We start from the raw sequence: 69,901 nt of genomic DNA, 5'->3' as shown, positions 1-69,901 counted from the left end.
CCATTTTCTGACACAAAAATACTGTATGAAAAACCGAAATTTCAGGGTTCATTAATAAAGCTTATCAGAACCCAGCCTTGTCGACTTGTTTACACACTGGCTGGGACTGCTTTCATGCCATGAGGGCAAAGTTGAATTGTGACAGAGGCCACCCTAAAATATTTTCTATTTGACCCTTTACAGAAAATGCACGCAGACTCCTAGCTGCTTTTCAAAAGTGAAAGGCTGGTGTGAGAGGCCGCCTGGCCACAAGGAGGTCAGCGAGACCCGGGGACTGCTCTTCCCTCGGGGCCCCTGCTGCCCTCTGCTGACGCCCGCCTCAGCCCGGCCACGAAGGCAGCGCCAGCCCCCGGGTCCAGAGAGACACCGAGGGGGCTGCACACCTGTAAGCCTTGGGGGCACCGTCCCCAGAATGAAGCCCCCCAGAGCCCCTCGCCCTGCTGCTGCTCCTCCGACCTCCCTTTGCTTTCTTTCTAGAAGGTGGTGGTGGGGATGTTAAGGGGCTTAACTTCTGGGGTGTCAGCTTTCAAAGACAAAGGCAGTCTACCCGGGGGAGGAGCTCTCCTCCCAGAAGTTCTTCCAGGTCCAGACTGGGGTCCCCAAAGAGCAGCCTGTGAGAGCTCCGATAGAGTCTTCTTAGGAAAACACAGGAGTGCTAGCTGCTTGGAGGATGTGGGAAGTCTGCTCTTAATGACAGGCCTGTCTCTCTGGGGAACTTATAATCACCTCGGGAGGCTCCCCCTTCGTGGCAGGGACTCAGGGCTGAAGGAGGCAGGAGATGCCAGAGGCTGCTGTGTGGCCTGGGGGCAGGTGGTGGAGGGAAGCACAGAGCAAACACAGAGCGAGGCGTGGGGGTGAACAGGAAACCAAGGGGGGGCTGCCTCCTAGGGGCAGGGCAGGGGCCGTGCGGAGGGCACCACCCCAAAGATCCCTTCCCTCTTCTCATCCCTTCTTCTAGTCTCTGGGGACCAGGAAGGCCAGGCGGAGACCCCACCGCACTGCTCACCCTGAGAAAGAAGAGGCTTTTCCTGGAAACTAAAGCCGTCCCCTGGGAGCAGAGAGCAGGGCAGGGACCTATCTCTGGGCTCCAGTCTCGGCATCCACAACCTGTGCCCCTGTGGTCACCCACCTCAGAAGGAGACAGGGGCCCAGGGCTCAGGCCCGGCCCCAGCGCTCACGGCCGTGCGGCCCTGGCAGGTCCCTTTCTACTCCTCCATGTTGGCATTTCTGTCCTGCGCTTGCCTGCCAAGGTCTTCATGAGAACCGAGCGACACGGCACACATGAACTGGCTTAGGAAACCATGGAGCCCGGGAGGAGTGTTCTCAGGAGCGAGCTGTGGTCTTGGCGCCCACACCGCCTACCAGACGGCGGGAGGCTGCCGTTACAGCAACGGCGAGACGGGCCCCGCGTGGCTGACCGCCTCTGAAAGCCTAACCATCACCCACCCTGAGCAGTTGGAGGGGCTGGAGGCCTTGAGAGGAGGGTTCACTCCCCAGCTGGCAGGCTCCGGAGGCGCTATCACAGGCCCACATCACATCGGGACTCAGCCTGTGGTCTGATCTGGGCATCGCCCCGTCAGCCCAGCCTTCCGGTGGCACCCGGCAGTTAGATGGAGATTGCGGTCTGCTTCCCGCCAGGGCTGGTGCAGCAGCTTCTCCTGGTCCTCTCCTCTCTTGGGCTGCTCACCCACTCAGGGCTGGCAGAGAGGAGGAGGACAGGTTGAAATGTGTGGATTTCAGGAGGCTCCCGCCTCTCTTCCCTTTTATTCTGAAAAGGTGTTAGTAAAATTCTAGAACCTTCACTGCCCCCCACCCCCGTCCCGTGTGATCGCTGGGAGCTCAGCACCAAGGCTGTGAGCCTTGGGTTCAAGGCCAGTTCTGCCGCTCTGCGGGCACATCACCCCCAGTGAGCCACCTCTCGGGGCTGGGTCCCCGGTCCCCTGTAAACCGCGGACACCTTCCTGTCCACTGCTCCGAGAGTGGGGAGCACAGAGGAGATGTCAGCGTGAGTGCTTTGAAAACTGTGCCGTTTACCTGCAAGGAGCCCGACTGTCATAGACTGAGGAAGACTGGCCACAGCCCTGAGTCTGGGCAGGAGGCAGGGAAGACGGGGACAGGCAGGGACTATGCAGGGCTCTGTGTCAAGCACAGCCCGAAGCCCTCTCTGACTCTCACACAACCCTGGGGATGGGTACGATCCTCCCCATTTGCAGGGGACCACCTAGCCGCAGCAGAGTTCAGTCATTTGCCCCAGGTTCACCTCTAGGGAGGCCAGCAAGCCGATGTTAGTCTAACTCCAGCGTCTGTGATCTGTGGACCCCTCCAAGGCTCTAGACACTGCATTCTGGGTGTGGGCATAAGATTAGATAAAATGGGGTAGAAGGAGAAGAGGGCACTGGAGAGGGGCAGGGAGAGGCCCGAAGATGTCCCTGCGCTGCAAGTGCCTGGCCTGCCACGGGTGCAGGGGCTGCAGCCAGCCCATAAGGGGCCTTTGTGCAAATTCAGCAAAGGTAGGTGTGACCACCAGCCTTGCCTAGCTGCGCTTGTGAAGTGAACAACAGTTACAACTGCACACGGCTGCCCTGGGAGGCTTTCTGCAATTAATTAAAGAGAAGAAAAACCAAACATGTTCCAGGATAGAGATTTTGTGACTTGTTCCCGGCTCCATTTCCTGGCCTCTGAGCCCAGCCAAGGGGACCCTCCCATGACTTCCTCCTGGCCGCCAGGAGCTGCAGAGTCTGGGGGCTGGCGACCCAGCCCACACCCCTGAACCAGGTGTATCTGTGCCTCTCTTCTCTGCAGGCCTGGGGACGGATTGTGCAAAAGTGGTACCACAACCTGAGGCCAGAGGCTCGTTCACAATCTAGTTATTAATTACTCTCTTGCTTATTATCTTGAGCATTGCATCAGGGGCAGGACCGTGAGAATGGCTTTATAGGCATTTACGTTAGTATCAGTTTCCCCTTCCCCGCAGACACACACAGGTCTGGGTACAGCAGTAAGTCCTGCCAAACGTCAGTCTCTCACCACTCCTGGCACATTCAGGTCAGCCCTTCCAGAATGGCCAAAGCTGCCCACTCAGGCAGGCTCCCCAGTGCAGACCCTGAAGGTGGGGCCTGTTGCAGAAAAGCTCCCCTCAATCCTTGGGCTGCTGCACTGCCCTGAACTCCGGAACGCTTAGAGAAAGGAGAGTCGAGATTCCACATCTTACCTCACGTGTCCAGGGTAGTCCCTCCTCCAGTCAGACTCCCATCCCTCTTGCTGCACTTGTAGCGTTTCCTCTCTTGTTTGGCCCTCCTCGTCTCTGGTTGAGTAAACAGTGTGGGAGAATCTACTGGTGGGGATAGCGGTCTCCTCTTTCAGTCCCGCCTTGCAGTGGAGAAGTCAGCCCGCGGGGATAACGGGACGAGACCTCGAGGCCTCTTGCCTAGGTCTCTTCCCTCATGCCCTCCTGCCCTTCGCTCGACCCCTCCTCCCCCCTCTCTGGAGAGTGTAGTGGCACAGCTGGCAACTAAACCCCTCTGAGCGTCTCAGCCTCCTGATCCCGGCTCCGTCCACCTGCTGCTGCTGCTGCTGCGGGAACAAGATGAGTGAGCGAGCTCTGAGCACTGCCTTCTACTGCCGGGCAGGGAACCACAGCAACCAGGGCTTGAGTGACTCAGATGAGGGGCCTCGGCCCCCTGACTTCAGCTCCGCCTCCCAGGGTAGGTGCTTGACCTCAGTTTTCCCATCCATAAAAGGAGGTGGCACCTGCCTACCTTAAAGGTATTTGTGAGAATCAAACCTGCTGATCTTGGTGAAAATGTTTGTAAGTCGTTAAGTATAGCACAGAAACGAGTAATTATCTCTCACCATCACCAGCACGCTGGCCTCAAAACCCCCACTCAGAACTCCACTTCCCTGGAGTTATACCACTGAACTTGGATCATGTTTGACCTCTGGAATGCAGTTCTAGCCTCGACATTTTTGCACTTGCTGATGTGTTGCTGAATCATGTTTTCTCACCACTTTCTAGTTCCCAGAGAAGACTGTAACCTCCACGAGGACAGATAGATACCTTGTATGTCCTTCCCCATCTCCTAAATTACATTGAAAAATCTGTATATAAGGGAGAGTGAACAAACATGCATTGAGATTCTCCTCTAAATGCATTATTTATGCTGTAGCCTTGCATTCTTCCCAACAAGCTTTCTGCATAAAAATAAAGACTCTGGGATTAAATGACTTGCTTGCAGGCATAAAGTGACTAGGTCCTAGCACTGAGCCTGATTGGTAATTGTTATTTAATAAATGTTTGCTGAAGAAGTGAATGCCTGGATGCACAGTAGACGGTGCTGGGTCTGCCTGATTCCAGGGCCCACACATTTTCCACCGGAGCAGCTTCTCACTGACTAGCTGGGAAAAGATCTCCAGGGGCCGTGGAGCAGGCAGAGATCTGTAGCCTCTGGCTGTCACTTCCCATTCTCCACCCCCTTCCCGGCAGTTAGGCCCTCAGGCGGTCTGAGCTCCTGAGAGTTTTTCACTGTGACAGAATCACCTCCTTGCTCCAGGCATTTTAGAACCCAGCACAGTTAACTAAGTGTCTTCCCCACTAAAGACTTCTAGGGAAGTGGTTGGGTTCACTCCTGGAACCCTTAGGGGGAAGAAGACAGCATCACCTTTTCCGCCTCTGCTTCGCTGCCCTGGACAAGTCCCATCAAGCGTTCCACCCCCAGCTCCAACCCTTCCCGTTACTTAGGTTTCCACAACTAGCCATCGTGGCTCCAATTCTAGGCTCCTTGACTGGGGGAATTCTGCTGATGCCCTGAAAATCTAAGAAGCCACAGGACTCAGTTCTGGCCTTTGAGAGCAATGTCGGATGGGTTTCACTAGCTCTCAGAGCTGGAAAAGACTATGGTGTTCACCCAGGCTCACCCTTACCTGGTGCCTCTGAAGTGAAGTTGCTCATGTTCGACTCTTTGTGACCCCATGGACTATAGCCTACCAGGCTCCTCCGTCCATGGGATTCTCCAGGCAAAAATACTGAAGTGGGTTGCCATTTCCTTCTCCAGGGGATCTTCCCAACCCAGGGATCAAACCTGGGTCTCCCGCATTGCAGACAGATGCTTTACCATCTGAGCCACCAAGGTAAGTTCGGTTGAGTTCAGTCGCTCAGTCGTGTCCAACTCTTTGCAACCTCATGAACCGCAGCACGTCAGGCCTCCCTGTCCATCACCAAATCCCGGAGTCCACCCAAACACATGTCCACAGAGTCAGTGATGCCATCCAACCATCTCATCCTCTGTCGCCCCCTTCTGCTCTCAATCTTTCCCAGCATCAGGGCCTTTTCAAATGAGTTAGCTCTTCGCATCAGGTGGCCAAAATATTGGACTTTCAGCTACAGTATCAGTCCTTCCAACGAACATCCAGGACTGATCTTCTTTAGGATGGACTGGTTGGATCTCCTTGCAGTCCAAGGGACTCTCAAAAGTCTTTTCCAACACCACAGTTCAAAAGCATCATTTCTTCAGCACTCAGCTTTCTTTATAGTCCAACTCTCACATCCATCCGTAACCACTGGAAAAACCATAGCCTCGAATAGATGGAACTTTGTTGACAAAATAATGTCTCTGCTTTTTAATATGTTGTTTAGGTTGGTCATAACTTTCCTTCCAAGGAGTAAGCATTTTTTAATTTCATGGCTGCAATCACCATCTGCCATGATTTTGGAGACCAAAAAATAAAGTCTGCCACTGTTTCCCCATCTATTTGCCATGAAGTGATGGGACCAGATGCCATGATCTTCGTTTTCTGAATGTTGAGCTTTAAGCCAACTTTTTCACTCTCCTCTTTCACTTTCATCAAGAGGCTCTTTAGTTCTTCTTCACTTTCTGCCATAAGGGTGGTGTCATCTGCATATCTGAAGTTATTGATATTTCTCCTGGCAATCTTGATTCCAGCTTGTGCTTCTTCCAGCCGAGCATTTCTCATGATGTACTCTGCATAGAAGTTAAATAAGCAGTGTGACAATACACAGCCTTGACGTACTCCTTTTCCTATTTGGAACCAGTCTGTTGTTCCATGTCCAGTTCTAACTGCTGCTTCTGGACCTGTATACAGGTTTCTCAAGAGGCAGGTCAGGTGGTCTGGTATTCCCATCTCTTTCAGAATTTTCCACAGTTTGTGGTGATCCATACAGTCAAAGGCTTTGAAATAGTAAATAAAGCAGAAATAGATGTTTTTCTGGAACTCTCTTGCTTTTTCCATGATCCAGCAGATGTTGGCAATTTGATCTCTGGTTCGTCTGTCTTTTCTAAAACCAGCTTGAACATCTGGAGTTTACGGTTCACGTATTGCTGAAGCCTGGCTTGGAGAATTTTGAGAGTTACTTTACTAGCGTGTGAGATGAGTGCAATAGTGTAGTAGTTTGAGCATTCTTTGGCATTGCCTTTCTTAGGGATTGGGATGAAAACTGACCTTTTCCAGTCCTGTGGCCACTGCTGAGTTTTCCAAATTTGCTGACATATTGAGTGCAGCACTTTCACAGCATCAAATTTCAGGATTTGAAATTCCAGCTCCACTGGAATTCCATCACCTCCACTAGCTTTGTTTGTAGTGATGCTTCCTAAGGCCCACTTGACTTCACATTCCAGGATGTCTGGATCTAGGTAAGTGATCACACCATCGTGATTATCTGGGTTGCGAAGCTCTTTTTTGTACAGTTCTGTGTATTCTTGCTACCTCTTCTTAATATCTTCTGCTTCTGTTAGGTCCATACCATTTCTGTCCTTTATTGAGCCTATCTTTGCATGAAATGTTCCCTTGGTATCTCTAATTTTCTTGAAGAGATCTCTAGTCTTTCCCATTCTATTGTTTTCCTCTATTTCTTTGCATTGATTGCTGAGGAAGGCTTTCTTATCTCTCCTTGCTGTTCTTTGGAACTCTGCATTCAAATTGGTATATCTTTCCTTCTCTTCTTTGCTTTTGGCTTCTCTTCTTTTCACAGTTATTTGTACGGCCTCCTGACACAGCCAATTTGCTTTTTTGCATTTCTTTTTCTTGGGGACGATCTTGATTCCTGTCTCCTGTACAATGTCAAGAACCTCCGTCCATAGTTCATCAGGCACTCTATCAGATTTAGTCCCTTAAATCTATTTCTTACTTCCACTGTATAATCATAAGGGAAGTATACCTGAATGGTCTGGTGGTTTTCCCTACTTTCTTCAATTTAAGTCTGAATTTGGCAATAAGGAGTTCATGATCTGAGCCACAGTCAGCTCCTGGTCTTGTTTTTATTGACTGTATAAGAGCTTCTCCATCTTTGGCTGCAAAGAATATAATCAATCTGATTTCGGTGTTGACCATCTGGTGATGTCCATGTGTAGAGTCTTCTCTTGAGTTGTTGGAAGAGGGTGTTTGCTATGACCAGTGCGTTCTCTTGGCAAAACTCTATTAGTCTTTGCCCTGCTTCATTCCACATTCCAAGGCCAAATTTGCCTGTTACTCCAGGTGTTTCTTGACTTCCTACTTTTGCATTCCAGTCCCCTATAATGAAAAGGACATCTTTTTTGGGTGTTAGTTCTAAAAGGTCTTGTAGGTCTTCATAGAACCGTTCACCTTCAGCTTCTTCAGCATCACTGGTTGGGGCATAGACTTGGATTAATATGATATTGAATTGTTTGCCTTGGAAACGAACAGAGATCATTCTGTTGTTTTTGAGATTGCATCCAAGTACTGCATTTCAGACTCTTTTGTTGACCATGATGGCTACTCCATTTCTTCTAAGGGCTTCCTGCCCGCAGTAGTAGATATAATGGTCATCTGAGTTAAATTCACCCATTCCAGTCCATTTTAGTTCACTGATTCCTAGAATGTCAACGTTCACTCCTGCCATCTCCTGTTTGACCACTTCCAATTTGCCTTGATTCATGGACCTGACATTCCAGGTTCCTATGCAACATTGCTCTTTATAGCATCGGACCTTGCTTCTATCACCAGACCCATCCACAACTGGGTATTGTTTTTGCTTTGGCTCCATCCCTTCATTCTTTCTGGAGTTATTTCTCCACTAATCTCCAGTAGCATATTGGGCACCTACCGACCTGGGGAGTTCCTCTTTCAGTATCCTCTCATTTTGCCTTTTCATACTGTTCATGGGGTTCTCAAGGCAAGCATACTGAAGTGGTTTGCCATTCCCTTCTCCAATGGACCACATTCTGTCAGACCTCTCCACCATGACCCGCCTGTCTTGGGTGGCCCCACACAGCATGGCTTGGTTCATTGAGTTAAACAAGGCTGTGGTCCGTGTGATCAGATTGGCTAGTTGTCTGTGATTGTGGTTTCAGTCTGTCTGTCCTCTGATGCCCACTCTCAGCGCCTACCATCTTACTTGGCTTTCTCTTACCTTGGACATGGGTATCTCTTCAGGGCTGCTCCAGCAAAGCGTAGCCGCTGAACCTTACCAAGGTAAAGAGCCCTGCAAATGTTCCCGCCAGGCTGAATCTGCTCAAAGCTGTTTGGTTCCTGCCCCTTGGTGAACTCACCTGTTGTCTGGCTCCCTAAGACTCTCCTGTGGTCTAGGCTGGCCCTCTGAAGCCATTCCCTTCTGACACTGACCTTGCCTGCAGAAAAGCTGACATGTTTTCATAGCAGAACGGACTCGGCATTTGTCTACCTCTGATCCCTATTCAGCTGGATCTCTCTGCTTCGAAGGCAATTTTGGTGTCTCCCCTGATTCCCTGGGCACCTGGGTGGGGCTGGGAGGAGGACTCAGGAGGAAATTTAACTCCAGAGGAAAGTTCTCTTTGTAGAAGAGTTTCTGTTTCTTCATGGTCAGAGGGAAGTGTCCTGAAGAAAGTACCCTTAAAGGTGTTGGTGTTGTTTCAGAAATTTCCCTGTATGGGTTACCACTCAGATTGGACTGTCCCCAGCTCCACAGTAGGGACTGCGTTTGCCAGCGATTTTAAGGCTCCACCTTCTAGCAGTGACCCTCAGGGCCACCTCAGGACCTAGAGGCCACGGTCGTTCCCCAGCTTGAGGTTTGAGAGGGAAGAGGCGGCTGTCCAGTTCTTTCAGCGTGCTCCGTTTCCTCCCCTCTGTGCCCGCGGAGTGTTCGTGACGGTGGAAATATGGCCCAAGAGTGGGCGTAGACACCCCCTTTCAAACTGCTCCATCCTATTTCTTCACCTGAAGCACTCTAAACCTCTCAGTTAAGGAGGCCCTGGGGGTGGTTTTCCTGCTCCGGCCGCCGATCTCCCAGTCCCTAACTTCTGAGCAGAAATGGGGTGTAAGAGTCCCCACTAGCGTGCAGCCCATGGGTGATGGCTTATTCCTCTTTCTTTATTTTATTCTTTTCCCTTAAAAAATAATATATATTGATTCTTTTCTTTCCATTTACAAAAGCAATTTATGATCCACTACAGAAACATTTCCCTAGCCTCCTGCCACCCTATCAAAATCATCCATCCCATTCACTGAAACCCAGAGTTCACATTTTGGCTATGCCCTCTTAAAATCATTGCTTTTCTGTGGATATTCACCTAGTTTTAAAAACTTTTCATTCTATAGTACTTTTAGATTTAAAGAAAAGTTGCAAAAATTTCCCATATACCCTTCAAGAAGTTTCCCCTGATGTTTTGTGTAGTCGCTAAGTTGTGTCTGATTCTTTGTGACCCTATGGACTATAGCTTGCCAATCTTCTCTGTCTATGGGATTTCCCAGGCAAGAATACTGGAGTGGGTTGCCATTTCCTTCTCCAGGCGATCTTCCTGATTCAGGGATCCAACCCGTGTCTTCTGCATTGTCCCCGTTACTGCTGAGCCACCAAGGAAGCTCTGATGTTAACATCAGAGTGTAATAATCAAAACTGAGAAATCAACACTGGTGGAGTCCTATTCACTAACCTGTAGACTTTATTCAGATTCCACCAGGTTTTTTTTTTTTTTACTAATGTTCCTTTTCTGTCTCAAATCCAATCCAGGATATAGGACTGCAGTATGTGGGAGCACTGATCTTCATTGTGAGATCCTTAGTTGCAGCTTGCGAACTCTTAATTGTGGCATGTGGGATCCAGTTCCCCAGCCAGGGATTGAACCTGGGCCCCCTGCATTGGGAGCTTGGAGCCACTGGATCACTAGGGAAGTCCCAGTATAAACCTAATTTTTAACAATGTACACCCTACTGTGCATACTATTTTGTACCCAGCTATTTTTATCAGTAATATATCATAAGCATTTTCCCATTCAATTAAATTCTTCTGTTATTATCATTTTTAATATAAATTTATTTTAATTAGAGGCTAATTACAATGTTATTATCATTTTTAATGGCAGCATAATGTTCCATTATGTATGGATGTGAGAGTTGGACCATAAAAAAGGCTGAGTGCTGAAGAACTGATGCTTTTGAATTATGGTGCTGGAGAAGACTCTTGAGAGTCCCTTGGACTGCAAGGAGATCAAACCAGTCAATCCCGAAGGAAATGAACCCTGAATATTCATTGGAGGGACTGATACTGAAGCTGAAGGTCCAACACTTTGGCCACTTGATTCAAAGAGCCGACTCATTGGAGAAGACCCTGATGCTGGGAAGATTGAAGGTAAAAGGAGAATAGTCTGGCAGAGGATGAGACAGTTAAATAGCATCACAAACTCAATGGACATGAATCTGAGCAAACTCTGGGAGATAGTGAGGGACAGGGAAGTCTGGTGTGCTACTGTCCTTGGGGTTGCAGAGTTGTACACAACTGAGCGACTGAACAACAATGTTCCATAATGTTCCATTATTTGCTATAATTTACCTAGCCAATGGGTTATTAGTCTACATTTAAATTGTTTCTAATTTTTCACTATCATGAAGGATGATGAGATGAACATCTTGTACATACTTCTGATATACATCAGTTCAGTTCAGTCGCTCAGTCGTGTCTGACTGTGACCGAATGGACTGCAGCACACCAGGCCTCCCTGTCCATCACCAACTCCTAGAGCTTGCTCAAACTCATGTCCATTGAGTCGGTGATGCCATCCAACCATCTCATCCTCTGTTGTCCCCTTCTCCTCCCACCTTCAATCTTTCCCAGCATCAGGGTCTTTTCCAGTGAGTCAGTTCTTTGTATCAGGTGGCCAAAGTATTGGAGTTTCAACTTCAGCATCAGTCCTTCCAGTGAATATTCTGGATTGAATTCCTTTAGAATGGACTGGTTGGATCTCCTTGAGATACGTATCTCTAGTTATTTTGCCACAAGAGAAATTCTAGAAATCAAATTCTTATGTTCAGAGTTCTTGGGTTTCATCTCTCCCACTTGAAGGTCCACAGTGAAGATGTGGGCCAATTGGTGGCTGTTATGCTTAAAGAGACTGCTGACCCGTCACCCCGAGGCAAACAGGGGAAGAAGCAACAAGCCCTCTCCACCAGGGCCACAGCCTTTGGATGGTGGATATGGGAGAGCAGGTGGAAACATCAAGGGAACTCTAGGTTCTTCATGGCTTCTCAGCCTTCGTTTTTCAGGCTAACCAGCCCCAGCTGGGTATCTTATCTCTGCAGAAAGAGGAAGACACTTCCTCTGAGCCCAAGGATAATGGGAAGGGGTTGTAGGTGGGGGATGGAGCAGAAGTTGCTAATGCATTTTTGCCAGCATCTTTGGTTTCTCCAATATCCAGCCAGACTATTAGCAGTTCCCCAAGGAATGCCTTGCTCCTCACGTCATCCCCCATTTCCTATAAATGGGAAGTGGCTAGGGAGTACGTTGTGTGTGTGTGGTATGGGGGAGGGGGAGCAGAAGAAGGGGAAAGGACACGGTGGTTTTTCCACAGCTGACTTAGTAGGGCTCTGAAACCCAGAGAAACTGTTCCTAATCCAGAACAACCCAGCATCGTGGGGAGGGTGTGGATGTTAGGACTTTCGTTTAGGCTTGGAAGTCACTGGCCAGGACTGCCTCTGCCTCGTTTCTGGGGCTCAGAGACTGTATGTGTGTGTGTGTATAGCATTAGCAGTAGTAATTGGACCGAGTGATTGCCTCAGCTCATCTGAAAATGGTACCCACGCCTTGCATCATCACGAGGAATGGCTGAGTTTATGCATAAAATGCATTTAGAAGGGCGACTGGCACAGTCAGTAAAAGTTAACTATGATTATATGAGGCTACACCAGCAGCAAAAGGGGAGGGAGCATCTTGCCAGCGGAGGGTCCTCCAGTCCCCTGTGCTGGGTGGGGCCTAGACAGTCCGCCCACCTGGCTTGGTAAAGAAGGGTCACCGGCAGTGCAGAGGGGTGAGCCAGCACTCATCCAGGTGGCCAGACCCCTGGCGGGGGCCAGGATCTCACAGGACACTGTCAGCTCACTCTCCTGAGCCCTCCTCCCCCTTCCTCCTGTCATGGGCACAAGGCGTGCAGGCTGTCCTAGTCAGCTGGGAGGGTGGGCTCCTGCTCCCTCTTGCACCGCCCCCCCCAGTGCTCCTCCCCCAAGCCTGGAAAATACCACCATCCACGCTCTCCCGGCTCAGTAATTTTCCAACTGACCTGGAATTCCTCCTGACTGCTGCCCTCTTTTCTGGGGCAAGAGGGACAGCAGCTCAGGGACCCAGGACTCCACCCAATCCTCTCTGCTGGCCACAAATGGGTGTGCCAAAGGCTTTGGAAAGCGATTGCGGCCCCAGAGGGTCACCTGCTGGGAGGCTGGGGGAGGGGTAAGTAAGTGTACCCAGAGAGGCAACTTATTCAGTGATCCAGAAAATAGAGTAGGTTCTCGTTTTTTCTCCCTCTCCTCTCCTGTGCCCACTCTCCTCATCACCATCACCAGGGCTCCACTGTTCTTCTCTCCCTTCGAGATTTCCCATTCTTCTCTGCCTTCAATCGGAAGTTCCCTTAGAGACCCTCTGGCCAACTCCTTCTTACCCAGCCTCAGAATATGGAAGGGACTTGCTCCCACATCCTGCCTGGTTGATGTTAGGGCCAGCCTTGGAGCCCTGTGCCGTTCCTGGTGCTGGGCCCATGGCTACAGTCAACTAGGTCCTCCCCTTCAAAAGCATCTTCCCCCTGATTTTACAGTATTCAAATCAACAATGCACATAAATTGGAGTGCTCTCCACTCCACGGAGGAAGAAAAGACACAATCGGGCCCCCCACCCCAAGAGTAGCCTGGGCCCCCAGTTCTCTCCCACCTGCACAGTTCAGTCTTGTGAAAGGCATCCTGGAAACAGGCATCTTCTGGGACCTTGCTCAACAGCTGATAAAGGGAACAGTTTACTGTCAACGTATCCTATCCCCCCGCCCCTTTCCCGATACACACCCTTAAGCAGAAAGAAAAAAAATCTGAAATCTTTTTTAACTTCAGGAAGAGGGACTGAGTGAGCCATCAGGAAGCTCTTTCTGCTTCCGAGAACAGCAAACAGTAGGAAGAGTAACTCGGGGAGAATGCGACATCTCTTGCAAGGGCTGCTCCTGGGTGGGTGGGGTGCGGCTCGGCCCGGGGGACCAGGGGCTGGCCGGCATAGCTCGCGGGGGTAATGGCTGCAGACCGGCCGCGGGGAGCGGAGGCGCCCCGAGAAGCCGGGCAGGTACTACCTAAATGTTTTGGTGGCGAGGGCGAGGGGGCGGCGCGCTGCCCTAGGTAATGATAGTCTGGGAGCCACGCGGGGGCTGCCCGTCGCGGTCGCGGCTACAAAGACGGCTCGGGGACCTCCCGCTTTCCTCCCCTGGGTACCGGCCCCACCCCGCCCCCTCCCCGCAGCCCCCCACCTCCGGCCCGCCTCGCCCCGCCCCCTCCGGGCCGCCCCAGCGCGCATGCTCTCTCCCGCGCCTAGTAACCTGGAGATTTAAAAGCCGCCGGCTGGCGCGCTGGGGGCTGCGGGGACGAGCCCGCGCGCGGCGGCCGCGGGTGACAGGCGCCCGCCTCGGCCAGGTAGGGGCGCGCCCGCCGCGCTCCGCGGGAAGGGCCCCGGCGCGGGGGGGGGGCGCGGCGCGGCCGGGCTCCGCGGCGGCGCGTGTGTTGCGCCCGCGGGGAGGGGGCGGCGCGGTGGCCGTCCCGCGCCCGCGCGCTGGCCCCGCGCGTCCCGGGGGGCGTGACGGGCTGCGGGCTCCCGGGGCGCGCCCCTCGCCCTGCCGCGGGCGGGCTGCGGGGGCCCCCCGCGGAGCCGCGCTGTTTCTCTCGCGGAGGCGGCCCGGGCTGGAGGCGCCGGGTCCCCCGCGTCCCCGACCGACCGGGCGGCGGGGCGGGCGGAGAGAGGCCCCTCCCCGGAGCCCCGGGTCTGGCCGACTGCGGGCTCAGCGGCCGCTCGCTCCGGTGGCCTTCTCCCGCGTCAGAGTTTTCTTTGGAAAGTTGCGTTTATTTTCTTCCCTTGTCTCGGCTTCACCGGAAAGGGGCAGGGTGAGTCACCGGGGCGCGCGCAGCCCTGGACCTGGGAGCCGAGGAAGGGGCCGACGGCCGGAACGCCGCGGGGTCCTCGGGCGCGGGCGGCTTGCCTGGGGGCAGTGGGGGCTTATGAGGGAGGGAAAGGGGGCTGGGCCCTTTCGCACGTTAGTCCCGGGGCTTGGTTCCGGGCCGAGAGCAGGGCTGCAGCGTGCGCGCCGTCCTGAGCCTCGGTTATCCGTCAAAAGAGCAGGAAAAAGAAAGGGCGTCCCTATTTCGCCTCCCGGGCTCAGAGGTGCTGAAAATCCTGACATCAGCCAACAGGTGTGCTGAGGTGGTCCCCGGGCACCCGCCACAGCGTCGCAGGGCTCCGGGCCAGGCCTCCCGGGGAAGGCCCCAGGGAACTGCCGGGTCCGTGGGTGAGGACCAGCCCTGCCCCTGTCCGCGCTGGTCCCCGGCGCTGCATCACTGTGTGTTGACCTTGCCCTTGACCCCTGAATCGGTGTCTGCCTTCCTGACCGGCACTCTTGACCTGCTCCGCTTCCCGCCCTCCCCCGCCCCAAGGGCCACACCTCCCTATCTTTTTCCCCAGGGGTCAGACTCGAGGGTACGGAAGCGTTTGGCCCGGTGGGTACCTGGTGCAGACTTGTTCTTCAGCTGTAACACAGACCCCATCCCGGTGAAGCTCCCGTCTGCAGCTGGCCGCAGTCCGTGGACCAGGGCCTAGAGTGACCCTTGCTGGGCTCCCGAAAGCGTTGTTCGGGGGCTTGGTGAAGCCCTGGGGGGCTTCTGACTGCCTTTCCGGGCGCACTTCGGAGAGGGGCAGCCTTGGTGTTGGACGCCCCTGCGCGGAGGCCCGGCCGCGGGCGGGAGTATGGAGGTGGGGAGGGCAGCGCCAGGAAGTGTAGGCTGCTGATTGCCCCAGCCTTTCCTATAGAGCAACTTCTTCCAGTGTGAGATTGCAAAGTTATTTGAGATCACAGCCAACAAATGCGGTTCTCACCCTTCCATTCCTCCCTTATCTCCTCTCCCCAGGCTTGTCCGAAACCAGGACTCTGTTCTAAAAGTGCTCAGAAAAATGGAACTTGAGTCCACAGGATGAATCTGAAGGTAAAAATACAGCTGTGAGTACAGCTGTGGACGTTGAGGCCCCAATTTAGTGCAGGAATGTTGGGGGTGGGAGTTTCCCTGTCTGCTCATGGAGTGTGCCCCTCCTGCTCTGCAGTGTCCTACGGGAGGATGAGGAGCTGCAGATCCTCGGGGGCCACTGAGATACCGCCAGGGCGCCGGGTGCTGGAGGAATGGCGTGAATACCCCTCTCTCAGCCTGGGCAGGGCTCTGGAGAGAAAAGGGAGAGAGGCCGACTCCTCTTGAGGACTCTGAAAGGCAGATTAAGCTTTCTTCAGGACTCTTGGAGCCTGAAACACAGTATCATAGATAACAAGCCAGACTGTCAGGTGTTTAAATCCTGGCTGCTCCACAGGCTACAGGATGAAGGGCAACTTACGTAACATCTTTTACATCTCAGTATCCCTTTCTACAAAATGGGGATGACAGTAATAATGAAAATTCCTACTCTGTAGCTTTGTTATTTATTAAATAATAATGGAGCAAATATAAATATATGTACACATCAGTTCAGTTCAGTCGCTCAGTCATGTCCAACTCTTTGCAACCCCGTGAACCACAGCACGCCAGGCCTCCCTGTCCATCACCAACTCCTATATCTAAAATGTAGAAAGCACTCCAGCTTTATTAAACCATCCATACAGAGCACTGGACTGTGTGCCTGATAGGTAACAAGTGCCAGTTACAGGTAACTGGTGTTAACTGTATCCATTGTATGTACACATGTGCCGTAGCAGACAACAGCACCCACCCTGGGCCTCTGTTCTTGGGTTCTGCTGTAGACTTTGTTTCTTTGGGATCAAGGCCTTCTGGACTCTGGGGAGTCTGTATGACTAGTTAAGAGCCTGGGTTTGAATTCCGTTTCCTTTTATTTACTTACTTAGCTGCACCGGGTCTTGGGTGCGGCATGCGGGATCTTTAGCTCTGGCTTGTGGACTCTAGTTCCCTGACCAGGGACCGAACCTGGGCCTCCTGCACTGGGAGTGCAGAGCCTTAGCCGCTGGACCACGAGGGAAGCCCCACAAATTACTTCACCTTTCTGTGCCTCAGCTTCCTCCTCTGTAAGATGAGGATAGCAATACCTGCCTCGCAGTATTGTGAGGATTAAACAAGCTGATGATCTCAAGCTCTGAGCACCGGCGCTGCAAGTCAGCTGCTATTGTTTGGTAGCGATGGAGGCAGTCCTTGTGGTTCATGCTCAGGAACTGAAGTTTCTTAGCCAGGGAATTATACCGTATACAACTGTGTGTAAGCTGTAAATGACACACTTGCAGTTGAACTTGCTCGGTGCAAAGAACTCAGCAGGACTTAACATCCTGGTCTCTTCCCTGTCAGTACTGTGCATGGCTTGTTTTTCGATCAGGCCAGAAACCCCTGCCCTGCCTGTTTCCTCAAGTTGGAAGAAAGTGCCATGAAATGATGAAGGTACAGTGCCTGAAAGGTTAAATGCCTTCTATGCAGAGAAGACTTTTTTTGTTCTGGTTTTTAGAGAAACTGTGTGAGAGGAGGGAGTGTTCTGAAGTTGCTGTTCTGCTCTGTCCTCCCGCCCCAGCCCTTGGAACCCTTTGCTTTCTGGAGTCAGGAAGAAAAACCCAGCCTGGCTTTCTGTGTGTTAACAGTCCGGGGCCCTGTTTGCTGGATAGCAAGGGTGGAGGCTGGACCAGTTGGTACCAGGCCCAGTGTCTTGAACGCTGATGCCACTTGACTCCCAGCAGCAGAGCTGGAGCGTGGAGCTTTGTCCAGTGTATTAAGTGTCCCCCCCTGGGGGCAGGGGCTGGTGACAGAGCCATCACGGGATGGTCCTGATGGCTGACCGGAACTTCCTGTATAAGCCTGTTTTGTGATACATGGTCGTGTTTCCTCCCTCCCGGGAAGAACTCCACATTTTGCCACAGACCCTGAACGACTTGTGGGCCTTCTTGCTTCCGATGTTGGAGACAAGACTACCTCACCTGTTGGCCTTGGTTTCTGTGTCTGTAATAAATGGAGATGATTGTATCCACCTTACAAGGTTACGGTAAGAATTAAATGAGATCACCATATTTAGCAAGGAGGCTGCACAGACCAGGTGCTTGGTACGTTTGTTCTTTTCGCCTTGTTTGTTAATTCTGGAGGTCATTCTCTCTAGGAAGCTGGGATGAGCCAGCCGGAATGGAGTTTGGAGACCAGCCTCTGATCTCATAGCCTGTGGCCCCTCAGTCATCAGATTCAGGCCAGATGAATGTCTAGGCAGAGAGCATGCCCGCAGCAGCAGTCAGCCGGAGACAGCCCCCCTTCCCCAGTGCTTTCCCTTATGCCCCCGCCTCTCTCGTCCCAAGCATACTTGAGTTAGCAAATTCTGTTCAAGCTGGGAGTGCCTGACCCATCCCTGGGAGTGTGGCAATCTAGATTCCTGCTCCTGGCTCCTGTGGCTTAGAGCCGAGCACCTTCAGTGTACCTGGACACGCTGGTCGGATCCCATCAGACAGGAATCCTGACTCAGCCTCACCTTTAAGGCCGCTGGTTGAGCACCTCCTTGGCAGAGCCTGAGCAGGGATGATGCTCCTTGGTTTATAGGAGCTGAAGGGCTGGTGGAGTGGGAGACAGGGAAGGACTACAAGCCAGAGACCAGGAGGACCATACCCATCACTCAGTGTCCAGTGAGTGTCATCAGGGTTTGGGAGAAAGGGGTCCTTGGCAGCTCGAGGTTCAGGTAGCCCTGGGGGACATGGGGACTTCTGCTGGATAAGATTTAGGTGAAAGGGAGGGGAGGGCCAGGGGAGGTAACTTGAACATAATGGCTGCTTTGTAAATAAAAACAGGCCCAGTGCTTATGAATATCCCATGTCCCGTGATTTGGAGTCTGGTATTCTTCCCACCACACCTGACTGGGAAGGGGCTAAAAGGAGAGGCGGGTGCATACAGCAATCCCAGGCTCCCGCGGCAGTGTTTTGTGGATATTGCCTTTTGTGCATGGTTCCTTCCTGCTGACTTTCATGGCTCAGCCTCTTCCAGGAACCCTGGAGAGCACGGAGGGGTGCACGCCTGCACCACCTCATGGTGCTTTGCCTGCATCTTGCCCCTCCTGAAGGGTGGCATGGGTTGTTTCCCAATCCCCAGCCCCTTCACAGCGGGGCTTGCACACAGAGGGGCTCAGTGGTGGTGGGTGGGCAGGTTTTAGTCTCACTGACATTTCTCTGGGGGAGGTGAGGTTGTAATGCATGAGGCACACTCTCTTCAAGGGTGGGCAAACTTGGGCTCTTTAGCAGCAACAGAAAAAACGCCTCTTTCTTGGAGCCGCTCACACCCTGCTCACCGCTAAGGGGATTGTTTTGAAGAACATATCCCTAGGACTGAGTCCAGCCCAGAGCCCCCTCTGGTAAATGGGGCTGGTCACACACCCTAGGATCAGTTCCCTTCAGTTCAGTCGCTCAGTCATGTCCAACTCTTTGCGACCCCATGGACCACAGCACGCAAGGCCTCCCTGTCCATCACCAACTCCTGGAGTTTACCCAAACTCATTTCCATTGAGTCGGTGATGCCATCCAACCATCTCATCCTCTGTCGTCCCCTTCTCCTCCTGCCCTCAATCTTTCCCAGCATCAGGGTCTCTACAAATGAGTCAGCTCTTCACATCAGGTGGCCAAAGTATTGGGGTTTCAGCTTTAGCATCAGGGCTGAAAGGGCCTCAGAGACCATTGAATTTGAGATCCAGGGGTGGGACCAGCACCGTGGTCTAACTCCCAGGCCCAGGGCTCTCTGCTCCTTAGTAGGTCTTCCCAGACCTCCATGCCCTGGTCTCTTTCTTGTATCTGTCACCTTCTGAGGGAGGTCAAGCTCGGGGGTGGGGGCAGGGGGACAAGGATGTGTATGGCTGGGGAGAGCCGCCTGGTCTGGCTGGCTGGCAAAGTGCAAGTTTGCTGGGAGAGAGGCTGGTCAGGTTTCACTTTGCAGGGCTGGAGGGAGCAGGGGGAGGGGACTCCCCAGCGGCCTGAATGCCCACTCCCCCTTCTCCTGTGCTCCTCTCCCCCACCCCGGGCCAAGGGGTTCTTTGTGTACCACTACCCCCGCCTTGTGGGGAAGTGTTCATTGTGGCCCAACTAGAGAAAGAATTTAGCTACTCTGCCAGGAACAGAGTCCAGCTCTGGGAGGCAGTAGGGGAGAGGTCAGTTCTGCCCCCAGATGGGTTGGTTGCTCGGATCAGTTTCAGGTGAACGCTGACCCTTGGCGCTCTATGTACTTGAGCGATATGTAGGCAGGTAAAGGATGGGCTAAGTGTAGCTGGGGAACCCTTTTCCACCCGGTTCCCCTTGGCTCTTGGTGGTGGAGGGCTAGGACTCCCCCGCCAGTGCCATGCGGCATTGTCGGTGGGCGCCTGTCCATGGTGAGCACCCCACCTGGGGCCAGGGGGCAGGTGTGAGATCATATAGCTGCACAGTGGTAAAGAGCTTCAGACAGCATCTAGACCAGCACTCATTTTACGGTGTGGGAACAGTCCCAGGGAGGTATTTCAGGATCCGCAGCTGTAAAAGTTGCTGAAACTGAACTACACTGTCCAGGCTCCTCGTTCAGAGCACTTTCTAGAATTCAGGAATGGTTTGAACTTTGCATTCAGCCGTTTTTACCTGTGCAGCCTGGGCGTGTATTTCTCTGAAACTCCCCTTTCATCCTTGTGAAATAGAATGTTAAATACTTTGTGGGATTGTGCAAATGGTATGAACTGGAGAAGATACACCAGGTACATGCAGACAACCTCCTGGACAGTTAGCAAGTGTCGGCCACTGTGATTATTTTCCATGGCTGGGAACCACACTGTCCCCTACCTGGAAATGTTTACCCCAGCCTCCATTTCCCTTCACAGCCTCCAGCACCAGGCGTGTCTGCCCAGTGACCTCTCCTCACCTGCTGGGGCCAGCACCTGAGGAGGCATTTACATTCCTGGCATTCTTCTAGCCTTTGGGGGCCCCTGCAGGAGCCACGTGGGTGAGGGGGGTGGAAGCCGAGAGGAGACGCAGAGTTGGTCCCCTTGCGACCTCTGCTGCTCCGGTTGGGAATGAGAGACCCCCTCCCACGTTTCTCCACGAGGAGGCCCAGTGCTGCAGGAACTTGCAGGTCCTTGCTCTCACACACAAGGCTTCGACGGTGGTGGTATTCATCTAAGTTTCCTCACCTGTCAAATGGATGCACTCACTGTAACCGTCTCATCAAGCCAGTTGGAAGACTCAGACGCTTGGAAGGGCCCCTGGCATGTAGTAGACCTCAGTGTTAGCTGCTGTTGGTCATTGTAGGTGAGGAAACGGGGGCTTAGGGAGGGCAGTGAACAAGGTCCCATAGTTACAGTGAGATGCGGAGTTGCCAGGCGAACGCAGGTCTGGCTGACTGTCAAACCTTGGCCACCCTGGAGAACCCACTGAGTTTGGGAATGTTTGGGTTCAGAGAGCTGCCAGTCGACGGACTGTCTCCGTGAGGAGGGTGCTGGGTCAAGGTGGTCCCTAGGGACCTTGGGTCGCCGCTGTTTGCAGGAGGGGCGTCTGATCCGGAGGCCCGGCGCCTGGTGTTAGGTGTGTGTCCGTTTTGACCGCCCCATGGGGTTGCCAGGTGACTCTGGGAGGTGTGCTAGGCCTAGGTGGGCCCAGGTGAGGGTCGGCCGCCCGCCGCCGGCCCGTGGCTGCATTGGCCGGGGGAGGTGGGTGGGCTCTGGGCCCCGGGTCCCTTCCCCTCCCCTCCCCTCCCCCGGCCTCCCCGTTGCTTGTGTGTCTCAGAGCCGGGTCTGGGGCTCTCAGACAGGCAACAAAAGCGGCTTCCCTCTGTGGCGCTGCCACCTGTTGGGTTTTCACACGTCGGGAGGGAGTGGGGGGAGGGAGCCGCTGCCCTTTTCCCAGTGTCTGCGGCCGCCCCCACCCCCGACCCCAGCCCGGGGACTGGGGGTCTCTGCCGCCCAGCGTGGCGCGGCTCAGGGGCTGGGCGGGGCGGGGGCCGCAGCAGCTGGAAGGGGCCCGAGCGGGCAGGGGCCGGGGCGGCAGCCGAGGGGGAGTTTGACGGATTACTCTGTGGCCGAGAGGTCTCTCCCTAATCCCCCTTTGTGTCCCGGCTCGCAGCCCCGCGCTCGCTCTGACAAGCTGCTAAGCAGAAGGCTTCCCGTCCAAGTGAAGAAAAGGCGGCGCAGCAGGGCGGACGCTAAATCCCCGGCCCTGGGCCCGGGGGCGGCCGGGGCTGGGCTGCAGGCGGTGGGGGAGGGCCTTCTCTCTGCCGCGGCTGCAGCCCCGGGCCTCCCGCTCTGCGGCTGTGTTCCGAGTAGAGCTCCCGCACGTCCTGGGGAGCCTGGGGGTCGTGGGCCTTGGCTTCTTATGCAGATCGCTGTTGCCGGTGGTCGGGTGGGGGTTGGGGAGCAGACCCTTGCTTCTTTGGAAGTACACTTGAGCCTGGAGAATGCAGGCTGAATGTGTGCTGGAAGACGTGGAAGCTGCGTGGAGCCTCGTCCCGCGTCCCCTTCTCCCTCGCTGCCCAGACAAGAGGAATTCCCACAGCCCAGCGGCCCAGGCAGAGAGATCTGTCATGGTGGAGAGCTCACCACCTCTCAAGCGTGTTCATCTCCCATCTCCTGTCTGGCCAGCACAGGCTTTCTGGGGTGTCCTAAGGCTCCTGTGGAGAGCTCATTTTGGGGGTGGAGGGGGCTAGGTGTTAAACGAGGTAGGACCAAGGGCACTGGCCCCTTGGGACTGAGGCAAGGGGCTGGGTGACCCGCCCCCCCCCCAAGAGGTTTTGGTGAGCTTCCAGAGCTATTCCCTGCCCCTAGAGGATCTGAGAGGGCAACGTGGGGTGCGGCCCTGGGGTCCAGTCTGGTGTGGAGGAAACCGGGGTACCCTGTCCTGTGTGGTCTCGGGGCCTCTACCTGTGGGATCCTCTGCACCTGCAGCCCCGGCCTGGGCTGGGGGGTGTTAGGGAGCCTGGCGGGGGGGGGGGGGGGTGACCCCACCCTTTTCTGCCGCTGAGTCTAACCCTAACCCTGCCTCCTCCCCGTTTCCTTCTCTGTGGGGAGGGGCTCCCTGGCCTCATGAGAAGGCTCACACAGACCACGCGGCGCGGGGGCTCCGGGGTCAGGCCGGGGCTGGGGCCCTTTGATGCCTGGGCGGGTGTAGGGGCGCCAGCCTGCATAAAGAGGCCACAGAGCTGCCACCCGAGTGGCAGCTGCCCCGCTCCCTCGGCCTCTGTCGCCTGGAGGGGCCGCCTGCTACCCCAGCCCCACCTCGCCAGAGGGGTGGCAGGAGCCCCTTTGAACGGCCTCAAAGGCCTCTTTATGCGTCCCTGGACACTCCCTTCCTGGAGGGGCCTTTCCCCGGCCTCCTCCAGCCCTCTGAGTTTTGGAGAGACAGTTCAGGCCAAGTTTCGCTCCTGTTGCTCAGTTGCACTTCCCATACTCCCTGCTGAGGCCTAACCTGAGAGGGGCGAGGGAGACAGGGGTGGACCCTCCAGCCGGGAGCTTCTGCCATCCGCTCAGCACCCCTGGCTGAGCCCTTAGGAGCCGCCCTCTGGGGGTCAGGCTGGAGTCTCCTTGGGGTGTCTGGGCGTGGGGGCAGCACTTAGGTCCTGCCTGTCCCTTCCACCTCCCACCCTGGGCTGCTGTCAGAGTTATTCTTTGGATAAACGTTTCCCAGGCTCCTTCTCTGCTAGAGTGGGTGCCGGAAAGCTGCACTGGCGCCTATAGCCCGCTCTGGGGGTGTTGCACCCGGAGTTTTTGGGTATCTGGAGCTGGGCAGGTAAAATGCAGATTCACCCTCCGTCTAAAGGGCTTGAGCTCTGCTCCCCCAGACGGGAGGGAGGATGGCTGGGGCAGAGCTCCCTAAAGCTTTCCAGAAGTCTTGGGGTTCCTTCAGCTTCCTTGCTGTCCCGTCATCCAGGATCTGCAAAGAGGAGGGGAAATAGTTGGACCTTGAGAGGGACTTGTCCTCCTATCGGTCTTCCGTTCCTGTCCACAGGGTCAGCCCCCTTTCCCTCGTCTTCCCGCCCCCTCCCCACCAGGTGAGCCCCTCTGGCTGGGCCTCCGTGTGCCGAGGGCTCCAGGAGCCCTGGGGAGGAGGACCTGAGTCAGAAGCGTCTCTGAGGCTGGAGGGTGGAGGCGTGGAGTGGACCCTGCTGCCCTGCCTGTGTCCCTGAGGACACAGGGGACTCTGAGAGCAGAGGGACTCAGCGGGCGTCGTCACTTTCAAGCTTTAGGGAGAGGTGTTCCCTGGGATGCAGATGGGAGTGGGAGGCAGGAAGAGGGTGACAGACCGCTTCCTGGTCCCCTGCCTGTCCCAGCCTGGGCCCTAGGCTCCTCTGTGTCTAGAAGGCCCCGGGAGGACCACCGGTAACTAGAGTTGGTGCTGTGGGAGTCCTATAGCTTCCTCCTCCTGAAGGCTGGGGTGGGGGTGAAATGGGAGGCTGGGGCACTGGGGAACAGTAAGGAAAAGAAAGGAGGGCTTTGGAAGGGAGGGTGTTCTCGGGCTTGGGCGTCTCTCGGGCAGTTCCGGGCTGGGGAGAGTCTGGGGTGGCAGGAGTGCCCGAGAGAGGGAGGCCAGGCTCAGCACCCTGAGCACAGGAGCAGCAGGGCTGGGCCCACCCACACACCTCCTCCCCAGGAATCCCTCAGCTGGCCCAGGCCCTGGTCCTGGGTACAGCGCCTCCGGAGGGTGGAGAGAGGAGCCGGGCATGGGAAGGATTTAGTCCTCCTCAGCTGGCTGTGAGAAGCTGGACCAAAGGAGGGAGGGAGGCAGGGCTGGTGCCTGATGGTTGCTGGAGAGCTGCAATTTATTCTAAACAACTGGGGCAAACCAGGGTTTGGGAATGGGTGCCGGATGTGGGTGAGGCTGGGTCTGATAAAGTCTGTTTGCTCAGGGAGGACCTGGTCCCTTAAAGCCCAGGGCAGGGGAGTCTCCAGGGTGGGGAATGGAAGGGGCTGGAAGCCTTTAGACCCAGAACCCTTCCCTCCAGGTCAGACAGCACTGCCCCCTGGTCTCCATGGCTCCTTGCTTTCCTCCTGGGGTTGCCGTGGTAGTGCAGGGACCAGGGAGAACTCGAGCGGAACCCACAACCCCCAGCTAAGGGTGTCGTCTGGTCCCCCAACCCACTTTTGCGACCACGTGGGTCGATGTTTTACATTTCTCCCATGCCATCCCCGTAGCAGTCCGTGTCTCTTTCCAAAGTGGATGGTCTGGGTCTGAGTGGCTCTTGGAGGAGGAGGCTGCTGGTTGTCCAGCCTTGTGTGAAGTCCCTTTCTTCCTGGGCTACAAGCTGCACAAGCCCAGCAGGCAGTTCCGGGATGGACACTTCTTAGCCAGGATTGGCCGCGTCTGATTTCTTTGTGGTGCAGCGCAGACAGCACCTGCAGCTTGCTTTGTGACGCACAGGCCCTGTGGGGCTTCGTGATGTTAGATAAGGAAGCAGAAGCACCAAGTTATGAGACGCTGAGATCGGAAGAGGGCACGGATGAGGGCTGAGGGTGCTCCGGGAATGCTCTCGGGTGGGGACGGGGCTGGAGCCAGGCTCTCGGCCGGGAACTGTGCACTGCAGTAGTGCTTTTCAGCAGCGTTTGTGGCGCTGAGTCAGTGAGACTGGAGAAGGCACTCCAGGCTCCAGCCACGAGTGGCCTGAGGCTCTCTGTCCCCCGTCTGCCACCACGGGATGATGACAGGTTAGGGGACCAGGGCTCCCCTCTCTGCCTTCTCTGTGCAGCTGACTTGGCTTTCTCTCATCTGTGGTCGCTTGTAAACAGAATGGACTGCAGGGGGTGCCGTGGTCAGGAAGCAAGACCTAGAGGCCCACTGCCCGAGGGGTTGGGGACCAGCCTGGGTGCTTCCCTGCTAGGATCTCTGAGCAGAAGGCCCAGTGGGAAGGGCTGCAGGGATTTCTGGGCCAAGAGGGGAGCCACCCCGGGGTCACTGGTGTCATCACAGTGGCTGCCAGGTGGTGAGGCTGGGACGTGGGAGCAGCGCCCCTGTCCCCTGCTAGTCGGGCAGCTCACATGGGAGTGCTTCTTCCCCGTGGCCATGAAGCATGGAGAGAAACTGAAGAGGGGTTTTCAGGCCGAGGTTCTTCCAGTGCTTTTCAAATGGTTTCAATGACAGGCTCACACCCAACCCGAGAAACCACAGCCTTTTCTCTTCCCCTTGTCCTCCTCCTTGGGGTGGTAGTTTGGTGCAGCTTGGCTTGTGGCCAGGCAATGTGAAATAGGAAGTGTGACTCTTAACAAAGGGGAATTGAACAGCCCTGCTTTGGGAAGTGGAGAGAGGAAAACAAACCGGGCCTCGCAGAGGGTCTCCAGGGGCACCTTGATGACAGTGCCTGGGGGACTGGGGATCCAGCTGGTTTCACTATTCTTCCCCCCTCCCTTCTATACTAGGAAACAAGGGAAGTTGCAAAGATATTTCAAAACAGAATTACTAACATCTAGTAGTCTCTGGAGTGTACTGAGGTTTAAAAATCATATTTACCTTATTAATTAGGTCAACTTTAGGCTAATATGAACATGCACTTCCTGCCTGCGCGGTAGGGGGTGGCTGCCGGGTGGCAGGGCCACGCCATCAGCCCGGGAGTGAGCCAGATTCAGAGCTCAGAGCGAATCCTAGAGCTTGGGTTCCCGGAACTTAATGCTCTGTGTGTGGCTGTCCCTGCCCTTTTAGGATCTGAGTGTTGGCATCTGCCCCTGCCGAGGCCCCCGCGATGACAGGCGGTTAGCATGGCTGAGAAACCAGACCTGTGCAGAGGGCCCACAGGAGTTGGCTTCTGGCTAAGTCCTCGGCAGTCGGTGGCAGCCAGGAGGAGAGCCCTTGGCGTCCCCAGCAAGGCGGAGACGGAGCCGTTCTGGAGCGCGTGAGCAGGCCGGAGCCCCACCTGCCCGGTTCAGCATGGTCCAGAGGCTGTGGGCAAGCCGCCTGCTGCGGCATCGGAAGGCCCAGCTCCTGCTGGTCAACCTGCTGACCTTCGGCCTGGAGGTGTGCCTGGCAGCGGGGATCACCTACGTGCCACCCCTGCTGCTGGAAGTGGGGGTGGAGGAGAAGTTCATGACCATGGTGCTGGGTGAGTCACCACGTCCTCAGCCCCTCCTGCTCCAGAGACAGGCCTCCCGGGGAAGGAAGACACCAGTGTCTCTACCCAGAAGGTGCCTGCTGTCCCTGAGCCAGGGGGTCAGCGCTGCTGAGCAGAGGGCTGACCACGCACCAAGGGGCTCCAAGAGAAAGAGGAGGACAGGGCCGTTCCCTGGTTACCTCTGTGTCCCAGGCCCCTACACACATATGGCCCCCCGAGATGCGGAGAAACTGCCCTTTGCAATTCAAACCTGTGGCCTCATCCAACTCCTGCAGTAATGCTTTGAGGTTACCCATTTCACAGAGAAAACAGTGGAGGTTAATGAGAGGTTAGGAGACTTAGCCCGGCTGTACTGCTAACTTAGCTACGGATAAATTGGGTTGGGGTTCCCCCCCACAACCAGCAAGGGCTCTTTCTGGCCCTCAGGGCAGGGGCTGGGCTCCTGACTGGAGACGAATTCTGCGAAAGCCACAGAAGGCGAATGGGCACCATCGTTTGGTGCTGACCAAGCAAACGGTCACTTCTTTCACTCCCAGGAAGAGGGGTCTGTTGGGATGGCAGGGTCGGGGTCAGCCTGCCTGTTGAAACCCTGCCTCCCGCCCTCCCTGGCTCCGTGCCTGTGCAACTTATCACTGACTGGCTGCTTCATGCCTCAGTTTCCTCGTCATAGCATGGGGTGTTAGTGATCCCAGTTGTGAGGAGTGTGTCAGAGTCCATTGAAGTGGTCAGCATAGCACCAGTGTGGAGTGGGCCCTGCGTGCGGTGTCGTCACCTCATCCCTCCTTCTTGAGGTCGGTCCCCGTCCCCCGCCCCTTCCAAGCCCTGGCCTTTTGCTCACACTCCTCGCGCTTCTTGCAGGCATCGGTCCGGTGCTGGGTCTGGTCTCGGTCCCGCTGCTTGGCTCAGCCAGTGACCACTGGCGCGGGCGCTACGGCCGCCGGAGGCCCTTCATCTGGGCCCTGTCCCTGGGCGTTCTGCTGAGCCTCTTCCTCATCCCGAGGGCCAGCCGGCTGGCGGGGCTGCTGTGCCCGGACACCAGGCCGCTGGAGCTGGCGCTGCTGATCCTGGGCGTGGGGCTGCTGGCCTTCTGTGGCCAGCTGTGCTTCACGCCCCTGGAGGCCCTGCTCTCCGACCTCTTCCGGGACCCGGACCACTGTCGCCAGGCCTTCTCCGTCTACGCCTTCATGATCGGCCTCGGGGGCTGCCTGGGCTACCTCCTGCCTGCCATCGACTGGGACGCCAGCGCCCTGGCGCCCTACCTGGGCACCCAGGAGGAGTGCCTCTTTGGGCTGCTCGCTCTCATCTTCCTCACCTGCGTGGCGGCCACGGCGTTCGTGGCCGAGGAGGCGGCCCTGGGCCCGGCTGAGCCTGCGGAAGGGCTCTCCACCCCCTCGGTGCTGCCCTGCTGCCCGGGCCGCGCCCGCCTGGCCCTGCGGAGCCTGGGCGCCCTCTGTCCTCGGCTGCGCCGGCTCTGTTGCCGCATGCCCTGCGCCCTGCGCCGGCTCTTCGTGGCAGAGCTGTGCAGCTGGATGGCGTTCATGACGTTCACGTTATTTTACACAGACTTCGTGGGCGAGGGGCTGTACCAGGGCGTGCCCGGGGCTGAGCCAGGCACGGAGGCCCGCAGACACTATGACGAAGGTAAGGCCTTGGCTGTCCTGGGGGGCTGCTGTGGGAGCTGCCTCCCGATGGATGTTCGGGCGTGGGGAGACGCCCACAGCCTAGGCATCTGGGCCCTGATTTCCCCACCTGGAAAATGGGCCAGCGTGCAGGCTGCCTGTGCAGTTGGTCAGGGAGAAGAGCGCCAGGTTGGCTGCAACCTCAGCGGAGCCTCGGGCTGTGTGTAAAATTTTGATCAGTCATTGCCCCAACCTGGCAGAAGGAGAGGCTGAGCTTATTTCAGGTCCGGAGGCTGGGCCAAGTTCTGCCTGGCTCCACGTTCTGTGTGCCCTCTGCTCCGCCGCTGCCGTGGCCAGCCCCTTCCAGCTCAGGCGTCCCAAACTCTTCCTTTGGAGCCTCTGGCGGGGCTGTCTTGGCCCCCTCCTGGAAGCTGAGTGCTCTGAGCCCTGAGAACGGCTTCCTCGGCCCTTGGCCAGTGGCTGTGATCACTTTCCCTAACCTAGGCTCCTGCTGCTTGGGGTGGGTGTGGGTTACTGGGCGCAGGTCTGGCAATGACAGGTCTTGGGCAGCAGGGACCGGTGCTCCTGGTTCCGAGTGCCCTGCGCCCTGTGCTGAGCCCTCTCCCAGCCCCGTCTCATGGCCTCTCCCCCTCCACCCCCAGGGGTCCGGATGGGCAGCCTGGGGCTGTTCCTGCAGTGTGCCATCTCCCTGCTCTTCTCCCTGGTCATGGACCGGCTGGTGCAGCGGTTCGGCACCCGGGCAGTCTACTTGGCCAGCGTGGTGGCCTTCCCCGTGGCGGCCGGTGCCACATGCCTGTCCCGCAGCGTGGCGGTGGTGACCGCCTCGGCTGCCCTCACCGGCGTCACCTTCTCTGCCCTGCAGATCCTGCCTTACACGCTTGCCTCCCTCTACCACCGCGAGAAGCAGGTACTCAGTGGAGCTAGGGCAGGGAGGGCTGGCCAAGCAGTCCAGAGCCAGGGTCTGGCCAGAGAAGCTGGAGGAGGAGTTCTTTGACAGGAGAGGAAGCCTGTTGTGGTCCCAGGGCCAGAGACCTGGGCTGCGGAAGGAGGGTGTAGATTAGACTCTGGGAATGACTTCCTGATGTCAGGATTTTAAAGCCCTTAATGTGGATGATTGCAGGAAACGTGAAGTCCTCTGGAAATCCTGAAGAGGCAGGCTAGTGAAGTCCTCAGTCTGGGTTGCGGTGTTCTGTGCAGAAGCAGGGGGCTAGATCAGATGACCTCTGCGGCACCTAGCTTCCGCAGCTTGTGAGTGGGAAAGGCCTGACGTGGGCCTTGTTCAGGGAGGGACGTGGTTACTGACCTTGCTCTGGTCTCAGACAGGGGAAGGCTCCCGACTCCGCCCTCCCCTCTTTCAGTTTATCTTCCTTTTCCTGCCTCCCTCCTTTGCCCCCTTCCCCCGCCCCCGCTGCGGATCTCGGATCTCGGATCTCGGATCTCGGCGCCCCTGCCGCCGCTCGCCTGGGCCCTGTGTAAGTTGTGGGGCTCCTCCCTGCTTAGCCCCGCTCTAAGCAGCCCCTCCAGGGGCCTCCTCCTGTGAGAACCTTCTGAGCCCGGCTATGTGGTCACCTCTGTGGCCTCCGCTAGCCTCACTGAGCTGCAGCCCCGTTCCAGAGTTCTGTCCAGGGGTGTCCCAAAGAAAACGAGGCTCAGCCTGCCTTCATGGGGCTTCCAGACTGCAGGGGTGACATGCTCTGCCCCTGGCAGGACACGGGTGAGGAGACACCTGGCTGGGGGGCGTGTTAACCCAATCGGCAGCTGCAGGGGTGGGCGTGGGGTGGGGGAACCTGACCCCTGCGGCCCCTGTGGGCGCCCTGATGACCTTTATCAGCCTCCAGTCTCTCCTGCGCTGACTGGGGGCTCAGGCTGGCATCCAGGGGCCAGCCTTGGGCACGGCCAGGGAATGTGCTGGGGTTGGTCTTCCCCTCGACTGGGAAGCATGTCTACCCCCAGGGCAGGGCGGCCGGCCGGGGCAGGGTCCCAGGCACAGTTGGCCCCCGTGCTGCCTGCCCGCCTCCTTCGCTTCCTGGCAGCACACGAGCCTTGGCTGGAGCTCCGCCGGCGGGCTCCCGGCTCTGATGCAGCCGACCCTGAGAACGCGGTGTTCCAGGCACGCGTGGGCCCCGGAACGGCGGTCAGACGGGCCTTATCCTCAGATGGGAGGCTCTGGGGCGCCCCAGGCAGGGCAGGGTCAGGCCATGCTTGTCCCTGGCAGATGGTAGGACAGACAGGACGGCTCCCACAGGAGCGCAGCTGGGACGGGAGTCGAGGGTTTCCAGTGGCAGGTGGCAGGGACCTGGAGGAGGAGGCCGGGAAGAGCATGCGGCCTGGCGCGGCGGCGTCCTCACCTGTGCTCCTCCTTCCCGCCGTGTCTCTCTGCCCTCCTGTCTTCCTTCTGTCTTTCCTTTTTACCCTGGGGCTCTGTCCTCCTCCTAACTGGCAGTGCCGACTGCTTCTGTCACACTGACTTGAGGAGAGGCTGGAGGAGACCTCGACGTGTAGTTTCAGGGGTCCTCTTCTGGGCCCCCGACCCTCATTCCCGAGGAGACTCCTCACCGGAGACGCAGACCACACAGGGGTCTGCCCAGTTCTCTGCCCTGTCCCCGATTTTCATTGAGACCCTTTGCTGGCTTCCTCTCGGCCCTGAGATGAAGGCCAGGGCTGGTTCTCACAGCTGGGGGACCCCGTGTCTGGGTGCTGACCTGTCCTGGTATGTCCCTCTCTCTTCCCCCAGGTTTTCCTGCCCAAGTACCGAGGAGACGACGGAGGTGGTGCCAGCGAGGACGTCGTGATGACCAGCTTCTTGCCTAGCCCCAAGGCCACATCCCCCTCCCCCCACGGACACGGGGGGCCTGGCGGCCTGCTGCCAGCCCCACCCGCTCTCTGCGGGGCCTCTCCCTGTGACGGCTCCGTGCGCACCACGGTGGCTGAGCCGCCCGAGGCCAGGGCGGTCCCGGGCCGTGGCATCTGCCTAGACCTGGCCATTCTGGACAGCGCCTTCCTGCTGTCTCAGGTGGCCCCGTCTCTGTTTATGGGCTTCATCGTTCAGCTCAGCCAGTCCGTCACTGCCTACATGGTCTCAGCGGCAGGCCTGGGTCTGGTTGCCATTTACTTTGTCACGCAGGTAGTATTTGACAAGAGTGACTTGGCCAAATACTCTGTGTAGGGTGCTCGCCAGGCACGGAGGGCGGAGGGCCTTCCTCCCCGGGTCCGGCTCTCCCTGCTCAGCCTCCTGGGGCCGGGGCTGGTCTTGCCCTTTCCGATGCTGCCAAAGTGGTTGGTGTGGCTCTCCGCTGCCTCCCGGTGGCAGCGAGGTGCTTCTTCCCTCCCAGCCCTGAGCCAGTCGTTCGGGCCGGCTGGCTTGGTTGCTCTTCAGAAGGCTTGTCTGTACTTCAAGGGGAGAAGGGCAGGGCATTTAAGTAGGTCCATGCACTGGAATGCGGGACTCTGCCTGGGGATCGCCCAGGCTCAGGGTGGACAGCTGGGGTCCTGGTCAGGACACACCCAGTGAAGGGATCGGGGTAAATCCCAGATCTGAGTAAACGCAGCCACCTGTTCTAGCACCAAGGGCCTTTATCCTGTAGGTTCTCCCATTGTCGCTCCTGCACAGGAGTTTCTACCGTGAGACTGCAGGATTTGCAAGTACGGAAAGGACTTGGGGGGAGCACGATCCTGAGTGGTGAAGGCAAGCTGCCCCGCCCTCCAGCACCCCCTTTCTGCTATTCCCCCTCCCCTACACTTTATTAGGACTTTGCTTGTTGGCCCCTGTGGTGCCATCACAGGGACCCTGGTCTTTAAATATTTAACTTATTTATTTAAGTAGAAGGGGAATCAAGGTGTCTAGGAGTTGGGTAGGATGAGATCCTCGGCAACTAGGTCCCCTGAGATGGTTGGTTATTGAGCTGAGGGTTGGTTATTGAGCTGAGGGTTGCCAGAATCTCCTCCTGGAGGGATTGGTCTGGCCTCCTAACTGCCTAACCTTGAGCTTGCAAACTCCACTCACCCCAACTGATACCCCAGCTCCTGGTACTTGAGGTGGGGAGGGCTGGGGAATGTGAAGGGTGGGGCTCCAGGTCTCAGCAGCCTCCCTAGAACCCCCCACCTCGTGACCCTGCCAGCCCCCAAACTCCCCGCCCCCTCTAGGACTGGGCCTCCAAGCCCACCTTTCCTCGCCTGCTCCACAGTCCCCTCTTTGGGGCTATTGTGGGACCAGAAGCACAGAGTGTGGCTCTTTGAGCCTCCATCCGTCTCAGCCCCCAGGGCATATCTGTGCTTAAGCACTCTAGTGCAGAAACTCAGGAGCACCCCCTGCCTGGGCTAAGGAGGTCTTATCTCTCTGGGGGTTTAAGTGCCGTTTGTAATAATGTCACGTCTTATTTATTTAGCGGAGTAAATATTTTATGCTGTATGTGAGCAATCAGAGTATAATGTTTATGGTGATGAAATTAAAGCCTTCTTCTATGTTTCACTGGTCTTCGTGTCTTTTCGGAGGGGGAAAGACCAGCCCCTGTCAAGACTGGGTCTGGGCAGCAGCAGGTCCCAGCACCGCCAGCAGGGGGAGCCACAGACCAGCACTCATCTGTCTTTTGCCTGTTGCGTTGTCCTACCCGGGGACTGGGGAGACGCTCTGGGGGGGAAGGGGAGTAAGGCACAGGGAGGGGGCGCATTTTCCTTATCACAGGGCTCACAGTGTGGCCAAGAAGAGCCTCAACAAGAGGATGCCCCTAGCAAACTTAATGGTCTTTGAAAGCGTCTTTGCTTTCTGGCATTACCAGCTGTCCCGGCTCACCTTGTGTGTTTCTTGCTGTAGATCTGAAATGAGCTATTTTCTCTAAGGGCATCTGATTGACTTTTGTGGGAAAAGGTTGTTTTCCACAGTGACCGTAATATTGGCATTGGGAGTACTTATTATTAGGTTGATCATTGGTATTAGGCCTTTTCTGTGGACCAAACTAGGGGAAAAAAAATGTTTCACGTCAATACATGGTGAGTTTCTATTGATACTGCCTATTTAAGTTCAGGATTAGAGATTACATGTGTTTATATATATACATACGTATATATTTTACTTCTCTAATTTCTACCACGCTGAAACAGAGCTCAAGGCCTGGCCTAGCATGCATGTATGTGTGTGTGAGAAGCAAAAAGAGCCACTGGTCTAATGTCAGCCTTTCCGTGCTACCAGAAATTAGAAGCCTGCCCAGAGGCATGTTCACTGTTTTTCCTGGTCCAAAGGAAATGAACTTTCTGGCTAGCCCCGCACGAGTCATCTACCTCTGTGGTTAGACTTGTTCCTATGTATTCTTCCGATGCACTTGTAAATAAAATTGTTTTCTCGGGCTTCCCTTGTGGCTCAGTGGTAAAGAATCCGCCTGCCAGTGCAGGAGACACAGGCTTGATCCCTGTGGGAAGGGAAGGAAGATCCCACATCCAAAGCAGCTGGGCCTGTGCACCATGAGCCTTCGCTCAAAGAACCGAGGAAGTGCACCTCCTGAAGCCTAGAGCCGAGATAAGGCCCTCTGAAATTAAAACGATCTTTTTTATATAATTTCACTTACTTATTCATTGGCTATGCCGGGTCTTTGCTGCTGCGCAGGCTTTTTCTCTAGCTGCAGTGAGAGGGGGCCGCTCTCCAGGTGTGGTCTGCAGGCCAAAGATTGTTTTCTTAATTTCAGAGGGCCTTACGAGCACAAATTTTCAATACTGGAGACCCGCTAAGCCAGCTCACAGGCTGTGAGGTCTTATGTTGGTAGCTCTTCAGTTGTTTTTTTTTTTATATTGGGTTATAGTTGATTCACAATGGTAGTTCCTCAGCTTTAAACTACATTCCTCACAGAAATGCCAGCTCACTAAGAAGTACAGAAAACGGGGAAAGAAGAAGGAAGAAAGGGGGCCCTGGAAAGAAGAAGGAAACTGCAAGTAACCTCAAAGATACCACAAATAGGATTTACTCAGTCCTTTCCATGTGGGTCTCAGATGAGTCAAGGACACAACCTGGCCAGTGTCCTTTAAGATCATTAATTTAGATGGAAAGGAATAAGAGGTGTGATCAGGTGTTCATAGATGTATCAGGTAGGATGTACGCAGAAAATTTAAGAACACGAAGCAAAGACATTTAACAGAGTTTAGAGAAAGGAAACGATTGTTGCAGAGCGAGGAGGGTCAGGCTATCCGCACCTCCCTACCTTCATCCCCCAGCGCCTGCCATCTCCCAGAACGGGATGGAGTGCTGGCATGTGGTCTGAGCCCAGGAATTGGAGGGGGGCTGCCCCATGGGTCTGTCTTTCCGGCCTGGGGTGCTTCTCCCTGCGGGAACGGGAGTGGGAGGGGTGGGGGTAGGGAACACCCCCTCGGTGGGCAGCTTGGAGCTCGGGGTGCTGCTTGTGCACCCGGGGAGAGAGCTCTTGGTTTCCAGGATCAAATTCGACTACAGCAGCCTGGCAGCTTTGTCACCGTTGGCTGGAGGGTTGTGCAGGGTTGAAACTCTCTGATACCCAACACCGTCACGAGATCTCCACACACGAGAAGGTAGCGTGGGGTGCCCTGGCAATCCCGCCCCTTGACTTCAGTCTGTCCTTGACTAACGCCTGACCTTTGACAAGTCATTCCACTGTGTGTACGCTGAGGGGTTAGCCGACTGTCTCTGCAGACACAGCTCTGGACTCCCGCCCTTCGTGGCTCCGTGCCACGTTCTGCTCCCCAGGACGCTGTTTAGAACCCTGCAGTGCCCACTGACCGTTCTCTCCTTCTCGTCACACAGTCTTTGTTTACTGTCCCATGTGCTGGGCCTGACGTGCACCCCGGGGCTGTGGCAATGAAGAGACAGTCACTGAGCTCAGATGCAGCTGGGAGGGGGCACACCGGGAGGGCCTCCTGCCCCTTAAGGGGCTCTGTCCTGGGGAGGGGATGGCCTCCAGGGAAGCGAGGTGAGGGTCCGTCCGTGGAAAGCCGCCTGGACCCCGAGACTCCCTCACAGGCGGCCGTGACTTCTCCCAGTGAGCTGAAGGGAGCGGAGCGGTGGGAGGACCCTGGGATCCTTCTTCGCCAGGGACGGCCCCGAAGCCTGCTAAGAAGAGGTGACTTGTCCCAGGCACACTGACGCGGGGCTGTTTCTGTGCTACTCAGTGGAAGCGAGGGGTATGGGGGAAGACTCTGCGTTATCTTTGCAGCTTGTATTATTCCAATATAAAAAGTTTCTTTCTTTTTAATGTGGAAGACTTTTGATCCCTCTCACCACCTTCTAATAGGCACCCAAAAGATCTGTTAATCAACCATTACTATTCACTGATAGGTGTAAGGCACCATTGTAGATATAACTAAGGGGGTTATGAAGATATATCAAAGGTGGTCTTTGTTCTCTGTGAGTACTGAGGCTTTTCCATGGAAAAATAAAGCTGTTCAAATGAGGTTATTTCTAATGGTGCAAGGCAGTTTGACACGTGCCAATGATACACAGGAGTACAAGGAGGATGGGGGAGAGACCACTGCCAGGAGGATGCTTTTTAAATAGGGACAGAGATTCAGTTCAGTTCCGTTCAGTCGCTCAGTCGTGTCTGACTTTTTGCCACCCCATGGACTGCAGCACGCCAGGCCTCCCTGTCCATCACCAACTCCCGGAGCCTACTCAAACCCATGTCTATCACGTCAGTGATGCCACCCAACCAACTCATTCTCTGTCGTCCCCTTCTCCTCCTGCCTTCAATCTTTCCCAGCATCAGGGTCTTTTCCTGACTCAGTTCTTCGCATCAGGTGGCCAAAGTATTGGAGTTTCAGCTTCAACATCAGTCCTTCCAATGAACACTCAGGACTGATCTCCTTTAGGATGGACTGGTTGGATCTCCTTTCAGTCCAAGGGACTCTCAAGAGTCTTCTCCAACACCAGAGCTCAAAAGCATCAATTCTTTGGTGCTTAGCTTTCTTCACAGTCCAACTCTCTCATCCATACATGACCACTGGAAAAACCATAGCCTTGACTAGATGGACCTTTGTTGGCAGAGTAACGTCTCTGCTTTCTAATATGCTGTCTAGGTTGGTCATAACTTTCCTTCCAAGGAGTAAGCGTCTTTTAATTTCATGGCTGCAGTCACCATCTGCAGTGATTTTGGAGCCCCCCAAAATAAAGTCTGCCACTGTTTCCACTGTTTCCCCATCTATTCGGCATGAAGTGATGGGACCAGATGCCATGATCTTAGTTTTCTGAATGTTGAACTTTAAGCCAACTTTTTCACTCTCCTCTTTCACTTTCATCAAGAGGTTCTTTAGTTCTTCTTTGCTTTCTGTCATAAGGGTGGTCATCTCACATGCTAATAAAGTAATGCTCAAAATTCTCCAAGCCAGGCTTCAACAATACATGAACCGTGAACTTCCAGATGTTCATGCTGGTTTTAGAAAAGGCAGAGGAACCAGAGATCAAACTGCCAACATCTGTTGGATCATTGAAAAAGCAAGGGAGTTCCAGAAAAACATCTATTTCTGCTTTATTGACTACGCCAAAGCCTTTGACTGTGTGGATCACAACAAACTGTGGAAAATTCTGAAAGAGATGGGAATACCGGACTACCTGACCTGCCTCCTGAGAAATTTGCATGCAGGTCAGGAAGCAACAGTTAGAACTGGACATGGAACAACAGACTGGTTCCAAATAGGAAAAGGAGTACGTCAAGGCTGTATATTGTCACCCTGCTTATTTAACTTCTATGCAGAGTACATCATGAGAAACGCTGGACTGGAAGAAGCACAAGCTGGAATCAAGATTGCCAGGAGAAATATCAATAACCTCAGATATGCAGAGGACAAAGATTATTGCCGTCTAAAAAAGTTCACGGGTTTTTGACTTAATGAACACTTTAGAAATACATGAGCACTTCAATCAATTATATACACAGTTTCTCAGTCTTCTTGCTTAGTCATAAATATCCTTCACCCTGACTGCCTCATTGCTTACCTCACTGCCCGTCATGGCGTCCGTCTCCTGGACTAATTAATTAACCTTAGCCATCTCCCCTTCTCCAGTCTAATCTCCACTTACCCTGACTGCTTGGACTGCAAGCAGTTACAGGCAAGTTAGGTCCATGCTTCTCCTGCAGCCTGAGCTAGCTTTCCATGCACCGAGCTGACGGCCCCGTGCAGGGGAGCCTCACCTGCATGTGGCTCCTTCACACGTGGCTCCATCCACCTCTTTATCCCCTTCCTCTCCACCTCCTCGTTCTCCCATCCTCTCAAAGACCACTCCAGCCACAGTGGGTTTCTTCCCACTCCTTAGCCAAACTTGGCTCGTCTGAGCCTCAGGACTTCTGGCCTTGCTGCACTCTCTTCGTGGAAAACCCTCTGCTTCTCTGCCTGCAGCAGTTGCTATTCTGCCACCTTCGGCCTAAACCTCTCCTCCTCTGGTTCCCTGCAGTTAATCGCTTCCTTTCCTGTCTTCCCATAACACACTGCTAACGTGCTACCCATGTATGTTGGACAAAAACGTGGTTTATCCCACAGAATGGGTAGAAATAATGGAGCGACTGACAAGGGATTCATCTTCGAAATATATTAATATAAATAGCCCATGCAGCTCAGTAACAAAAAACAACCCAATCAGAAAATGGCTGGAAGGCCGAAATAGATATTTCTCCAAAGAAAACGTACATTGGCCTCCAAAGAAGGCCAAAAAGTACGTGGAAAGATGCTCAATGTTATTAACTATTAGAGAAATGCAAATCAAAACTGCAATGAGGTATCACCTCACACTGGTCAGAATGGCCATCATCAAAATATCCACAAACAATAAATGCTGGAGAGGGTGTGGAGAAAGGGGAACTTTTCTACACTGTTGGTGGGAATGTAAATTGGTACAACCATTATGGAGAACAGTATGAAGGTTCCTTAAGAAAACCAAAAACAGAGCTACCATATAATCCAGCAGTCCCACTCCTGAGCATTTACCTGGAGAAAACCATAATTCGAAAAGACACATGTCCCCCAGTGTTCTTTGCAGCATTATTTACAATAGCTAGTACATGGAAGCAACTTAATTATCCATTGACAGAGGAACGGAGAAAGAAGATGTGGTACACTTAGGCAATGCAATATCACTCAGTCATGAAAGAGAACAAAGTAGTGCCGTTTGCAGCAACGTGGATGGGCCCAGAGATTATCACACTGAGCGACGCAAGTCAGGGGGAGGAAGGACAAATATTGTACGATATTGCTTGTAAGTGGAATCTAAAAAGGGTACAAATGAACCTATTTACAAAATAGAAATAGAGTCACAGATGTATGAATCAATCTTACGATCACCAAGGGGAAAGGGAGGGGGGGTAAACTGGAAGATTGGGGTTGACATATACACACTACTACCCATAAAATAGGTAACTAATAAGGACCTACTGTTTAGCACAGGGAACTCTACTCAGTACTCTGTAATGACCTATATGGAAAAAGACTCTAAAAAATAGTCGATACATGTATAACTGATTTACTTTGCCGTAGAGCAGAAGCTAGCGTACCATTGCAAGTCAGTTATATTCTAATAAAACAAAACTTGGCATATTCATCTATGAATTCTTTCCACAAACACTTTTAAAGTAGCTATCATGTGCCAGGACTGTGGCAAGGTGAAAAGATAGGAGCCCTCTAGGAGGTCTCTGCCCTCTTGGAGGTCCCCAACCAATGAGGACTTTGGAGACACACAGAAGCAATTCAGAGCGTGTGACAGCGCTGTGATGAGGGGCCCAGGGCCAGGGGAGTACACATGGGGGCCCCTGTCTGGTCTGAGATGAGGTCTGGTGGGAGTGGGGCGGAGGGGGCGCTCCAGAAGTGATGGTAAATGAGATGGGGAGCCCAGGCAGACATTTGCAGTCTGTTCTCCTATCAAGTTTCCCCAGAGCAAAACCTGCATCTCACTCATTGTTACGCTGCCCATATCCAGCTCTGTAGCTACACACAGTAGGGGCTCACTAAATTTGCTTGCTTGATTAAACGACCTGAGCAAACAAAATGAATTGTCAAATAAAAACCATCTTATTTTTAAGCAAACGGACAACCTCAGCTTAACACCCCGGCTTCTAATATCAGGTGGTTGAGCTGAGGATGAAGGCCGTGTTTTGCCTTAGCATTTCATGTGGTTTATTGCGGAACTTTTTTCTTTTTTTTGACCTTTAGGTTTGGTTTAGTAATACTATGTGAGTGGTTTCATGTTATTTTTTTGGAAAGAGTCTGTGGCTTTTGTTTCAGTATGCTATAGAAGTAAGTATTTAATGTCTATGAACTTTATGGATAGATAATATTTTCTTTAAAATACTTCTAAAATTTTCTTAATGTAAAAAAAAAAATAGAAAAATTACAGTTGTGAAGTGGGACTGGAAAGAGACTGTAGGGGTGATGCGCGGGACAGTAGGGGAAGACAGACTTGGATGACCTTGCCTTTACGTCCGGGAGTTCAGAGCAATTTCCCATCCAATGTCTCTCTTGTTCAAAACCAGGGCCAGACTTTTGGAGTGACCATCATCTACTTCTATGAGTGTGATGGTTAATTTTATGTGTCAACTTGACTGGGCTACAAGGTGCTCAACTATTTGGTTAAACATTATGATGAATCTTAACTGTGAAGATGTCTGGGGATGAGGGTCATATTTAAATTGGTAGATGGAGTGAAGCCAAAATGGGTGGGCCTCATCCAATGTTGAAGGTCTGCATAGAACAAAAAGGCTGACCTTCCTCTGTGTTAAACAGAGTTCCTTCTTCCTGACTGCCCTCAAATTGGAACATCACCCTTCCTGCCTTTGCACTCAAACTGAAGCATTGGCGGTTCCTGGGACTTGAGACTGCCGGTCCTCAGATGGGAGCTGTGCCACTGTTCTCCGGGGTCTTGGGCCTCTGGGCTTGGACTGGAACAGCACCACGGGTTCTCAGTTGACGGACGATGAAATTGCAGCCCAAGAAAGAGGATCTTTACCTCGCACACTTTACCGTATTCACTACATAGCTGATGCTTGAAATTGCCTTAACTGGGAACCATATTTGCAAAGGATACTTAAAATGCAAATATCCCTAGGAAAATAGTATACAGATATGGATTCATAAGAGAATATAAATGACTTGGTGGAATGTTTTCTGAAGAGCAATTTTTGGTGGGGGAAGGCCAGTGTACAGGGTGAAACGGTAGACACAGTTCTTACCCTCTTTGAGGTCCTTGATGGATGAGAGTTTCAGAGACGGACAGAAGCAAGCTGTGCACGATGGGCACATTTGGATCTTAAAAGGAGGAGGCATTTGGGACAGTGGGAGGTGGGTACAGGAGGGGCGGTTCAGGCCCCCAAACCTCACCTCCTTTGACCTCAAGCACTGCCCCAGACCACGGTCATTTGTGTTGTGCTGGGAAGTTGAGACTTCGCACATCCAGGGACATGAATGGCTGGAGCTGGCCAATTCTTCATTTCAGTGAGCTTGCAGGAAATTTCTGAAAATACAGACTTCTAGCAGTAACGCTTGCCTCTTTTTAGAAATAAAATTTTCTGTGCATGTGTCTGCCTTCCTGGCTACCTTGGGATGTGTCATGGGTAGAGTGGGTGGCGGGTTATGTTGGGATGTGTTGTGGATAGAGTGGGCAGAGGCTGTTTCGAGCTATGAGGTAACCAGAAACCTATTTTCAAACCTTTTGTGTAACTTTTCTGCTTTTTGCTTGTATGAAGCTTCTGATTGAGTGCTCTGTTTAGGGCAGCAGCTTGAAGGAGGAAACTGTATTATGCCCATCTGGCCAGTATCATATTTGTCCTTCCTATTTAAATTGGGGGCAGCAGGCAAGATGGTGAAGATACTTGAAATCCCACCACACGATGAAGGTAAAAGGAGTCAGGGGTGTGTTTAGTTTGGGGACGAGACTCCTCAGGAGACTTGAGAGTGGTCTTCAGCTGTTTAAAGAGCTGTTCTGTGTTCTTCCGAGGGCAGGGCCTGCCTGGAGGAAGGTTACAGGAATACAGATTTTGATAGTCAGGAGTACACGGGCTGTTTCAGAAGGTAGGGCGTTCTCTGCACTGGAGGCACAGGGTGCGTGCTTGGTGCAGGGAAAGAATTAAGGGCTGATTGGCCTATGCTATTTTTTAAATTCACTCATCTGTTTGGCTTCATCGGGTCTCAGCCGTGGTGCGTGGGCTTCTCCCTAGGTGCGGCGCCTGGGCTTAGATGTCCTGCAGCATGTGGGATCTTAGTTTCCTGACCAGGGATTGAACCCACGTCCCCTGCATCAGAAGGCAAATTCTTAACCACTGGACCACCAGGGAAGTCCCTCTGTCATCTTTAATGTAGATCTATTTTTGATGCAGATTCTGAGATTCTCTGGTATGAGGCTACAGACTGGTCAACGGTCATGGCGAGAGGAGTCTGAAGAGATTTAAGTATGACCATTCATCCAATCGGAGAAGGCAATGGCACCCCACTCCAGTACTCTTGCCTGGAAAATCCCCTGGATGGAGGAGCCTGGTAGGCTGCAGTCCATGGGGTCGGGAAGAGTCGGACATGACTGAGCGACTTCACTTTCACTTTTCACTTTCATGCATTGGAGAAGGACATGGCAGCCCACTCCAGTGTTCTTGCCTGGAGAATCCCAGGGACGGGGGAGCCTGGTGGGCTGCCATCTATAGGGTCGCACAGGGTCAGACACGACTAAAGCGACTTAGCAGCAGCATTCATCCAACCAAACAGGTTGGTCTGTTGTGTATGAAGCACTGTTTGGCATGAGAAACTAAAGTCCCAAAGGCACAGATGCCTTTAATACAAAGTAGAATGTTGTGGGTCTTCCGTGGTGGTCCCCTGGTTAAGAATCTGTGCCTGCCAATGCAGGGCACATGAGTTTGATCCCTGGTCCGGGAAGATCCCACACGCCATGGAGCAACTAAGCCTGTGCACCACAAGCACCGAAGCCTGCACTCTAGAGCTTGTGCTCAACAACAAGAGGAGCCGCCGCTTCTCAGTGGGAAGCCTGAGCACCCCGACTAGAGAGCAGCCCCTGCTCACCACAGCGAGAGAAAGCGTGGGCCCAGCAGCGAAGAGCCAGCGCTGCCAAAAATCAATAGACAAAGTTTCTAAAGTTTTAAAAAATACTTTTAAAAAGTGGACTGTTGTGTAGGCTGCAAGGCGTGCACTTTTCTTCTTCTGTTAGATACAGAACCTGGACAAGCAGGCAGAGTTAGGCTAGAAGCCAGGAGGTTGTTTTAAGATAGCTAAGGGGAATGGGTCAGTAAGAAACAGCAAGAGGGGACCGGATGGGGAAGGTGTTGGGGGCGATTGGTCCCACGCGGTTCAGAATGGGCGCTCTTGTCTGCACCCTATTGTGCCTTTGGAATATCAGGTTGCCATGTGCTATGGTCTGAATGTTGCTGTCTTCCCTAAATCTTCCTAACCCCCAAAGATGATGGTATTAGGAGGTGGGGCCTTTGGGGTGTGTTTCAGTCACGAGGCTGGAGCCTTTGTGAATGGGATTAGCGCTCCTATAAAAGAAAGTCCACAGAGCTCTCTTGCTACTTCCACCCTGTGGGGACAGAAAGAGGTGATGGTTCTGGCCCAGGAAGCAGGCTCTCACCAGAACGTGACCAGGCTGGTGCCTTGATTCTGGGCTTCCCAGCCTTCAGAATGGTGAGAAATAGGTTTCTGTTTATAAGCTGCGTGGTCTGTGGTATTTTGTTACAGCAGCCTGAATGGTCTAAGACATCATGAAACATTTGACTCATTCAGCTCACTCCCTCTGCCCATACACCATGCTCACCAGTTAGCAGGATGGTCATGATTTGGCCTTTCACGTTAATTTCTCTATAGGACACAGCTCAGTGTTCTTAATCATTGCTTGTCCCTCTATTACCCTTGACTGAGGTTCCTATGGCCCTCTCTCTTTGCACAGGACCTGGTACTTAGCAGGCACTCATGAAATTTTTGTTAAGTGATGAAGGCTGGAGGGAACTATCACATTTAGTTGTGGTGGAAGTGGGCAGTGGGCGGAAGAAACAGAGATGTAACATTTGAGAGCTGGGCTTTCCTTGAAGTGGGAGGTCCTCATGCAGCACTTGCCGAGTCCCTATCATACCAGACGCTAAGCTGGGGACGCTGGGTGTACAGAGGTGACAGACACAGTACTTTTTCAAAGAATTCCATGGGATAGAGGAGACGTTCCAGGCTGCGGGAACTACACACACAAAGTCCTGGGAGTGCGTGATATGTTCGAGGGGCTCTACTATGTATGGCTGGAGGTTAGCCCGAAAAAGGGCTAGACTGCAAAGGGTCACTAATCATATCATCCTACAGGATGACATGGCCTTTAAACCTTACTCTTCACAGGCCTCTCGAGCCAGAGTTTGGACTTTATCCTGGAAGCAGCAGAAAAATCAATCATAGGACACTAAAATGGATGAGTGACATAATCAAACGTGGGTTTTAGTAATGTTCCTTGTGGTAACGTGGAGGATGGGCTGAAATGCCTGGATACTGGGAGGGAAAGTAGAAGGCTACTGCAGCAGTCCTAGCAAGAGACGGTAAGAGCCTTTGGGATATGCATGAGGAGGGAACAGCTGTGGGATATTCTAGAGATTAGGTACAACAGACCACGGTGACCAGTTGCAGAGGGTGAGGAAGAAGGAATCATTAGAGATGACTGAAACGTCTGTGGAATGCTTTCAACTGACATGGGGAAGGAGGATTTGGGGAAGGTGTGGCAGGATGTATATTCTGAGATGGAGGGAGGGTCGTGAGGTCAGCCAAGGGAAAATACTCTGAAAGAAACTGGGAGCACGGATCCAGAGTTCAGGGCAGAAGCACAGATCAGAGATAAAGGTTAAAGGTCATTAGCACTGGGGTGGTGAATAGAGCCTTAGAGTGTATGAAGTTTCTTGTGGGGAGAAGCCCAAAGACAGAACTCTGAGGCAGGGATGGAGCCCATTCTTCAGAGCTGGTGGAACAGAAGCCCCCAAAGAGAGAGAAACTGGCCAGAGAGATAGCAGGAGAATCACAGAAGCCAAGAGAGAACTGTGTTTCAGAGAAGGTGCCAGGAAGGGACATCTAAGTTTGCTTTGGAGGTCAGGGTATGTTTGCCTAAGGGGGTGATGTCTGAGTTAGTCTTAAGGATGGAGAACAGGATGAGGACTGGAAGGGGGCGGTTGGATCTGGCCATCAGGATGACTGTAGCCTTCTCTAGGGCAGAGTCAGTGGTGGGGCCAGCAAACACATTCAGTGGATAAAAGATTGAGTACAAGGTGAGAAAGCATAGGTGGCAAATATAAACATTATTTTCTGAAGCTCAGTACTGAAGGGCTTCCTTGATAACTCAGTTGGTAAAGAATCCACCTGCACTGCAGGAGACCCCGATTCTATTCCTGGGTTGGGAAGATCCCCTGGAGAAGGGAAAGGCTACCCACTCCAGTACTCTGGCCTAGAGAATTCCATGGGCTGTACAGTCCATGGGGTTGCAGAGTCGGACGTGACTGAGCGACTTTCACTAAAAGGGAGGAAAGAGAGGAAAAGGTAGGCTGCGGGTCGGGGCTTCCTGAGGATGGGCGACTTGTCCCGCAGCACACTTCTCTGCATCGTGCGTGTTCGCACTGTTCATCTTGATATCTAGTCATTCTGTGAGCATTTATTGAGTAGCTCCCGGGGGGACCATTCTGGGTGCTAGACTGCGATGGGGAGCAAGACCTCTCAAGGACCTCATCCAAAGGTTACAGAGACAAATAAGAAATTTCAGGGGCTTCCCTGATGGCTCAGTGGTATGGAATCCACCTGCCAGTACAGAAGACAGGGGTTCGATCCCTGAACTGGGAAGATCACACATGCCATGGGGCAACCAAGCCCACGTCCCGCAGCTACTGAGCCTGTGCTCCAGAGCCAGTGGCCTGGAATTGCTGAGCCCACGTGCCGCAGCCACTGAGCCTGTGCAACCTAGAGCCTGCGGCCTGAAACTGCTGAGCCCACATGCCGCAGCCACTGAGCCTGTGCACCCTAGAGCCTGCGGCCTGAAACTGCTGAGCCCATGTGCCGCAGCTACTGAGGTTGTGCTCCAGAGCCTGCGGCCTGGAACTGCCGAGCCCACGTGCCGCAGCTACTGAGCCTGTGCTCCAGAGCCTGCGGCCTGAAACTGCAGAGCCCACGTGCCGCAGCTACTGAGCCTGTGCTCCAGAGCCAGCGGCCTGGAACTCCCGAGCCCACGTGCCGCAGCCACTGAGCCTGTGCAACCTAGAGCCTGCGGCCTGGAACTGCTGAGCCCATGTGCCGCAGCTACCGAGCCTGTGCAAACCTAGAGCCTGCGGCCTGGAACTGCTGAGCCCCACGTCCCGCAGCTACCGAGCCTGTGCAACCTAGAGCCTGTGGCCTGGAACTGCTGAGCCCACGTGCCCCAGCTACCGAGCCTGTGCAACCTAGAGCCTGCGGCCTGGAACTGCTGAGCCCACGTGCCCCAGCTACTGAGCCTGTGCTCTAGAGCCTGCGGCCTGGAATTGCTGAGCCCACGTGCCGCAGCTACTGAGCCTGTGCAACCTAGAGCCTGCGGCCAGGAACTGCTGAGCCCACGTGCCCCAGCTACTGAGCCCATGCTCTAGAGCCTGCAGCCTGGAACTGCTGAGCCCATGTGCCCCAGCTACCGAGCCTGTGCAACCTAGAGCCTGCAGCCTGGAACTGCTGAGCCCACGTGCCCCAGCTACTGAGCCTGTGCAACCTAGAGCCTGCGGCCTGGAACTGCTGAGCCCACGTGCCCCAGCTACTGAGCCTGTGCACCCTAGAGCCTGCGGCCAGGAACTGCTGAGCCCACGTGCCCCATCTACCGAGCCTGTGAAACCTAGAGCCTGCGGCCTGGAACTGCTGAGCCCACGTGCCCCAGCTACCGAGCCTGTGCAACCTAGAGCCTGCGGCCTGGAACTGCTGAGCCCACGTGCCCCAGCTACTGAGCCCGTGCTCTAGAGCCTGCGGCCTGGAATTGCTGAGCCCACGTGCCCCAGCTACTGAGCCTGTGCACCCTAGAGCCTGCGGCCAGGAACTGCTGAGCCCACGTGCCCCAGCTACTGAGCCCATGCTCTAGAGTCTGCGGCCTGGAACTGCTGAGCCCACGTGCCCCAGCTACTGAGCCTGTGCACCCTAGAGCCTGCGGCCAGGAACTGCTGAGCCCACGTGCCCCATCTACCGAGCCTGTGCAACCTAGAGCCTGCGGCCTGGAACTGCTGAGCCCACGTGCCCCAGCTACCGAGCCTGTGCAACCTAGAGCCTGCGGCCAGGAACTGCTGAGCCCACGTGCCCCAGCTACTGAGCCCATGCTCTAGAGTCTGCGGCCTGGAACTGCTGAGCCCACGTGCCCCAGCTACTGAGCCTGTGCACCCTAGAGCCTGCGGCCAGGAACTGCTGAGCCCACGTGCCCCAGCTACTGAGCCCATGCTCTAGAGCCTGCGGCCTGGAACTGCTGAGCCCACGTGCCCCAGCTACTGAGCCTGTGCACCCTAGAGCCTGCGGCCCGGAACTGCTGAGCCCACGTGCCTCAGCTACTGAGCCTGTGCACCCTAGAGCCTGCGGCCTGGAACTGCCGAGCCCACGTGCCGCAGCTACTGAGCCTGTGCTCCAGAGCCTGTGGCCTGGAACTGCTGAGCCCACGTCCCGCAGCTACTGAGCCTGTGAACCCTAGAGCCTGTGCTTCGGAACGAGAGAGGCCACTGCAATGGGAAGCCTGAGCACAACTAGAGAGTAGCCCCCGCTTACCACAGCCAGAGGCAAAAGCCCACGCAGCCACAAAAGTCCAGCAGAGCCAAAAATAAATAAAATTATTTTAAGCAAAAGAGAAATTTCAGGTCAGTGCCACAGACAGAGTTAGTACTGGATATGATGGGAGATACTGGAGGTCACAGACCCAGCCTGGAGGCTTGGGAGGACTCCCTGGAGCAGGTCACATCGGAGCTGAGGCCTAAAGTAGAAGATAGCCAGGTGGGACAGGGCAGGGGAAAAGGCATTCCAAGCAGAATGTTTTTCCTGCACATTTCCCCGCAACGCCCCCCCCCCAACCTTTCTCTAAACCCTAGACACCCTGGATGTCCATGGAGAACACGAGGAACCTCCTGTCCCTGGTACCCTCACCTCCCAGAACTTGTTTTTTCCCCCATTTAGCAAGCCTTCCTATGTCATAGTGATTTTTGCCCCCTCATCTATTAGAAACCTCTAAAGAGAAGAGACTTGGCTTAGCCATCTGTCTGTCTCCTGACACATTTAGAGCAGTTCTCATGGCTAACGCTTAAAAAAATTTTTACATGACATCATCTCAGGGCCAAGGACCACTGTCATGGCTAATGTGTTTTCAAGGAGCCACTGGCAGGCTTAGTAAACAGAGGTATAAAGGGAAAAGAAATATAGACGGGGAAACAAAATAAGGCTTCGAGAAAAGGCTGTGGTGGGAGGCGGGGAGGAAGCAAAGAAGCGAAGAGAAAGTGTGCATAGAGCGGGGAGGGATACGGTTCCAGAGAAAATCTAACCCGAACTCCCTGCTCCACACAACCCTGCCTTTGGCTTCTCTTCTGTCATGGGCAGGACTCCTTGTCCTCCCTCTTCTTCAGGGTTTTCCGGTTGGAATCTGATTTCTAGACATATTTGCATCACAACTGGTTATATGCATCACAACTGCATTTTTTCAGGAATGAGGAGAAGCTGAGAGAGAGAGGTGAGGAAAAAAGCCCTCCGGACCCAGTAATTTTCCCACTTCACAGGGCTGAGCCCAAACAGAATTCAAATTTCCTTCCCTTGAGAGAGGGAAGCTGGTGGCCGTGTCACACTTCTGAATTGGGTACACAACTCACAAGCTAAGTTCTCTAGCACAGCAAAACTAATTTTGTTTTGCAGCTGGATAAATAAAGTAAGGAAGAAAAAGGCAGGCATTACACATTTTTGAATTAGCACAAAGTCTTTCAAACTCCACCTCTTTCAGGAAATGTTCCTTACTGTGGTGGGAGGTGGTGATTTCATTCCCTCTCCCAATCCTGCCTCACCACAAGAAACCCTGTTTAGAGCTGCACTTACCCCTTCATTTGTCAGGCTGACTTTGCTTTGCCCAGTATCTCTGGATCCTTCAGTGAATTCTCTGTCTATGCCAATGGGGTCAAAAGAAAAAAGTGTGGAAGAACTCAAAAACTACCAAGGAAGTTGTACATGGTGGTAGTTTCTGAGGGTGTCAGTATCACTGGTCCAAGACTGAAAGTTCCTAGAAAAAAGAACAAAGCCTCTTTGAGTTTCTCCTGCAGTAAACAGGTGAGTATTATGCTGAATAATAGTATTAGTGGTTTCTGAATTAATTGTAATTGAAAAAGAAAAAATTTCCAGCCAGTTATCATAATATATGCAAGAGAGGAAACAAAACTTCTAGTTTAAAATTCAGAGCAATACGATCCTACAAGGAGTTGGACAAGCCACCCAGAATCTTGTACGTTACACACAAAGTGGATTTTATGAGCTTTTGTCAATTGAGCTCTATCTTTTCTAAAGAGCAGTTAGGAATCGAGTTCCCTCCTCTTCTCTAGAACACACTTCATATCAATTTTCATAAGCCCGGGAAAAAGTACATTTGTCAAAGACCAAGAAAATTGCTTTAGAGTAAAAATATAGTGGAGGAAGAAAGAAGTAGCCTGGGTGTAGATTCTAAAGATGAAAACTATATGAAGTTATTCCTGAGGTGTATTTATGACGAGTCATTAAATATATTAGATAGTCGTTATGCCCCAGGCGCCTAACTGCAGTAACTCATGTCTCATCATGTCCTCTCTGAGAAAAACAATGTTCTGTGTGAAGTTTACAGCTTGGGCTGAAAGATGTTGCCGTGAACTTTCCTCATAGTCTGGAAGCCACAAGCACCTTGTCCAAGGAGCTTTTCATGGATTTCTCTCTGGACCTTGAATATTCTCTGATTATAAGTCTTATTATTGGAGAGGAAGCGCTTCCCTGCTGGCTCAGTTGGTAAAGGATCTGCCTGCAATGCGGGAGACCTGGGTGCGATCCCTGGGTTGGGAAGATCCCCTGGAGAAGGGAAAGACTACCCACTCCAGTATTCTGGCCTAGAGAATTCCACGGAGTGTGTAGTCCATGGGGTCGCAAAGAGTTGGACACGACTGAGTGACTTTCACTTACTTACTTGTTTACTTGGAGAGGAAACATCTTTGTCAAGAATAATAGTCTTGGTGAAAAGACATTTCTAACTATCATTTCATTGATTGTCTTTGGTGATTTTAGGTCCTTGATAGGTAGTGGCCTTAGCAAATGCTGCCGAATTTGATAGACAGCTAGCACGCATTTTATTTTCAAAAATAACTTTTCCTCTAAGATTTCGGTCTTCACAAATACAGTAACCATAGGATCATTTAATAGGAGTTCAGGCATTGTTTGATCAGCCATCTTTTCCTTTTCACTCTATGCACCACACACTAGAAGTGAAAGGTATGACTTTATTTTTAAAAATGTTGAAAGGGAGGCCCAGAAAAGATAAGGATGTTATTTCCTTAGATTTCCTCAAGAGGATTTCCTCAGGAGGATCAAGCTTTGGCTAGAAGCCAGAGACCCCTGGTTTTTCTTCTTTCGTATCAGACACGGAGCGATCTGCCTCAGATCCGTCCCTCCCTGGGATTGTTGGTGCTCCTTTTGATCGAAGGTTATTTCTTCTTTATTTTGTGCGCTGTAAGACATTGCCGGGAAGACGCGCAGGTCAACTGGCTGTCTCCATGTTTGCTCAGTGAGTCAGGGTCCATGAAACATCTCTTTAGGAAAAAGGGATACATTCATCCCTCATGATCTGTGGAGGGCTGGTTCCAGGAACCCTGAGGATACCAAAATCTGAGGATGCCCAAGTCCCATATATAAAGTATTTGAATATAAAGTACATCCTCCCATATACTGTAAATTATCTCTGAAAGTGAAAGTGAAGTCGCTCAGTCATGTCCGACTCTTTGCGACCCCATGGACTGTAGCGTATCAGGCTCTTCTGTCCATGGGATTTTCCAGGCAAGAGTGCTGGAGTGGATTGCTATTTCCTTCTCCTGGGATCTTCCCAACCCAGGAATCTAACCCGGGTCTCCCACATTGTAGGCAGATGCTTTACCGTCTGAGCCACCAGGGAAGCCAGGAAATTATCTCTAGATTACTTATAAAACTAACACAATGTAAATGCCGTGTAAATAGTTGTGTGCAGCAAATTAAAGTTTTGCTTTCTGGAACCTTCTGGAATTTTTTTCCCAGAAGTTTAGTTGAATTCATGAATGTGGAACCCCTGGACACAGAGGGCTGCCTGAGCTAACTTAGGGTAATGATGAGGTAGTGAAATAGAAGAGAGGGATCAGGAAGTTGCCTTAAGAAGAAATGATCATAACTTACTGTTTCTTAGAAATGTAACTACATTAGGGGAACTGGAGTGGCAAATCTGGGATAATTGACACTCTAGGACATGTCAGGCAGAAACACGTGTTTAAACACTGTATAAAATCTGCAAATTATATGTGAGACAGCCCTGAGTAGTTAAGAATGAGAATCCATCTATCTGGTGGGAAAATGACAAACAAGATAACAAAAAAGCACAGTCTTTTTGGTTGACCAACATAACCACCATGGAGTTTTCAAAAACAGAACCATCTGTTGTGTAAGGAACCATGGAGAGAGATTATGTATTTATAGAATCCTGCGTGGGAAAAACAGGCATATTAATAAACTTTTTAAAAAATTCATTACTCTGAAATCCACTTTTCTTCTAGTTTCTCTGCTGTCAGCATATACTGTGTTGAAACAAACAAACAAAATATCCAGTCAATTTAAAAGCAGACAGACTTGCTATGACTAATTTAAGAACTCCCAAAGCAGGCTCTTTTCCAAAAATACACAGCAATTGACAATACTGGCAGCTCAGTCTACAGGGTTATGATACAACTAAGACCCTGAGGCTGAATGTGAAGTTTCCTGCTAGTTTGGGCACAGCAGGGTAATCTGCCAAGGAGCTTCTACAGCCCTTAACTGTTCTTGGTATGGGGCTTCAAAATGAAATCTTCCCATAACCTAATGTTTCCAATAGGTGTACCTTAAATAGTCTACCTTAAGAATTCTTCTTTTTCCCTCTTGGTTTCTAAAATGGAAGTTGTTGTAAGGAAAAATCTTGTAGGGCCCAGGAGCCCTAGTTCTTTTCAGGTGTTGGATGCTCCTTCTAAAACACATTTCTTAGTGGCCTCCTTAGCACAGTACGCAGTATGACAGTCTCACAAAACATATATTTCTTTTAATTTTTTATTGAAGTTTACTTGGATTATAGTATGGTGTTAATTACTGCTATGCAGCAAAGTGACTCAGTACACATATATTTACATTCTTTTCCATAGCCTCAAACTCCCACCCCTTGGCAACCACCATTCTATTCTCTAAGTCCCTGATTTTGTTTCTGTTTCATAGATAGGTTCATTTGTAGAATACATTTCTTTACCAACTGCACTATCAGGGAAGCCCTGCAGAACACATTTCTTTATGAAAATATGTGGTAAAATTATTTTTTAAAGCCTAACATCTTTAGGTGTTGTTGCTTTTCCATGAATAGCTTTGTGCATTATAATCACTCTGTATTATGGTGGAGGAAGTTGGAAATCAAAGTAAGTGATGATTCTCTTCCAAAAGGCTTCAAAGGGATAGTAAGATCACATTTCTTCCTTCCTTCCTTCCTTCCTTCCTTTTAAATCCACAATTTTTCTAGGAACTTTTTCAACTAGGTTTTCATATATATCTTCATAAAATTATTCATAGTATTTTCTGATAGCTTTTTAAAATTAATTTTTATTGGAGTATACTTGATATACAATGTTGTTAGTTTGTACTGTACAGCAAGGTAGATCAGTTACACACACATCCACTCTCTTTTAGGGTTTCTCTCATAGTTCAGTTTGTAAATAATCCGCCCACATTGCATGAGACCCTGGTTTGATCCCGTGGGTTGGGAAGATCCCTTGGAGAAGGGAAAGGCTACCCACTCCAGTATTCTGGTCTGGAGAATTCCATGGACTGTATAAGCCCATGGGGTCACAAAAAGTCAGACACGAGTCAGCGACTTTCACTTCACCACTGTTTTTTAACCTTCTCCCATGTAGGTCATTCCTGGAGAAGGCAATGGCACCCCACTCCAGTACTCTTGCCTGGAAAATGCCGTGGACAGAGGAGCCTGGTAGGCTGCAGTCCATGGGTCGCTAAGACACGACTGAGCGACTTCACTTTCACTTTTCACTTTCATGCATTGGAGAAGGAAATGGCAACCCACTCCAGTGTTCTTGCCTGGAGAATCCCAGGGATGGCGGAGCCTGGTGGGCTGCCGTCTAGGGGGTCGCACAGAGTCAGACACGACTGAAGCGACTTAGCAGCAGGAGCAGCAGCATGTAGGTCATTCCAGAGTATTAAATAGAGTTCCCTGAGAGGATCACATTTCACTGAGCTCAATTAATTTTACCATGAGGAATTCCCTGGCAGTCCAGTAGTTAGGACTCCTGCTTTCACTGCCATGGCCAGTGTTCAATCCCTGGTTGGGGAGCTAAGATCCTGCAAGAGAGGAGGCAAACATAAATGACATCAGGATTTCCCTGCTGGTCCAGGTGCTGAAATTCTGTACTTTCAATGCCGGGGGCCAGGATGCACCCTGGTCAGGGAACTAGATCCCACAGGCTGCAACTAAAGATTCTGTGTGCTAAGACCTGGCACAGCCCAATAAATGCATTTTTTTCAAATGGCACCATCATTTATTCACACTTTATCTTCTCAGCAGTGCTGTACATGATCTTCATCTTATATGAGGGGACTGAAGTTCAGAGAGGTGAAGGGACTCAAAGCTAGTAACTGGACACTGGACTGGCTTGTTGTTGGTTTCCTGTTAAGTGGGATACACAGTATATTTCTTGGAGGTTTTTGCTCAGCAGTCTCTATACACCTTCCGCCTCTATACTGTTCAAGTAGTTGTACCAAGTGTGACCTGGTTCCTTAAGAACTGTGTTTAATGAGCAAAGAGTCGGACACGACTGAGCGACTGAACTGAACTGATGGGCTAGACACTCCGCGAGGTGATTATACTTGGGTTCTCTCCATTTTACATATGATGAAATTGTTTGGGGAGGTAAAGAAAGTTCTTAAAGATTGGCGAGCTCGTGAGAGGCAGAGCCACGGCCGGATTCCAGGTCTCCGACTCCAACGTCAGAACGAGCTTTCCCCACTTGACCAGCGTTTCCTTTTGTCAGCCCCGGGGCTAGAGAGCCACAAGGCTGACTGAACGTCTATCAGCTGTTCACAGCGCCCTGAGGCCTGGCACTTCCACGAGCCAGCTGTGGCGGTTCCGACCTCTCCGTCCACCCTGCCAAGCAGGCAGGACGGGCGGCCTGGAGGGAGAAAGCCCTCACACTCCAGCTTCGCGACGACACACGCGGCCCCCTGGAAGCCACTCGGTGAGCGCCACCCCTTCCCTAGGGCGGGGCAGACACCGAGGCCCTCCGAAGTCCTGACCCAAGCGGCAGCCCTGGCGTGCGGGCTCGGACCGCGCGCCTCAGGGAGCCGAAACCGCTAGCGGTCCGGCGGAGAGAGCAACGCGGGGAAGCCCAGGGGGCGGCTTCCCTCACGCCCGCACCCCTCACCCGGCACCCCGCGGACGCACTCGGCGGCCGCCGGTAGCGCCCCTCAGCGGCCGGCCGCGCCCTTCCCGCCCCCGGAAGTGACGCGCGGCGGCTCGGGCGTCCGGGAGGGGCCCCTGACGCAGCCGGGGGGGCTCGAGAGAGGCGGCGGCCGCGGAGCGAGTGGCAGGCTCAGCCGCGGCGAGGAACGCCCAGATCGCGCGTGCCCGGCGGGTAGCGGCCCTGACGACCCGCGCCGCCGCCGCGTGCGGGGGCGGGGAGGGCGGGGCGCGACGAGCCGCGGCGGCGGCGGCGGCGGCGGCGGGAGATGCGGGCGGCTGCGGGCACCCGGCGCGCTCGGCTCGGCCGCCGGCGCCTTCTCCGGCTCCGCCGCGAGGGTCGCAGCGGCTGCCGCGCCGTCCTCGAGTTCCCGGCGTGAGGAGAAGAGCGTCTTGTTGGAGGCGGAGACCCGGAGGGAGCCCCGCGCGCGGCCTCGGTGAGCGTCCGCGGCCGGGTCCCGCGGCCGCCGCCCCCGCCGGCGGGGCGCCGGGGCGGGGGGCTGGCCGCACCTCCGGAAGCGGGCGCGGGGCGCGCGCCCGGGGGGCCCGCTGGCGGGCCGGTGGGCGCGGGCAGGCCCGCCTCGCTCCCTTCGCCCCTTATTTGGTCCCGCGAGGCCCCTGGGGCCCAAGGTGGCTGTTTTTTAAATTCTTTTCTTTTTTCGCCGGGGTGGTGGAGGGGAGGGCCGGAGGGGAGCGTCTCTGGCTTTCTGTAGCGACAGGAAGTTGGAAAGTGAAAGCGCAGCGAGTCGGTGCTCACCCGGGCCCGGACTTTGATCTCCCCGGGGGCACACGGTCTTCCGCGTTTCTTCCTCTCCCCACGCTCTGAACCCATCCGGCGTCGACTTTCAGTGTTTTTTTCTACTTCTTTCCAGCCAACCCTCTCCCCTCGTTACTTTCCGGTTAGTACACAGCTGCCGCGAGGCTTCCTTCTTGGGAAAACCAGTTGGAAACATCTTTTGGGGGCTGAAGGTTAACTGACCTGGGCAGGGACCTTGTTGACCGAGGTAGTTAAGAGATACACAAGTTGGCTCCCACTCCCACCCCCCAACCAGGCTATTGGTATTTGAAGTTTAGGGCATTTAAAGAAAAAGACTTCAGAGTTTCATCCCTCATCAGAACGGTTCACCCATCTCTGTGGTTGGTGAATAAGATCCTTCTTCCTTTCCTTTTGCCATCTTCCACTCACCGTCCCACTGCGTGGAAAACTTGGTGCTTCAGTATTTAAGACTGTCAGTGGTATTTTCTTTAAAACCTATTGTGATTCAGTTTTCCTCCTCAGTAACTCTCCCCTCTTTGATTTTATTTAAACGTTAAAAACTGCCTAAGTGGAATCCATTTAGGGAAATATTTTTTTTTAATTTTTTTTTCAGTTTTATTTCCTTTTTTCCTTTATTTTAATTTACAATACTGCATTTAGGGAAATATTGTTTTAAAGTTTTATTATAATAGTACACTTTTAGTGTTCTGTTGGGATGGAATACTGTATAGTTAGATACGCCAGGTTACTTTTTGACAGCTATAAAGATTTTAACTTAAAATTCGCCTTAATACGTTTTATAATTTGTTTCTATTTTACTTAAGCAGCACTCTGAATTTGGAGACATTTATTTTTTGGGTCTTAGCTACTGTTTCTGAAAAATAGTTGGGCCATGGGTCACCACAGCAACTGGGCTGTGTGTATGATAAACATGTTTAGGGTGGAAAAGGTTTCATTTAGTAGAGACTTCCTTTCCCTAATGAGTTACTTCCAATATGCGCCTTCTTTCCTTTTAGCACAGGAATTAATCTACTGTCTTTTAAGTGTAAGTGAGTTAGTGTTAGCCGCTCAGTCCTGTCAGACTCTTTGTGACCCCATGGACTGTGGCCCACCAAGCTCCTCTGCCCATGAAATTCTCCAGGCAAGAACACTGGAGTGGGTTGCCATTTCCTTCTCCACTTTAAGTGTTAGAATCAATTATGTTTTCCATATTTAACCCCTCAAAAATCAGATTCCTTCATTTGGATCAGTTAAGTATTTCTCTCCCTCATTATATTGCTTCTAAAAAACTCTTTAAAACTGAAATTTTGGGGGAAAACTGTAGTTGTGGAAACACTGAGGTTTTCATGAAAAGGTTTTCAAGAAAAAGGATTTGGGTTTCTTTTGATAAGAGAATAAAAGTATTAAATATTTGTGTCTCTTTATTTCACCTTTGTAATTTTAAGTAATTTCTGACTTTTTTTTAACTTTAATTCTCTTTTACGGCTGAAGAAATCATTGAATTTCATATCAATGGCACACTTTCAGGAACTCAAATGAAGAGGTTCAGCTTATGTGCCCAGTGGTTCACCACCTTTTCAATCAAAGAAACATATCAACGTTGAATGAGTAAAATATTCCTTTAAAGTACCTGCTGAGGATGTCCATTTTACGTCTTCCTTAGTTTTTCCTAATAGAAAAAAATTTTTTCCAGTACTTCAGTCCAAAACCACAGTGCCCATTTTTTTCTTCACAATAATTTTCTGTCCTAGACACACTGTAAAGTACTACAGAAGCTTCAGCGTTTTCCACACAGTTAGGTTCTGCCATGCAGTATCCAACAGCTCCACCAGGATTTGGCTCAGTCTACAGTTGAGTTCAGCTCAGTCGTGTCTGACTCTTTGCAACCCCATGGACTGCAGCATGCCAGGCTTCCCTGTCCATCACCAACTCCCGGAACTTACTCAAGCTCAATCCACACTTTCCCCTAATAACCGAAGGGAGAGGTGGAAATTAAACCCACACCACCTTGGGAGCACTTCCCATTTGCTCAGGATGACTCCTGTGCTTGTTGCGGAAATACTCATGGTTATTTCTGTCGTTTTGTACGTATTGCTTTGCCATTATAAACCTGTAGAGCTCAAGCATTATCTGCAAGATAGGCATAAAACTCTAGGATTTGGTTTGGGGAATTTTTCCAAAAATAAATGAAATTATAGGCATGAAACCTGTTTTCCAGTGCTCTGCTTGTCTGTCCTCTCCCTCCTCCCTTCCTCCTAGCTTCAGCATCGTCACCATCATCGTCTCTCTCACACATACACTGCTGTAAGCATTCTTAACGTGAAGATGGTGTCTGGAAATGTAAAGACTTGAGTTCTTTTCAAGCTGAAATTTACTAGGGAATAGTTGTAACAGATTTAGACTAACAAATAATTCTTTAAGTGGGGAACATACATAGTTTAAAAGTAACTTACCATGACAGTCAGCACTAGAAGAAAAGCCTCTCTGGTAAATTAAGAGAAATAACGGGACCCCTCCCCCTCAACTATACTTGATGGATATAGTATAAAACCACTATTTTAACCCAGCTTAAGTGAGGCTCTGGAAAGCTGTTTTCTAGTGAACATGGTTATTTAGCATTAAAGTAGTACTTCATATTTGTACGTTATTGTCAGTTATTATCTAACAATGTAATACTTCTTTACAATCCTAGGTAATGTGAATGCTCTTACCCATCTAGGAAAGCGGTTTCCCTCAGGGACAGAGTACATGACTGTGATAAAAGAGACGTGGATTCGTGGCCGCGGTTTCTCCGTAACTCTCTAACTTTGGGAGGCATCTCCCTTTTTCTATTAAGTATTTTCTCATCTCTACTTTTGGATGACAGTATCTCTGTATAAACCAGCTTCAAATTTATGACTGAATAATAGGAGGACATTTTGAATGTCTCAGAAAAATTATGAGATATTTACCAATATGGTTCCTCGTCTCTGGTCTTTTTGGAAGCAGACATAGTTAAGGATCCGGTTCTTTCTTTGTGAGTTGTACATTATTAGAGTTAGGTTTCTCAGGCCTAACTTTTGTGTTGTTTGGGGTGTTTGTTTTTAACATTTTTATTGAGATATATTTCACATAGAGTAAAATTCACCTGAAGTGTACAGTTCATTGCTTTTAGTATATTCCCAGAGTTGTATGGCCACTACCATAATCTAAATTTAGAATGTTTTCATCACCCCATTAACAGTCACTCCCCTTTTCTTTTCCACACCCATCCCCCATTCCCAGCCCTAAGCAACCACCAGTCTGCTTTTTTTGCCTATTCAAATTAATGGCTGGCTTCTCTCACTTAACCTAATGTTTTCAAGGTTCATCCATTGAACTAGCCCATATCACTACTTCATTCCTTTTTCTGGCTAATATTCCACTCTGTGGTTATAGGGAGGCTTTCCTGATAGCTCAGTTGGTAAAGAATTTGCCTGCAATGCAGGAGACCCTGGTTCAATTCCTGGGTTGGAAAGATCTGCTGGAGAAGGGACAGGCTGCCCACTGCAGTATTCTTGGGCTTCTCTTGTGGCTCAGCTGGTAAAGAATCTGCCTGCAATGTGGGAGACCTGGGTTCAATCCCTGGGTTGGGAAGATCCCCTGGAGAAGGGAAAGGGTACATTTTGCTTGTCTGCTCATCAGTTGATGGACATCTGGGTAGTTTATACTTTGTTGGATATTATGAATACCACTCTGAACGTCCTGCTTATAAATGTCTGTGTGGACATATATTTTCATTTCTCTGGGACATATACCTAGGAGTGTAATTACTGGGTCATATGCTAACTCTGGGGAACTGCTGCAACCTTTTTCCAAAGTGGCTGTACCAGTTTACATTCCTGTTGGCAGTGTATGAAGGTTTCACTTTTCTCCACGTTTTAGCTGATACTTATCGTCTGTCCTTTCTCTTTGGCTGCGCTGGGTCTTCCCTGCTGTGCTCAAGTTCTCTCTAGTTGTGGTGTCTGGGCTTCTCATTGCGGTGGCTTCTCTTGTTGTGGGGCATGGGCTCAGTGTTATGGCGCACAGCATGTGGAGTCTTCGGGGATCGAACCCACATCCCCTGCATTGACAGGCAGATTCCTAACCGCCAGGAGGTCTATCACCTGCCTTTTTGATCATAGCCATCCTAGTAGGTGTGAAGCAGTATCTTGTGTGGTTTTGATCTTTATTCCCCTAATAACTAGTCACATTGAGCATCTTTTTATGTGCTTTATTGGCTACCTGTATTACTCTTTGGAGAAATGTCTTTTCAAATCCTTTGCTTATTTTCAATTTTTTTAAGTTGTAAGAACTCTTTTATTTTTTTTTGATGAAGGAGCCTTATTAGTTGAAAATGCTTTCTTCCATTCCAAGGATTGTCTTCTCCTTTGATGGTATTGTTTGCAGCACAGAAGTTTTAATTTTTGCTGTTGTCCAATTTATCTGTTTTTATAGTATTTTAACAGAATTGATTTGATTTAATTTCTGTTCTGATCCAGTGAGATCTAATTCACAGACTGAAAACAGGAAGGTTTTGTGTATGTGTGTGTATGTGTAAAGTTCCCTTATAGACATTTTAGGATGTGCTTATGTATATTTGGCAAGAGTTTTCCACCCTAAGATTTCTTTCTTAGAAACAAGATGTTTTAAAGTCTTTTTGAGGAAAAACCTTTGAGAGAACCTTTCCCTGCTGCTCCATTGCCTAAACCAGTGGTTATTAACTGAGATGATACTGTCCCCCAGAATGTTTGACAATGTGTGTAGACATTTTGATTGCCAAATTGGGCAGGAGGTGTTGGTGGCATCTGGTTGGTAGAGGCCAGGGATGTTAAACTGCAATGCCAAAACAGCCTCCAAGAACAAAAGAATTATCTGGCTCAAAATATCAATAGTGCTGAATTTAAGAAACACTGGCCTAAACAAGAAGATCTTAAAACTTGAGATATTGAAAGGTTTTTCAGTTCCAATCTTGATAATCAAATAAAGGTTGCTAATCAAATAAAAGGATCTGGGCAGGTGGACTTCCTGCGGACAGAATGGTGGCAGAACTTGTGAATTAGGGAACATTTTGCTGAGTTTTCAGTGCTGTCAACTTACATGAAAATTACATTTATTATAATGGAAACTATTCCTCCTATCTCTGGGCCACCCTGAGACGCACAGAACATCCTGGCATATAAATCAACTGTGCCAGTATAGATAGATGCTGAAATGGTGGTCACCTCAGAGAATATGACAATGAGTTGTTTTTTAAAAAAATATTTTTTTATTTATTTAGCTGCACCAGGCTTTAGTTGTGACATGCAGATTCTTAGTTGGGGCATGTGTGACCTAGTTCTCTGACCACAGATCCAGCCCAGCCCCCTGTACCAGTACCCCGCATTGGGAGTACGGAGTCTTAGCCCGAGGATCCCCAGAAGTCCCGACAGTGAGTTTTTAAGATAAAATTTAGTAACAGTGGTACTGCACTGGTTGGCATTCATCAGTCTGCTCCTGTAATTTATGAAACTAGCTTATCTCATAGCAAGACTTTTCTTAAGCAGTGTTGCATGTTTAAGAGTTTAGGTCTGTATTCAGATTGCCTGGGTTTAAATCTCAGCTCCACCATTTACTTGTGTGAGCTTAGACAAGTTACTTAACTCTGTAATGAATCAGTTTCTTCACCTATAAAATGAGGCTGCAGTAGTATCTGTCTTATAGGATTCTTGTGCGGATGAAATGCACAATTAATAGTCTAATACATTTAAAGTGCTTAAAACGGTGAGTGACATACAGTGTTGCCTCTTTCAGCTCATTGCTATGGACAGTGCTATCACCCTGTGGCAGTTCCTCCTTCAGCTCCTAAAGGAGCCTCAGAACGACCACATGATCTGCTGGACCTCTAATAATGGGGAGTTCAAGCTTTTGCAGGCAGAAGAGGTGGCTCGTCTCTGGGGCATTCGAAAGAACAAGCCTAATATGAATTATGACAAACTCAGCCGAGCCCTCAGATACTACTATGTGAAGGTAATACACACCCACCTCAAAACAAAAATTGTTTCTTCTCCTCTGTTGAGGTTAGACATACTAATGTCGTGGTTTGTTTGTTTATTAAAATAACTTTTAAATTAAGGTGTAATTGACATATTGCTTTTGAGTGTACAGCATAATGATGCAACATTTGTATGCACTGTGAAATGGTCACTGTTTTGGTTTTAACTCAGTTCATTTTACAGCTTCAGCAGCTTGGAATTAGAATAAAAGACGTAAATGTTCTAAGTGTATTTCTGCAAATTCGTATTCAGTACTGGGCTCCCATTTTATTCCTAATTGCAGTTGTCTTTAAAGAAAAAACAATTATAGAGTTGGAATAAGGAAGAGGAAATTTGAGATTCTTTAGCATAGATAAATACTGTTTATATCATAATTTACTTTAAAAATTATCTCATACTGTTTTTTAGATGTACTTAATTTTTACTGTTTAGTTTAACCCAGAACAGAAGTTAATACCTTAAAGAATAACTAGATTTGATTTCTTAGTTAAAATTTTTTTGTTTAATTTCTGATTATTTTGAATACATTCTTGAGCACGGAAGTAAAATAAAATACTCAAATGAAGAGAATTAGAGTGAGAAGCTGGGATCTTAATTTCTTTCACCTTTGAGTGTTGATATTATCAGCTTTCCTGTGTGGAGAGATGAGGTAAGAAACAGCTGAAGGAAGTAGGAACCTTAGAAGTAATGTTCTAAATTCCTTTTGCTTCCTGAGGATGTGAGTGTTTTTGTACCTTTGGAGTTAAGCAATTAAAATCTTTCAGCTTTTATGCAGCATATTAGTTCAGTTGTTAATAAGACATTTAAATGTTTTTAACTGGTGCTCCATAATGGTCAGAACTGTGTTTGGAATGGCTGGATAAATTTAGGTGATTTTGAAGTTTTCAAGTAAACTACCTATCAAATGGAGAGCCCCATTCAGTCAGCTTTCTCATGATCTTTGGGGGTGGGGGTGGGGTAAAGTTTTAACAAATGGTTAAGAAAAGTTTAAGAAAGTCTGAGTGCTTATTTTATTTATCTACAGAATATCATTAAAAAAGTGAATGGTCAGAAGTTTGTGTACAAGTTTGTCTCATACCCAGAGATTTTGAACATGGACCCAATGACAGTGGGCAGGGTTGAGGGGGAGTGTGAAGCTTTAAGCCTCAGTGAGCTCAGCAGCAGCAGTTCCAAAGATGTGGAGAATGGCGGGAAAGAGAAGCCACCGCAGCCTGGTGCCAAGACCTCGAGCCGCAATGACTACATACACTCTGGCTTATATTCTTCTTTTACTCTCAACTCTTTGAACTCCTCCAATAGGAAGCTTTTCAAATCTATAAAGGTTGAGAATCCAGCTGAGAAATTGGCAGAGAAAAAGTCTCCTCAGGAGCCAACTCCATCTGTTATCAAATTTGTAACAACACCTTCTAAAAAGCCGCCAGTTGAACCTCCTGCTGCCTCCATTTCAGCTGGCCCGGGTATTTCTCCATCTTCAGAAGAAACTATCCAAGCATTGGAGACTTTGGCTTCCCCCAGACTGCCTTCCCTGGAAGCACCAGCTTCTGCATCGGCAGTGACTGCCCCTTTTACCACCACACCTCCTGTTTCGTCCATGTCCCCTCTGCAGGAGCCTCCTAGAACTCCTTCACCACCGCTGAGTTCCAACCCAGACATGGACACGGACATGGAATCAGTGGCTTCTCAGCCAATGCAGCTTCCAGAGAACTTGTCCTTGGAGCCTAAAGACCAGGATTCAGCTTTGCTAGAAAAGGACAAAACAAATAATTCATCGAGGTCCAAGAAACCCAAAGGGTTAGAGCTGGCACCGGCCCTTGTGATCACGGGCAGTGATCCAAGCCCACTGGGAATATTAAGCCCATCTCTCCCTACAGCTTCTCTTACGCCAGCGCTTTTTTCACAGGTAACATTCTCTTTCCTTTTAGTGCCACCATTTATTTTGTTTTTTTCTCACCTTTTAAAACAAATCCCGAATTTATAACCTCAGTTCTCATTCTGCTACATAGTAGTTTTGCTTTAGAGAGGTTATATGTGACCCTGTGAAAGTAACCTCATTTTTCCACTTTCTCCTAAAGAAAATAAGTATATTCTCTCTCTCTCTCTCTGTCTCTGGTGGAGGCAGGGGTGATCTTATAAAACAATCAGTGACAATCTCATGTTAGAAAATAACAGATCCTGTGGACCTTAATAAACATGTGATGTTGAATAACAAGTTTTACAGTTAGCTAACATTAGCTATTTCTTAACTTTTTCGTCTCATAGAACATTTAAACATGTTCCTCCCAGACCTACTCATTATTAAGGGGAAAGCATGTTTGTGACTCAGTTACCCATTATTTTTCCATACCTGAATTCAGATTGGTTTTGTTTTTCTATTTGACAAAAATTGTATGAGAAACAGTTTAGAAAATACTTTGACCTTTTTCTTTTCTGGGTTGTAAAAGTAATTTCCGACTGTTTCCTCAGGATAAGATTTCAGACTTGGAGATATTTGGAATGGAGAATAGGACAATATTTGGGTTCAGGGCTAATTGTGTATTATTACAAGGATAGAACATAATCCTGATAAGCCATCTAGTTATATTTTTGGCTTGTATATTGCAGACACCCATCTTACTGACTCCAAGCCCCTTGCTCTCCAGTATCCACTTTTGGAGTACTCTCAGCCCTGTTGCTCCCCTGAGTCCAGCCAGACTACAAGGTGCTAACACACTTTTTCAGGTAAATTACATAGAAGCTTGTCTTTTGTAACTGGGGTGTGGTAAATGAGCAGAGAGGCAAAATCACTCTACAGTTAATCATTGTAAAACTTCTGTTTAAAAAGTGTTCCTTAGATTTAGTTTTTAATTTCTAACTGTTAATTTTATGGCCTGCAAATAACCCAGATAAATATTCACAGCAGAGTTTCCTTTTCATTGTTTACTATTCCATACATTTGAATTAGACTAAGAATGGTTCAATACTGTAGTAGATTTTGAGCTCATCCAACTTTTTAAATCATTTTAAATGCTGGAAATCCTCTTTTCTAAAAAAGTGTGTGTGTGTGTATGTATGTATATTTGGGGGCATTCTCTGCACTTAGATTTCCCCTTTTAACTGAGGATTTTTTTTTAAATAGAAAAAACTCCTGAGAATAGTGTTATCAAATGCTCCCATTTTTCTGTCACTCAGAATTGATACTCATCAGCATTTTCAATATACATGTATATATTTTTAAATGAGTAGTGCGTTACCTCCTAACGAAGATCTTATTAAGAAAGATCTTATAGCTGTAAACCATGATTTTGCCTAAACTATCTAGACTTTATAACTTGTCAGCTTTCTTATATTGATTCATTCACTTATTCCAGGGTGACTCCCTGGGATATTTTCTTAGATTTTGTAATTTAAATTTTCATTTGTTCTTTTGAAAATGAAATGGTAAGGGATGGGGAAAGAAAAAATTTTTTAAAAATCTTTCTACTAATGCAATTATTTTTGCAGAAACTTCTAAATTGCTGAATAGAAAGAGTATGGAAAATTTCCCATATTTCCTTTTACATTTTTGTTTGCCTCTCACAAAGAGAGAATTGATTTATATAGAGAAAGCCATAGTGCTCATGTAGCTTCAGCCTGGAATCTCCATACAGATTTGGTCTCAGAATACATGATGGGCAGTGCTTTTCTAGGATGAGCACCCTACAACTGTTTGCAGCAGGTATGAGATGGGCATCTCCGCTGGACCTCTTTCTGACAGTGTGATTTGCTATATAATTGAATTATAGTTTACAGAGTGCATGCTGTCATTTACTGAACTTTCTATAACCATTAGAAGTCAAGTGTGAACCTGTGTACTTTAGCATCTAAGGAAAAGTATAGATTTGTTCTTTACATTCCATCAAGGTAGGCTGGAGAGTGTTAATATGTAAGACAAACGTGTTTTTTTTTAAGTTTTTGTGACATCATACTGTTCCGTGATAAACAGTTAGTGCCTTTGTCCTGTGAGCCACTGCAGGTGCTGCTGTGTTCTGCCTTAGGGAATGTAACAGGGCCAGAAAGTGAAGTTTAGGATTGCATAATAGGATGATAATGTGTTTTATTTTCTTTCTCAGTTTCCTTCTGTGCTGAACAGTCATGGGCCGTTCACTCTGTCTGGCCTGGATGGACCTTCTACCCCTGGCCCATTTTCCCCAGATCTACAGAAAACATAACCTATGCACTTGTGGAACGAGAGAATCAAGGAATAAGGAAAGAGAAAGACATTCAAGTGAGGGATTGATACTTCACGATGCTGATAATAGACTGTTATGATTTCTGCCGTTCCCCATTAAAATGCTTTTTAGGATTCCCTTTGAATAGGACTCAAGCTAGACTGTGTATAAAAATGCCTTAATTGGAGTCCAAACTCCACCTCCCTCTTTCTTTCTTTTTTAAAAATATTTTGAACCTTGTGTTAAGGAAATTTTTAATGGGATGTATGAGCAAGCTATGCTTTGCAAGAGAATTAAGAATCTTGCCTTATTGGGACCCTTTGGCAGTTATGCTTTGAGCATATTATATAAAGAAATACTAGTTAAATGAAATTAGCCATATCTTTAGGACTTACATGTGCTCTGTTGAATACTAAAAGTGAGTTGTGCATAAGCAGTGGAGGAAAAAGAATCATTCCTATTCACACGAAATAAGATCGGAGCAGGACTATTGGGGATATTCTGTTTTGCTGTGAAGTATAATGTATGTAAGCAACTCCACAAACAGTTACCTTATTTACATTTATTCAGGGTGGCTCCCTTAGCCCTATGTATGATCTTGACTGAATATGAACAGAGCATGGAGCTAGTTTATTCCCACATAAGGAGATTTTTAAACCTGGGGCTTAAGGCAGTGTTTGGAACAAACAGAATATGAGGCCTCATATCTGGCACAGAAATGTCATCTGCTGGTATGATTCCACACCTATGGAATACTTATGGTAAATGATGGCTTTTATGGGGTGGACCTGGGATTTGAGAGTCTGAGGCATCTCTGAGTCAAGGATTCAATTGAAAAAACTTGAAACAACATGTAGGCGTTTCCCAGTTAGAAGATACCCAGTGTAAAGGACCTTTTTTTCTGTTCATTTTATCCCATTTCCTACTGTTTGTTTATCTTTTAAATTTAAAGTTGTTAGAGGTTGTGATAGTTTTAATTAGGAAGATGAAAAGCAAAGTGAACTCTTTAAATCTGTAGTGAGGTAAAAATATACTTATTTCTTTGATTTTTTTTTTTTTTTAATTAGGAAGTAGCAAAGCTCATCTGGAAGTGCTCATACATAGGGACTGGATTATTTGTATTAGTAGATAGGCCTTCATCTCTGCCAGACTTCTGAAATGTTAGCATATAGTCATCACTGCCAGGTATAGACATTTGTTGATTTGATGCCAACATCACAGTGGAGTCTTTTGGAAAATTTGGCTTTAAAGTCCAGGATTAGATGATATGCCGCTGCCACCCCCCCCGCCCCTGCCCCCCACCACCCTGCCCATTAAACTAATCTTTCAAGCCTAGAAATAGTTCCTATAATTGAACAACTTGAACTAAATGGTGTATGAAAGTAGTAAAGGACTTGAGGGCTCAAAGCGACTCTGCTGTAAACTAGCATCTTCCAGTTGTATATGTTTGCTTGAAATGTGTTTTATACAGTATAGAGGAACTCTGGTGTAAGGTGTCTGCGCTGGTTCATTAGTAGCAGAAGGACGGTGTTCAGGGAGCTGCCTTTATATTTGTAGTGTTGGAGACCGGTTACTGTTTAATTTGTGGTTATCAGCTGAAAAGTTCTGTTCCTAAGATGTGCAATAGTAGTGTTGAAAGGTACTGTTCAGTAACGATGGGGAACAGACATACTGGATTTTTTTCCCCACATTTGCATGCTTTTTTGAAATCAGACTGCTCAGCAGCGCTTTGGACTAGTTTTATTAGCTTAATTCACATTTTATACGTTAGATAAGTAAATATTGATGGCTTGATTTAACTAATATTTAAATTTTTGAAAGCACAAAAAGTATTTTATTTTGAATCAAAGGAGAAAAGCCATTGGTTTGTTTTCATGGATAGTATCTTTGATAACTAACTGTTTCAGTAAAAGGGTGCCTGGGAACCAACAGCACTATTAAAACTCAGTCAAACAACTTCCTAGGAACCAGTTTTAGTGAGTCCTCTGCCTGTAAACCTCTCCTGGAAGTCTCTGAGAGGTGTGGGCCTTACGAGGTTGACGATGACCTGCTTTTTCTTTGAGATCAACTGTTTAGGGGAAGCTGGTGTGTGTGTGGGTGTGTGGGTGTGTGGGTGTGTGGGTGTGTGGGTGTGTGTGTTCACGTTTTTAAATTAAATAAAACTGCAACCATAGTGAAGTGTATGAGGCAGGTTGTTCTGTTTGTAAACTACCTCCTTCCTGGGAAAGTCTCTGATTTTGAAACATCCACAGAGTTCTTCTTAGCATCAAAAGGTGACATACCACTTCAGATCAGTACTCACTAGAGAGACTTATATTTGGTAGCTGTAGCTGGTATCCATCACTAGTCACTTTGCCAGGATGAATGCTGGTAGGCAGAAGTAGCCCAGGTTAAAATAGGGGAGCAGGTTTAGTGAACTTTAGCAGCTTCTGCTGTGATTAGCTTAGCTTTTCATTTGCTCTGGCCGGTATCTAAATCAGTTGTATGCTGGGAGGTGTTTAACCACCAGGCTGTCTGAAGGGGAAAAGGCCTTAAATTGTAGCATTTGCTGAGTCCATTCTGTGGTGTAAGTGACTCCCCTGTGGCTGACTAGGCCACCACCTTGGAGCTGAGAACGGATGCCCACAGCGGGCTCAGGGCCACACACTCAGCCAGTGAACCACTGTGTTTATTCTGTCCTCGGATGGATTGTCGCCTAATATCTAAAATATTTTTTTCCTTTTGGTTTGTCATAGTGCTTTTGTGATGTAATATTCTTCATGGCCATATTTTTGTATTCAAAGAAAGATGGAAATTTCCATTGATTTTTGAAAAAATTTATACATGATGGAAGAATCCAAAAACCCTCAAAAGATCAATCTTAAGCTTCTTAGAGTTAAAAGTTAAAATACAGATTCAATTTTTCTATATTTTGGTGGCTAAAATACAGGTAATGTGACTTTTTCTTTAGATTTTGATGGGGAAAATAAGCCCATGAGCCTATATAGTAAAATGGAACTGGATTTTTTTTTTTACACTGGATTTTTTCTTTTTTTTTTTCACTCAAAGAATTCCTTGAAGATTTACATACTGTTAGAGATTTTTTTTTTTTTCCTTAGAGATTCTTTAAAAAAAGGTTAGACTGACTGTTTCATCTATTTACATGGCATGATTTCTAGTTTTTTCATCCTGTGTGTCACTTAGGTTTGGAGGGACATGTAAATCAGAGGCTTGGAACTCGAGCTGAAACTGCAGGCTGGTGATGTCACACCTCAGTGCCATTCACACCTGTAATTATGTAATGTCCACTCTAATGACAGCATTTCATGCTGATCTCAGAACTTGTGTTAGGATTCTAAAGTTCTCAAAGTCAGTTCTAACGAATTTAGGCCCATTAGAGCCACTCCTTGGCATTTCAGAAAAAGATTCTCTAAGCTTTTTGAACACACGCCTTGATCAATAAAAGGCTTTGAACACAATCCCCTATTGCAAATTTGTGTGTATGCTTGTCAGGTTACGTACTGCTGAAGTCGCATGTGTACTATAAGACATACACAGAAACAGATTAAGGATGATATAAAAATAAATCTTGAGCAGAAGTTCTGATGTTTTCCCTGCACCCAGCAATCGTCTTGGGTACCCTCTGGTGCACACTCTGCTCTAAAGACCCCTGACTCAGCGTATTGTTTCTCAGTCTGATCTTGAAAAAAAAAGTTTTGGTTGTGATATATGGGGAAATCCTTTACATATGTGATCTGATTTTTATGTAAAATCTCTAGAAGAGGTTAAGAACTTTTCAGCAGAGTTTGTGATCAGCTTTCTGAAATCTCCTGTTTCTTTTTCATACTTTGGTAAATAACCCATTACCAAATGTTTTACAGAGCTTCATGCTTACTATTTGTTGACAGTGTGGTTGTCTCTTTTCATATTAGGTGTGACTTTAAAATTTACTGGCCACTCGCAAATTTCTTTTGGCCTTATTATTGTTATATTTTACCAACAATTTCAGAATTACTTCTGGTTGCTTTATTTTAAAATATGTAACAACTTCCATTTTCTTGCTGCATTAGTCAGTTATTGTTATTATTTTGGTAATCTTTTGGTATCTGAAGAAATACTTTCTTGATGAGCCTGTTCTGTGTATCACTTCATTTACTGTATTTTTTTATTTGCCTATGCCAGAAATCTAGAATTGTGCTGAGGTACCATTCTTAGGTATGTGAACAAGTATGGTGACAAGTGTAGGTCTCTGTGCAGAAGCCTGGAGTTCTGAGTGAAGGACCACTTTCCAGTATGAAAGCTAGACTCCTCACCAAGTTCGTGGTCTGTTATCTGAGGGTGTGATAGGATGGAATTGAGAAGTTAATTGTTCAATTCATAGTAGTGAAGTGGAGGCCAGCCATAATTGTTTCAGGCAGGTACTCTGACCAGAGAATCAGCTGGGTGGAAAGTGTTTTGTTAGTTATCTTCCTGGTTTGGGGTCAGCAGAGTGTTTTGTTACTGTTTTTAATGCTGCTTGCGTTGCCTGAAACAAGGTGCCCTGTTATTCTGTGTCAACAGAACTCTGCTTACTGAGGTTGAAGTTTTAATCTTAGAATCTAGAATTCTTGTGGGTGGTGGTGTATTAAGCAAGAAGAGAAGGCGGTTTGATTTCATTTCTCATACTTGGTGGAACCTGTTAGAAGGAAAGTCATGTTTTTACCTGTAAATGGAGCAGATCTGAAAAGGTGAGTTGTTGATGTAGTATAAATGTTCCATTTGAAGCTGCTGGTTTCTTCAAGCTCTTTTTCTGGAAGAAAAAAAAATTGTGATAGATTGACAGCCTGGCAGAAAACAGTGATCTCTAGGATGCTGCCGTCTGCACTTAGCCCTTATGAAAATGGAAATGAGAGTGGTTTATCTGAGAGGGGCAAGGTTAGCTCTAAGCTTTCTGTAGAAACCAGGAGATTCAGGTGGTTGTTAACATTTTAAATGATACCTTTAACAAAAAAATTTATGAGGGATACAATCAAGCATAGTAAGTCTCTTGAACTCAAATCTTTTGAGTATAATACACATCAAGAAGTTTTATGAGGCTTAAATTTTTATTTTCAAATATTTAATTGGGAAACCACAGCATTTTTTTCCAAGTCATTCTGATTGGCTGAGTGCGTGTGTATGTA

The 69,901-nt window shown here is 50.2% G+C and overlaps 2 protein-coding genes across 2 annotated transcripts; both read left to right on the top strand.

Moving 5' to 3' along the window:
- The first annotated feature begins 26,315 nt into the window (after positions 1 to 26,315).
- SLC45A3 (solute carrier family 45 member 3) lies at positions 26,316 to 31,302 on the top strand. The gene is made up of 4 exons (XM_052654156.1): positions 26,316 to 26,487; positions 27,355 to 28,137; positions 28,778 to 29,043; positions 30,871 to 31,302. Exons 1-4 carry the CDS (start codon positions 26,316 to 26,318, stop codon positions 31,300 to 31,302), a joined length of 1,653 nt encoding a protein of 550 aa, XP_052510116.1.
- A 22,891-nt stretch (positions 31,303 to 54,193) lies between these two features.
- On the top strand, positions 54,194 to 64,955 carry ELK4 (ETS transcription factor ELK4). Its single transcript, XM_052653990.1, has 5 exons — positions 54,194 to 54,221; positions 60,332 to 60,547; positions 61,598 to 62,473; positions 63,175 to 63,291; positions 64,662 to 64,955. Exons 2-5 carry the CDS (start codon positions 60,341 to 60,343, stop codon positions 64,758 to 64,760), a joined length of 1,299 nt encoding a protein of 432 aa, XP_052509950.1. The 5' UTR covers positions 54,194 to 54,221; positions 60,332 to 60,340; the 3' UTR covers positions 64,761 to 64,955.
- The last annotated feature ends 4,946 nt before the right edge of the window (positions 64,956 to 69,901 follow it).

The sequence above is a fragment of the Budorcas taxicolor genome, chromosome 16 (assembly GCF_023091745.1).
Source record: "Budorcas taxicolor isolate Tak-1 chromosome 16, Takin1.1, whole genome shotgun sequence".
Lineage (NCBI taxonomy): Eukaryota > Metazoa > Chordata > Mammalia > Artiodactyla > Bovidae > Budorcas > Budorcas taxicolor.
The sequence above is the reverse complement of the archived record's forward strand: the minus strand, read 5'-3'. Positions and strand labels throughout refer to the sequence as shown.

What these genes read in the sequence shown, in the direction of transcription:
- ELK4 (XM_052653990.1), top strand. Translation starts at nt 60,341, where the DNA reads ATGGACAGTGCTATCACCCTGTGGCAGTTCCTCCTTCAGCTCCTAAAG. An exon ending in TCAGATACTACTATGTGAAG is followed by an intron (nt 60,548 to 61,597) that starts GTAATACACACC and finishes ATTTATCTACAG; the next exon opens with AATATCATTAAAAAAGTGAA. An exon ending in GTGCTAACACACTTTTTCAG is followed by an intron (nt 63,292 to 64,661) that starts GTAAATTACATA and finishes TTTCTTTCTCAG; the next exon opens with TTTCCTTCTGTGCTGAACAG.
- SLC45A3 (XM_052654156.1), top strand. Translation starts at nt 26,316, where the DNA reads ATGGTCCAGAGGCTGTGGGCAAGCCGCCTGCTGCGGCATCGGAAGGCC. An exon ending in GTTCATGACCATGGTGCTGG is followed by an intron (nt 26,488 to 27,354) that starts GTGAGTCACCAC and finishes CGCTTCTTGCAG; the next exon opens with GCATCGGTCCGGTGCTGGGT. An exon ending in CCGCAGACACTATGACGAAG is followed by an intron (nt 28,138 to 28,777) that starts GTAAGGCCTTGG and finishes CTCCACCCCCAG; the next exon opens with GGGTCCGGATGGGCAGCCTG.